General features: G+C 41.7%; 3 protein-coding genes and 1 pseudogene across 3 annotated transcripts; 2 read left to right on the forward strand and 2 right to left on the reverse strand.

Moving 5' to 3' along the window:
* Positions 1-3,332: 3,332 nt before the first annotated feature.
* Positions 3,333-10,105, reverse strand: LOC122007151 (protein ENHANCED DOWNY MILDEW 2-like). Its single transcript, XM_042562955.1, has 6 exons — positions 9,974-10,105; positions 7,024-7,083; positions 4,967-5,085; positions 4,317-4,380; positions 3,692-4,229; positions 3,333-3,588 (listed from the first exon to the last, which is right to left on the reverse strand). Exons 1-6 carry the CDS (start codon positions 10,082-10,084, stop codon positions 3,362-3,364), a joined length of 1,119 nt encoding a protein of 372 aa, XP_042418889.1. The 5' UTR covers positions 10,085-10,105; the 3' UTR covers positions 3,333-3,361.
* Positions 10,106-25,587: 15,482 nt separating this feature from the next.
* On the forward strand, positions 25,588-26,139 carry LOC122004736 (cytochrome P450 94C1-like). The gene has a single exon (XM_042559577.1). The coding sequence runs from the start codon at positions 25,588-25,590 to the stop codon at positions 26,137-26,139; it is 552 nt and encodes a 183-aa protein (XP_042415511.1).
* Positions 26,140-45,973: 19,834 nt separating this feature from the next.
* LOC122007152 lies at positions 45,974-49,877 on the reverse strand (annotated as a pseudogene).
* A 272-nt stretch (positions 49,878-50,149) lies between these two features.
* LOC122007153 (ER lumen protein-retaining receptor erd-2.2-like) lies at positions 50,150-54,469 on the forward strand. Its single transcript, XM_042562956.1, has 6 exons — positions 50,150-51,103; positions 52,411-52,610; positions 53,494-53,634; positions 53,709-53,789; positions 53,953-54,077; positions 54,168-54,469. The coding sequence occupies exons 1-6, from the start codon at positions 50,695-50,697 to the stop codon at positions 54,214-54,216; spliced, it is 1,005 nt and encodes a 334-aa protein (XP_042418890.1). The 5' UTR covers positions 50,150-50,694; the 3' UTR covers positions 54,217-54,469.
* Positions 54,470-67,507: the final 13,038 nt, after the last annotated feature.

Raw genomic sequence — 67,507 nt, forward strand, 5'->3', positions numbered from 1 at the left:
AAATTCGAAAAGCTTAAGTGGTCAGACAATCACAGACAGACTTTTTACAGTTAATCACGGACAAATACATTGGTTGGGAATTGAACCAAGATGCTCTTGTTAGCGTCGTCACTAAAGCCTGTGAATAATAACACAATTAATATTATCAGGTGGAAATAATAACACAATTAATATTATCAAGAGGAGGATTATTTATCAAATTATCGCCTAGATACCCATAATTTCATCCCAACAATAGCACATTTATAAAAAAAAAATTCTCTAAATGAGTCATATAACAACAGAATACTAAACTTTAGACCGCCTACAACAAGCGTTCCTTGATTACGCTACGTCGATTGAAAACTGATCTGATTTTAAATACATGCCTTTTTAACATTTTAAATTATTAAAATATATCATTTCACCTTTAACCATTAATATTATTGGATTTGTTTAAAAGAATAATAACGTGGCATATTAATGGATAAATGATTAAAAATAATAAAAGCTTAATTTTTGTAGATTTATTTATTTAATTAATACGGAATATATTACAATGATACTACAATATAATCAAGCAAACCACGATCTTATAAAACTCGATCGTGCATGCTAATTAATTCATGACACAAATCTCTACATGATGCTGCAGCTCTCTTGCTCATCACTGCGCACCTTGTACGGGTATGGATGATAGTACGGTTGCGCGGGGGGTTGGTACGTATAATTATAGCTCAGCGGCGGCGGCGACCAGGTGATCGCGTCATCGTCCTTCCAGTAGGGGCCGACGCTGAGGAGCTCGACGCCGACGGGGCCTATCTTCTTCCGCAGGACGACGATGAGCTTGACCGAGTCGATCCCCTCCCCCACCACAATCAGCCGGTCTCTGTCCCACGACACCGACACAACGCCTGCCGGAACCATGATCGATCGGCATTTAACGACTGCAAAACTAATGAATATTAACGAAATAATTAATTAATTACCGGGAAATCCTGAGGTCGTCTGTAGTGCTTTGGTTCGCTTCTTTGCATCCGACGTCGGCACCCTCATCACCACCTCAACAACCAAAAACAAATCTATTTAAACTAATTAACAATGAAATTAATTAATTAAGAAGAAATATCGACTCACCTTAACCATCCTTGATTTTGGCTGATTGAAAGAATGTAAAAAAGTCAGAGAAAACGATTACTTTCTTGTGTTAATTGTCATCTTAGGCTATTTAACAAGCCTATTTATAAAGATTGTTAAAAGAATATATGGAAAAATATAATAATAATAATTAGATTATAAATATTCACCGTGAAGATTTTCTTAAATATTTTAAGAAGCAATCACACGAAATCGAAAAATTACATAAATTCATCATGGGAATATTCCCTCACATTGTCTATTTGTCACATCCTTCAAATTGTGTCATGTTCAGGACCGTCTCAAAATTTTCCGAGGCCCTAGATAATAATAATAATAATAAACTCTTTAATATATTTTAAACATTTTTGCTCAAATTTTTTTCATTTGAATTTGAGATTAAGAATGACCGATTTAAAAAATAATAATTTATTTTTTAAAAAATAAAATATTATATTTATATAAAATTTAGTTTTCTCATTAATATTTAGATAATTTTTTAACATTGTTAAATTATTTAATCTTTTTAAGATATTATTGGATTTAAATAAAATTTTATTAATTTTAATTTTGAATTTTAATTTTTTAACTCTGTGGGTTTTTCTCTCTTTTTTTTATCACTTTTACAAAAAAATTCATAATATTTTAAAATTTATTATTAAATCATTATTTTTTTTAAGCTTTACATAAAAAAATATAAAATAATTACTTTAAAAAAAATTAGGCCTGACGGCTGATCAAAGGGCCATCCCAGAGTAGGCTCTAGTTATAACTCCATAACTACTACAACTAAAGTTGAACATGTTTGTACAATTTCCCTAATCTTTTTCCAGAAGGTTAAAACATCTAAATCCTGTTTGGAATCAGGAACTTAAGTTATCGGTTTCTAAAAACTACGGGGCACTAAAAGTCGCAAGTTAATCCTCCTCATACTTGATCAATGAACTTTTGTATCCTATATATACACACACACACGAATGCTTCCTAGAAATGTTCATGTAAGATTTTTGTTCCACAAGCAGCAACTATTTGATAACGACCTGATTTCCTCCGATGATCCGATGGGCGAAACCGAGGTGGACCTCCAACCAATGATCACAATTGCGAAAAGTTGATTTTTCTCGGTTACGATGAAAAGAGAAAAAAAAATCATTCGCAAGATAATTTTTTGTTGTCCAGTCCAGGTATAGGTATCTACTTCAAACCGACTAATTCTGACGAATTTGGTCCCATTAAAATTTCTTATTAATCATCAAAATAAATTCGAAAAGATCCAAGTGGCCAGACAATCACAGCCAAACTTTCAAGAATTAATCACTGACAAATACTTTTGTTGGGAAATTGACCCAAGATTCTCCTGTTAGTGTCACTATAGCCTGGGAATAATAAAATAATTAATATTATCAAGAAAAGAATTGATTTTCACCCCCGGACTATGGTGCAGCGAAACAATATCAAGTTGTCATCCAGACATTCATGTTCCATCCCAACAATAGCACATTTACAAAAAAATTTCCTTTAAATGAGAAGCATAATGACAAAATGCTGGACTTCTTGACCGTCTGCCACAAACGTTTCCTGATTACTCTACGATCGATGGGAAATTTTCATGGGATCAAACTAATCACCCCAAGTACGGCCTTAGTTCATCGTAAGGAAAGTCATTTTGTCTTACATTGACACAATAAGTACCTGTATAAATTCCCCCCATAATTTATCTACTAATATTTTATCGTAAGCCTAGCAATATTAGAGTGTTTATGATGAACGATATCATCTTTTACTTATAAAAAAAATAAAACCAAACAAACAAAAACAAAACCGTCTACTTCTAGATTTAGTCGAACAAAACTTAGACACTTAGATTACCTAAAAAATATATATACGAAGGGAATCGATTCAAACATGAAATGCATTCCTGTGACTCACCAAATTGTACCTATTTAACAACCTGAAATGATCAAGGTCTAGGTTTCATTTGCGTGAAAAGAGTATCACAACAATGTTCGTGTCTAAGCGTTCTAACCGGCTTAAGCTACGTGTTAAGAACCATGACAAGTGTGCAAACCACCATGTGAATGCTAATATGAATTCCGGACGTCGTAAAAAGTGTTATCACAACTACAGCTCATCTGACATATTTTTAAGAGCAGGAAAGTGCGTGGATCTTGCAGATAAAAATGGATAACTGTCTCTTTTTTGTCGGCCACTGGACAACGAACAGCATCTGTTAAAACTTCTGTGATTAGTCTATCCAACCACAAGAATTGCCTCGACTGGAGGAAGATGAATGTGGTCCAGATGGAAATCGAGGGAAGTTAGCTTGGTCCCTCCTTGCTCCATGGATGTTGTAGTCATATGGATCACTTCTCCCAGGAAACTGGCCGAACGGGACCTCACTAATGGGCCTTGCATACTTTGTCATATCAAGATGTGGAGCATACCGATCCATCACTGACGACGCAGGGCCACCTGTGAATTGGCCATAGGAAGGGGGAGTGTATAGATGAGAATGTGTACTTCCTAGCAATATCATTAATGTTGTCATTCACAAGATTTTCGGAAATGTCATTACCTCCCGCTTTAAAAGAAAACTCTACTCCAGTAGTTAAATGTGAGTCTCTTTCCTGTGGAGCTACAGATGATGGTTCCAACGGAAGATGACTTGGTGTATTTCTATTCTGATCGGGCAAGATGCTCATGTCTGATAACTCAACATCGTTCTTCCTCTCTTCCTGCGCCTGACCCTTTTTCTTTCTTCTCCTTTTACGAGAAATAGTGCTTGCATGTCCGGGAGAGATCTTTCTCTTGGTACCATCAGAGCTTTTATGGTTTTCATCTCTAGCTTTTTTCTCTTCTAAAGTGGCATCCTTCACCAAAATTTCAGCTTCCGTATGGTCCTCTGCTGGAAGACTATCTACTGGCTTCTCTGATAAAATTCCTTTTCTGAATGGAGGCCCCTGGTCTTCGACTATGTGTCCCTGGCGTGCAGCTATTCTTTTGTGCTTCACTGTCCAATCGTCACGGCTCCACAGATTCAATGGAGGTGGACTCAAATTCCATTGTTCCAATTGATTATCATTCACATCGACAGAGCCGGGCAAGTAGAATGACTGAAGAAAAAAGATTAGATACAGGTCACTCAAGGTCATACAAGGCATTCTCATACTTGACACCAGACAATCCAGATGTCTACATACCTTGCCTGAGAGACTCTGACTATCTTCCCATATTAAATCATATTTACTTTGTTTCTTATCAAGTCTGTTAATAAGGAGAAAATGAAACATTACACCAGAAATTTACTCACCGAAAGAAGATGATACCAAAAAAATAAAAATTGAAACAAGATAATAAGGATTAAAGATGGGCAAAATTCAAAAGAGCAACCCTGTTTCAAAATAACATCAGAAGAGTGTTTCATCCTATACTTCATCCCAATATGGGCATTATTCCAGCACTATTTTAGCACGTTTGGTCAAAACTATTACAGTGTAGAGCAAAATTACTTTAATTAAGTCAAAATCACTACACATGCAACATTGTTGTATCAACAATACACTTATTTCAACTTGGTCAAAATTGCTCACAGTTCAAACTTGAAGCAATTTTAGTCAAAACTATTACACGTTGTACCAGTTTTGACCTACGTAAAACAGTGTATAACAGTTTGACCAAAATTGCTCGTAGCAGTTTTAACCAACACCGCTACAACAGTGCTGGAACATGGATATTTTGGATGAAAAAAGGGATGGGGTGCCCTTCTGATATATTTTCAATATGTGGGATCCTTTTAACAATAACGAAAATAAGGGGTTCCCTTCTGATTTTTGCCCATTAACAAATGTACCTTTCAGTCTCCTTCGGAACTATAAGAATAACCAGCTTCGGCTTGAACTTTAGTGCATGATCTATGAACTTATTGGCAAGAGCTGCTTTAACACCAAAAGGGGGGTTGAGACCCATGATCTGTTTCAAAGATTTAAGGAACTTAACAAATGGAAAGTAATACAGCTTTTGCTGAAATTTGAAGTATATGTTGCTATACTCGACAGACATATGATGTGTTTTTAATTAGGAGTATTTACTTTGGGTATTATAACATTATTACTTGATAATTCTCTTATTATAACAAAAACAGTATTTTATCCCTCTCATTTAGTATGAGAATAAGTAGACTCTTCTAGGTTTAGGAAAATCTTCTCAATGCTTTAAGAGGGAGACAGGTGAGTCTGATATGACGACATAGCCTCCCTTCCCCTCTTCAAAATCCAGACTTCTCCCTTCTCCACTTTTTTCCCCAACAGTCACTCTTTCTCACTCCCCTTTTCCTTCAACAATGAGAAAGTGTCAATTTCTCTCTACCCTCTCTGTTAGCTAATTTAGCAAACACCATGAAGCCCTGACTTAGCACCTCCCTCTCAAGCACAAACTTGTTCGTATGATCATTGCACGAGGCCACAAACTAGGAGTAATCCTAGCAATCATGTGTTTATGCACTTTGTCACCAGGAAACAGCTGCATATCCGATTGAGAACTCAAAGCAGCCCCTATAACCCTACCGCATCCACACTACTTCCTGTGCCCCACCCACAAGCTCATCTTTGCCTTAGATTAGCATGCACATCTCAACTTACAATAGCTACCTGTTCCTTCATGATAACTTCTAATCCAACACCCAATATGATTGGTTGTCACAATCTTACGCGCCCTAACAGGAAAGGAACTAAGGGCCAATATCAAGTTGGACCGCCACCCAAGTGATGCTCTGACAGTGAACCTTTCATGTGCGCAAATAGCCTCAACTGACTCACTATAAAAGGATACCTTCTTGGACCTGAACCAGTTTCATTTCGAGCATAAAAAATGCATGAACCAAAGCCCGACCTTATAGAAAAAACTCCTAACTAAAAATATTCAGGCGGGTTCTGATTTCAGCCTTTTCAGGTTTCTGAATTTTTCAGAATTTATGAACGTTTTCTTTTGGGAATTTTAGGTTTTATACTTGCAAAATTTTAGGTTTTATAAAAATTGTCACTTTATGGTGAGGATAAAATACAATTAATGCACAGATCATTTATTATTATTTTTGTCTTCATTACCACTTTATAAGTAATAACTATATAATATATAATTATATATTCATATGTATAATTGCATAAATAACTAACTGGCTTGAGTCAGTTTCTTCTAGTTTTATATAAAAACTGAAAGACCTAACCCAAAGCCAGAATATATTTCGTGTCTTCAAAATCCAAACAAAACACCATTAAAACCCAAGAAAACCTCAAGTTTTGGTTTGGTTTGGTTCTTTTTTTAATTCAATACAGGCTGGATATGTCTAATTTTTTACCCACCCCTACTTAGAGTAGATGTTGAAACTCCAATGTAATTTTTATCTAAAATACCTTTATTAGTAATCTCTCTTATTGTCAATGTCTCTCTTCTAGCATCATCCTCATTCTCTTGAGGAATATTTTTCCAACAATATTAACTCCATTACAAAGATAAGTATTTTTCTTGCAACCCTTCATGATTTATCACTTTGTCTATAAAAACTTCAGAATCCTAGGGTATCCTTAATTTGAGCAAATAAAGGAAGAAGATATAAATTCAAGAAGATTTTTCATCATGTCTGGCAATCAACTCTTTTGAAGATCTAGATCATTGCATCATGAAAACCCTCGACCATTACAATAATATTCCATTGTTATGTCAGTTTATTTTTCCATTAGTTTTTAACAAGTTGGACATAGATAATAACGATACTCTAACTTGAGAGAGTGCTAGTTCCCAAATGAAGTATTTATTTTTTGGGTATTTGGTCAAATCCTATACGTGGTGTAATAGTTTTCTTTTAATTACAAAAACATAATTATATTCTTCTAAACTTGTGAAATATCTTACCAATTTTGATCCAGTTGGCAATTCAGTCATCCAGTCTCTTCTTTCAAAATTGAAATCATTCTGTGAAAAACAAACATCATTGGTAAGTCGTACAAGAAACTAAACATAGCAATGTCGTTGATACGGTTGGTAATGGGGGGCCCAAAAGGAAAGGGTGAGAAGGGTCAAGGCCATATAGTGGTCAAAAGTCAAGATGATGTGGCAGTCAATAGTCAAGTTGACTGGGCAGTCAATAGTCAAGCTGACTGGGCAGTCAAAGTCAGGCATATGTGGTATTCAGAGGTCAGGCTGACTTGTCGATCAAGGGGACAAAGTAGTCGAAAGACAAAGGGGGACGACAGGTGAAACACACGGTACAGGTCGGGATCGACAGAGCTGTTCAGAGACAGCTCGATCTACAGGCCTACGTTCGAAGGCCCGGAACACAAGTCACACGGTACAGGTCGGGATCGACAGAGCTGTCCAGAGACAGCTCGATCTACAGGCCTGCGTTCGAAGGCCCGGAGCATAAGTCACATGATACAGGTCGGGATCGACAGAGCTGTTCAGAGACAGCTCGATCTACAGGCCTGCGTTCGAAGGCACGGAACACAAGTCACACGGTACAGGTCGGGATCGGCATAGCTGTCTAGAGACAGCTCGATCTACAGGCCTGCGAGTCGAAGGCCCGGAGCATAAGTCACACGTACAGGTCGGGATCGGCAGAGCTGTTCAGAGACAGCTCAATCTACAGGCCTGCGTTCGAAGGCCCGGAACACAAGTCACACGGTACAGGTCGGGATCGGCAGAGCTGTTCAGAGACAGCTCGATCTACAGGCCTGTGTTCGAAGGCCCGGAGCATAAGTCACACGATACAGGTCGGGATCGGCAGAGCTGTTCAGAGACAGCTCGACTGGCAGGTGACGCTTAGAGGCTGGATCTGATCGAAGGAGGCGAGGCAGGTGCAGGCCACAATAGATCGGATGAACTAAGCCGTGCGGAAGCCGGAGAATCACAATTGTCCGTCAAGGGGTAATCATTACATACCAGCAATATGTGCGAAGGCGGAGGTTTCTAAACGAAAAAGATGCCCTCATAACCAATAGCAGCCTGACAGATGTCCTTCATTACAAGACAAAACCCATGTGTAAAGGTGGAGGTTCCTAAACAAGAAGATGTTTTCGCAACCAATAGCAGCACGACAGGTGTCCGGGACTATACGACAAAACCCCGCGTCTAACGTTTTCTGACATAGTTGCAGGTTCCAGAAGGGAGGCGGGTGCATAAAAAGGGGGAGGATCCTTCATACGCGGGTACGCTCTCGCATCACTTTTTCCCACAACTTTTCACTTTCAGTTGTTTTTTGCTCTCTGTGTTTTTCTGGGGAAAAAAATACCTGACTTGAGCGTCGGAGGGCCGGACCCGGGGACTTTTTCCCTGGGGTTTTGGTCTCTAACGAAGGAGGATCGTCTGAGCGTGTGCAGAGGTCTGCAGCAGCGTTAGCCGCCCGTGAGAGCCGGATCACCCATGACTTTCCGTTAACAATCAGGCCACCGTGACCAGCCTTCGTCCGACTCAATTTTCGGACAGGATCAGTCGTACATCCATATTTATACGAATAGATATTCAAGTAGGCAAACGATTCCACTACATAAAGAAAATGAAAGAGAAGAATCTACTTTTGTAATATTGACTTGAAAAGTGTTTCTGTAGCCATTCCTAACCAAATTAATCCAAACAGGGCATTTTTAAATTGCATTCAATCTAAACTAGTTTCGTCAAATTGCAAAAACAATCTCCTTTCTCCAAGCAAAGAGCTTTTTTCCATGACTCAGTGCAAGCAAATCAAACAAATGCCGGAACAACTTTGAGGTCACCAAGGTTTAGAATGGGCAGCAGCACAATTCTAAATGTTACTCCAAACTAGAAACCAATGTATGCTGGAATTTTGCACAAGGTAAAAGAATCTTAATTGTGATCAATTAGATTATGAAAATTTTCTATCAATCACTGCATCCTCCCTGTCCTTATTTTCTCGTTATCTTTTCCGCCTCAGAACATATTATAGGTGCAAAGAAGTTCAAATTGTTCAACATAGCACAATGAACCATAAATTCTGAAGAACAGAATAATGATTCTCAATGAACCATACATTCTTTCTAGTTCATCACAATTCAGTAAGTTCTGATGTTAACAGACCCAACTGGTTGGCTGGTTGGGTCTAACATAGTTTCTTTATTATTATGCATACTAAGTCTGAAGGTTAAATTTCACTTTTCTTATTCTGATAGATTATAGTAAGCTACTGAGAGACTTCTATATTTCTAATGTGACATATAAGCTGTCACATTAGAATGGTACGCCTGTTATATCCTAAAAAGAAAATTATTTCTCCATCAGCACTACAAAAGGCAATTACCAACACACAGCATGTGCACATGCAAGGGTAGGCAAATAAGAAAATCTATCTATTTTTGTAAGATGCATTCCATGGATTTCTCCATCTTGGGATTGCACAATAAAACCTGACTTTAAACCTAGTCTAGTTGTGTGTAGTGCTAACTAGACCTATGCCAAAACAATTTCTCAAGCTACATTACCTTTTGCCCAGCTTACAAATAACTTGCTGCATGAAACAAACATTAAAATTGATGAATGTTATTTAACTAAAAAATGAAAATGCAGGATATACAACATTTAACAAAAAGAGAACAAAATCACTTAAGAGTAAAATTGGCCCAGCACACGTAGCCAAGCAAAGATATATTTAGGACCCATAACTACTATAGTTTATGAAAGCAGAGGTTTCTCAAATAAGTCTCTGAAAATCTTTGAAATTTGGCGAATCAAACATGAAATGGCATGCCTACAATTATTGATAAACATGGGTAGGATCAATATCAGAACAGGTACATATTACAAAGATCAAAAAAGAAAACTGAAGAAGACATTTTTATTTTTCAGTTCTTACCTTCGGTTGTATGATATCATAGTTCTTGAAATTGCATTTCTTTCCAGCAGAATCAAGCTTTTCTTTCATTAAAATGCTGAAATCATTAGCACCACAGCGGAAATCAACCATCTGGAGATAAACATACACATTCAAGAGGTGACTTGTTTTAGGAGGGGATCTATCATTCTATGCTGCAATAATAAATTAAGCCATCAGAATGCAATCCATATTAGTCTTCACAATTTTGTAGCTGTGGCTAGAAGGACAAGGATTATAGGGAAGATCATCTTCTCATAAAACAAATTAAACTAAAGGTGCAAACAATATAATTTATACAAGGTATTTCTTTCTAAGAAGATTTTACAGCCCACTCTACCGAAGAAGCATATGATGATAATTTCATGCATTTAAAAAGTTTTCATTTAACTAATCTATATAATCAGAGTGAGCACAATCAATATCTATCTCTAACTCGAGGAGTGCTAGACTAGTTTATCATAACTTGCTGAACTATTTTACTCATTACTTAATTACTTGTTTCCTCTATGTATAGGTTCTATTCAAAACAGTTCTTATATCAAGTTGCAACAATGGCATGATAACTTTCCCCATGAAGGGAACCCGCATCAAAAGTATAGTCATATTAAAGTAGAGAAGTAAAATTATCCAAATGTAATCATTTCAAGGTGGTGGATCTCTCCTTCTATGAGCATGTAATAACAATCTATACAACGTGTCACTACATTGACAATTCTAGAGCAAACTTTAAGCCACCAACATATAAAATCTTGCTCAAATCCATAAGCTAACTTCAAGATTGATTACATCTTTCTGAATGAAATAAAGGTAAACTAAGAATTAATTCATAACTACAGGGCACGGACTAGTTTATCATAACTTGCAGGGCACGGACAGCTCCTGTGGAGCTTATACCAGCTAATTTCTTTGCATTTCTACAGGCCGAACAGCTCCATTTGGGGCTTAGAATAATGTACTCTTTTAGTTTATGCAGTAGACGTGGAAGTTATGTCTAGCAGAATAGTTTTATTTCATTAAGAATGCACTTTTCTTTTAAATTGCAATAGGCCTGAATCACGTATATAGCATTTCAGTTTAAGTCTTTATTTGTTATCACATTTATGTGTACAACCCTTCCATGCTATTACTAAATAACAGTAGCTTTGTTTGTTATCAAATGAACATGGACAATCTTAACAGTAGCTTTGTGTGAACACCAGTAGCCTTAACAGTCTTCAGTGCTATTAGTTGAACATAAGTAGAATTCATTTGCTATTAATTAAGCATGATCAGTTCCCTTTGCCATTAGATGTGCACAGTGATACTTTTTAGTCTCTTTTGCTATTAGAATATCTTGAGCATGCAGTTATTAGTTTCTTTGCTATTACATAAGCATGAGTTTCTATCTTTAAGAACTATAAGCAAGAAAGACTAAGGTTTAGACTTGATTTCAATTCCAGAATATTGAATATCAAAAGCGCACACAAGGTGTTTGCTTAAATGCCAAGTAAGGGCAAGTATAAAGAAGTTATAGTTAAAAAGAAAGTATTTTACTTTTAAAGGGCATGTACCGGACACAAGGTCCAAGGGATGGGCTCCAAGTTGCCCCTAGGGACAAGGCCTAGAAGTATCTTAGTAGTTTCGGGATTAGCTACCTCGATTCTTATTAAGAATGCGCACTAAGTGGTACAATGCCGAGCCCAAAAGAAGTTTATTATTATTTTGAAGTATTAAAGTATAAGTTTGAAACAAATGAAACGAGCTTCAAATCTGTCTAGAATTAGAAAGTTAGTTTTCTTGTTATTTGAAGCATGCAGTAGTAGTTTCAATTGTTTTCTTGCTATTAGATTATTCAGCATGTTTAGCTTTATTTGCTTTCAGCATGCCGTTATAGTTTTATTCTTATGAGCATGATTAGCTACACATGTTTAGTATTTCAGTTAGTATGATTCCTTTGCTATTTAGGAGCATGGGTAGTTTTATATGTTAGCATTCAGTTTTAGCATGTTTTTATTTATATACATGCATATCGAGTTTTTGTGAGTAGATAGCACTCACTAAGCTTTATGCTTATAGACTGCACTTCCTCCTACTGCAGATAAAGGAAAGGAAAAGATTTAGTAAGGAAGGCGACAAGGTGGTGGTGATGAAGGTGTGTGATGGCTGGACTATGGGGAGATCAAGAGTTTGCTAAGGAATTGTTAAGACTTTTCTGTTTAGAGTTCTTTAGTTTTCTTTAAATGCTATTATGAGTCAAAATTGTAATTAAGTTTATTCCGCATTTGTAGTTGGGTTCTATTGATGGAGTGATATTGTTGTTTGCTATTATTAGGGTAGTTTCCTTCTTTTATTTGTGATATTATACTGCGTGGTTGTGAAGATATATGTTCCAGCCGCTTGTGGCTGAGTATAGTTTGTTTGTATTGATGATTTAGTCATCGGTACAGGGGAGATTTTGCCGAAATTTTTCGGTAGAGATTCCTCGTGGTTTTTAATTATACCGGTTAAGTAGAGTTAGTAGTTAAGTAACGGTCACTCTTAGAGAGTAGTAGTAGTAGTAAGAAGGGTGGTCGTTACATATCGCGTCTGCCTCGGCAAGGAGATGGCCATCATGGATATGAAGACGGTGGCGGTCGCGGTGGTCCGTCACTTCGATTTCGAGGTGTTGGGCGGCGAAGGGCGGAAGACTCCCAAGTTCGCACTGGGGCTCACGGTGTCGCTTGCTGGTGGGCTGCCGGTCCAAGTTCGTCGGCACGACGAGCAACGCATGCCATCGATAGTGATGCGTCAGCGTGGGTTAGACAGCGGCGATACTCCTACGCGGCGTTGATGTGGGGAAGGTAGTAGGAGGCAGTGAGGCGTCTCTTCCTGTGGTGGTGAGGCCCAGAGAAGCACGAAGCCGGAACTCCATCCCACCTCCTCCCCTTTTGTGGCTGCCGCCTTTGAAGGAAAGATGACCCCTCCTTTTTCCTTTCGTGGCGGCGGAAAACCAAACGCCAAAAGACCTGCTCCTCCCTCTTCTGACCTCCTCCTAGCCGCAGAAGCCCAAACGCCAAACCCCACTAATGTCATATGACCAAACTATCCTCCCTTCCATCTATCCTCATCTCATCATCGCATCATCATCACTTCGATTTGTGTTAAAAAAATTATTACTTACATATATAAAAAATTTGAAATAATATGAAACATTATCTTATCTGTTCTTCTAATTTTCTTAATTATATTATCTTCTTAAATATTATTTTTATACGTAAAAGCAACAATTTTTTAACATGAATTTAAGTTTTTAATTGATCGTTATAGTGTAACAATCGATTCAAAATTGTTATCAGCATAGTAATATTTTGAATTGATTACTCTACTATAACAATCGATTGAGATAGATATAACTGAATACGAAGGGGGAAGGAGGAAGGGGGAAACCTAGACATGAATACTGGATTTGATAATTTTAAAATTTATTTATATAATTAGAATATTCGATTATAGTAAAAGGTTGATTATATTTTTCCCAGATATATTTCATAATCTATCTTCAATGTGTAGAAATGAATTATGAAATCGGTTTATAGCCCATGGTGAAGTGATTAGGAGATGGTATGATTAAAGTATTCGGCAACTTTATCAACTTGATCCAGTCATTTGTTAAAATTTATTGTGATGGGACATTTTGTTTTACCCCCACCATTTATCTTGTTTTCCAAAATTACCCAAAAACGTTTAAATCGTGCTAAATAGAGCCTTTTCATAGTAAGAAGAGAATTCGGAAGCCAGCCATGTGACAATAGCAGTACGGGTAGTTTGAAGGATATTTATTTTTAATAATTTTGATCGATAAAATCAGTAAATTTTAAAGAATGAAATAATATTCCCACAGCATATACAAGAATAAAATGAAATCCTACCTAAGTTTAACTATAAATGTATAAGTTTTTATTTGTATAAAATATTATAACATCTCTCAATGAAATTATCTGTATATATATATTCTTAGTAAAAGTGAAAAGACGACTCTTTTTTAATTAGAATTATAAAAAATAATTTTTTATTAATCATCATAATAACTTCTCTTTATTTTTTAATAAAAAATTAAGCCACATATTATAGTAGCTATAAATTATTATAATATGTCGTCGGGCCATAATACCACGGTAAAATATTTAGATTATTATTGAGGTATTCATGATTTGAACCCTAACTACGACATATCAATAGAATTTTTTTTCCAAATGACAGGCGTAATTAAAAGATGTTAAATTTTTGAATGACGATCGTGTGTACTTCTGATTTATTCTAGTGATCGGTAGAAAATATTCAGACCAGATCGGTCATCCCAAAAATAATTAAGACTAATTGGGATTATCAATTTTTTTTAAAAAAATATTATAATATTATAAGATCGGATCTAAGAGGGCCTACGGTTTCACATTTTTTATAAATTATTATAATATTTTTAATGAGACTAAATGATTTATCATTTACAAATTATTATAATATAGTCTTTTGGGTCACGGTCATTCTTAGAACGCTATCATTTAGGTATCCATGATTTATTTTTTTTCTTTAAATAAGATACACAATTACATGCTAAACTTCTAAGTCGGTTGTGATTGCTTCATGATTTATCGTGAGTGACGGATTTCATCATATTACATAATACAATACGGCTACGGTGTATCTCAGTGACGGATTTTATCATATTGCATAAAATCATATTGCATAATACAATATAACTACGTACGGCGTATCTGACGGATTTCATCATATTGCATAATACAAATTATTACAATACGTTATTTGACTAGCTAGTATTAACTTGAATTAAATAGGAACACTAGATATAAATTATAGCTATTATATATTATAGCAATTAACTTTTCTAATATAATATGAATATGTTGGATTGAGTTAACATACTATTGATCAATATTGACTTAACTTAAACAAGATATTATTTATCATACGTTGGAATAACTATGAATATAATAGCTACTGCACATTCTAAACTAAATTTAAGTTTTTATTTAACTGGGAGAATACCTAACCTGAATACCACCAAGTCAAATTTTGAAAATCAATTATTATAATTATAAAATATAAAATCAAATAAAAAAAATATCAGATGTATAATTGAGTTTAGAACTCTTTGATCTAATTTCTGTTTTACCTGCTCCATTTTTTTTAATCTTCTCATGCACTTGGGGAAGTTACTTTGTATTTTTTTTTTTTAAAAAAAAAAAAGGCTGGAGTTATGTGAGAATGATCCAACTAAACAGTAGTTTCTTTTTAGAAAATTAAATAAGAAGAAGATGAGAGGGTGGTCAATTAGGTTGATGTGGAGGAGAAAATTAAATAAGAATATAATTGTTTATTTGTTTTTACTTATTTATACTATTTTACATAGATTATTTTCTTTTTTTACTAGATCTATATTGTTCATAATTACTGCCAATTTTTCATGACTCCTAATTTCTTATAAAATTTAGAATGTCTTAAAGTCCTCTTTAAAAAAATTTGTGATTGTCTAGTATTTCGGCTAAATATCATAGATAGTTAAACCAACAATCAATGAACGAGTTGATATACGCGCTCTTCAGAGATTATTGGTGAGGAGGATGAAAGGACTTGAAAGGTACTCCAATAGAGAATTAGATTTGTATCAGAAATTCCCCACAGGTCACTCCAACGCTCAAGTTAGGATTTACTTGAGGTAATATACGAGAGTAAGAAGATAGAGAAGAAAGAGAGAACCTGATGAAGTTGTAGAAACTATAGAGTAAAAAATTCTTTGTCCTTATTCTCTCTAGGGTTTATATAGTTGTCAGAAGAATATATTCTTGTTAGACGTTGTAATGCGTATTCCTCTATCATCCTCGTATGAGCTAGTGTGGGAACTAGATCCAATACTCGTTAGTTGTCTTCTCACTCACCCAATGCCACGTGTTTGAAGGAAGGTATCTAGGGGACTATATTTCATAACCCCTTAATCGCTTCTTCATTCACCTAGTGCTACATGATTTGAATAATTCCCCATCATTGTTCATAACTTCTAGGAAAATAAGCTTTGTCAATGAGGGTTTAGTGTGGATATGATCCAAGAGTGGATGAGAAAATAACGTCAATGTAAAGTGGCCTTGAGGATAGATGAAGTTGGCTACTGAGTGCTGAGGCTAAAACAATGACAATGTCAAGATATAAGACTAAGGTTGAGACTGGTCGAGTGATGTCGAGGTCTGAGATTGAGACCCGGATGATGTCAAGATTGAGATTGAGGTTGAGGCCAAGACCTGGGTAATGTCGGGTTCTAAGACTGAGACTAGGATTGAGGTTGTAGTCGAAACTCGGGTGATGTTGGGATCCGAAACTGAGATTAAGGCTGAGATGTAGGTGTTGTTGGAATTTGAGACTGATATTAAGGTCGAGACTCGGGTGAAAACGAGACTCAAGATTGAAACTACAATCAAGACTGGAGACAAGCGACCAATTCTGTCTTCTGCTTGGGCTCTAAGTCCGCATCCATGAAAGTAGTGGCCTCCGCTCGGCTAGGATGGATCTGGACTTCTTCTTTTTCTTCGTACACGAGGGCAGGAGGTTTTTCTGTAATAGTGTTTACCTTGAGTCACGGACTCTTCCGAGCGGCTTTGGCCTCGGTCTTGACCATCTCGACGTAGCAGAGCCGAGCGACAAGTTGGTCGCCCTTGAGTTCTCCAACCCGATCATCTACCGGGAACTTAATTTTCTAGCAGTAGGTAGAGACTACTGCCTTGAACTCGTTGAGGGTTAGTCGTCCTAGGATGACATTGTATGCTGAGGGGGTGTCCACCACAATGAAGTTCATGGTCCTAATCCTCCTGAGCGGCTCCTCTCTGAGTGAAATGGTTAGTCTTGTTTGGCCGATCGGCAAAACTTCATTGCTAGTGAATCCATACAACAGGGTCGTCATAGGTAGCAGCTCACCTCGGTCGATTTGCAGCTGATCGAACGCCTTCTTAAAAATTATGTTCATCGAGCTTCCTGTGCCAACAAAGATATGGTGAATGGTGTAATTAACGATCACCGCTCGGATGATTAAGGCATGGTCGTGAGGGATCTCGACTCCCTCCAAGTCCTGAGGTCCGAAGCTAATCTCGAGCTCGCTCGCCCTCTCCCGGCTGCATCCTACTGCATGGATCTCAAGTCGTCGCGCGTACGACTTCCGGGCTAGATTGGAGTCGTCGCTAGTCAGTCCACCGGCGATGATACTTATTTCTCCTCGGGCGGCATTGATTCTATTTTCTTCCTCCCTAGCAGAGTGCTTATTCCGATCGTTCGAGGCTCGGGAAGGATTAGCACATTCCCTTTGTTGTTGATGTTGGTACCATTCCGGCGACCTTCTTGCGTCTCCTTGATGATCAGTGGACTGGTGTCTATAAAATTACACTAGTACACTATGTGTGTATTGAGCAGGACCATTTGAGGTTGTTCGATTTATACTGACTATATAAAATAACAGAACCTCTATTATTATGGATGTGTGTACTCTTAATCCCGATATAATAACAAACATATATACTTAGTATTTAGTTCTTTAACTTATCAATGAGTGAGATTTATTCGTTAAATCAATAGGCTCAATGAGTTGGGAGATAATACCATTTATATGGTGTGTTGTTGATTATAAAGGGAAACTGTGTCCTATTTAATTTAGGTTAATGATGTCCCCTTGAGGAGCTCATAAGGATTATTATATAAACCCTACAGGTGGACTTAATTTGACATGATAATGAAATTGAGTAGTACTACTCTTGGAATTAGATGTTAATTAATTGAGTTGTCAGTAACTCATTTAATTAACGGACATATGATATCTTAAACACGGGGAGATTAACACACTCATGATAAGGAGCTCCTATTGTAATATGAGATTTGTACGGTAGTTCAATAATAACCCTTTAGTGGTATGAGCTATTATTGATGGACTTGGGTTGGGTGTTCAGGCCGAACATAGGAAGCTCAAGCCCATCAGGAGGCCTAAACCAATTCCTCCTCTAAGTCCCTGTTGCAGCCTCTATATAAAGCCTCGCATCCACCCATCTGGTTTGGTTTAACTTAACTTGGTTTGGTTTAACTTAACTTGGTTTGGTTTAATTTAACTTGGTTTGGTTTAACTTAACTTAGTTTAATTTAATTTAACTTGGTTTGGTTTAACTTAACTTGGTTTGGTTTAATTTAACTTGGTTTGGTTTAACTTAACTTGGTTTGGTTTAACTTAACTTGGTTTGGTTTAATTTAACTTGGTTTGGTTTAACTTAACTTAGTTTGATTTAACTTAACTTGATTTGGTTTAACTTGGTTAAAGAAAGAGAGATTTTTTCTTAACAGAATTAGTTTTAGAAAAAAAATAAAAAGGAGATTTTTTCTAAAGAAAATTCTATTAATTTTTCTTTCTTTGTAACTAATGGCAAGCCTATAAAAAAGGAGTAGGTGGTGGTCCCAAAACCTAACTTTCTAATCTTCCTAATCGTCCTCAAGCCCCTTCTCCACCTAGGGTCGGCGACACACATCCTTCCCTTTGTGGTTGGCACCCCTCATCTCCCCTCTTCCCCCTTGGTGGTCGGCGCCACTCACATCTTCCCAAGCTAGGGCCAGCGCCCCTCCCCTCATCCTTGAGGGTCGGCACCACCTCCACCAAGGGTCGCGCCCCTTTCCTCTCCTAGCTAGGGTCGGCGGCACTTCTTGTTCTTGGTGGTCGGCGGCTTGAAGAAGGGAAGAAAAGCAAGAAGAGGAAGAAGATGAAGAAGAAGAGAAGGAAGAAGATTAGAAGGTGTCCCATCCTAGCGACTCTTTTGTGGTTGGCGATTTTGGAAGAGAAGAGAAGAGGGTGGTGTCGTCTTGGTAGATCTTCGCCCACACGGCGTTCAAGAAGAGGAGAGGAATACGACAGAAGATCTTGAGGTCTTTAGCTACGAAGAAAGGTATAACTAGTTCTTTAATTCCGCTGTATATCTAGTTTCATTTTTCTTTGTATTGATTTTGCATATCAATTTTGAATACCAACACAAGATGTCAGCGATCTTGTGCTTCGAGCAAGGTGCGCTTTGGTCAATCAAGAACTTGTTTGATTGATCAAACACATGTCTGATCAAGCATGTAGGTTGCTAGGAAAGGTTCTGTGCTCGTATAAATTTTTGTACAGGGGATTTACATAGAACGAAATTCCAGCATCCTTCAGTTCGGCGGCGATACCCACCGGGAGCTGGTCGGCTGGCGACCAGCGTTAGGCCGCGGCAAGTCGTTATGCCCCGAAGGTGGAAGATATGATGAGCTATCCTCCATGTTGACCAAGTCGTCCAAAGTCATCTGATCAACGCTACCTATAGTCAGTGACCGGATTGCCTCGGTTCTTGATATCCCGATGTTCGAGGCAAATCCAACGAATATATAAGAGATATATTGATACGAAAATAATGAAATGTAATGTAAAATAAGTACGGTGACTTATCCTGATCAAGGGGGGCACTCAGGTGGGACACTGCTCGAGTTGTTGTAACCTAGAAGAGTAGATAAATGGGTTGGATGAAGATCTGACAGCACAAAGCCGGACGCGGCATGGACTCGAAAGGCGGCATGAAGGTCGAGACCTAGTAACGACACGTAAATCGAGATGTGATATCGATACGTAGGTTGAGATATGATAACGACACGTAGGCTGTCCGCATGTCCGCGTGGCGGGAGATCGCCACGGTGTCGTTGGTTTGGAAGGCGAAGCGATTGCTCCGGATTGGCTAAGAGAGGAAGCTTCGGGAAGCGATCAGAGTGGTGAATGTGCTGACCAACGATCTCATCGACAAGAGGAGGAAGCTGGGGTGCGCCAACGGTCAGGATCTGCTTTTGCGGCACGACGACGAGTACTTGCGGGACATCATGGTCAGCTTTCTCCTCACGAGGCGGGACACCGTCGCCTCGGCGCTCACCAACTGCTTCTTCTGGCTGCTGGCACGCCACGTGGAGGTGAGTGGCCCGATGCGGGAGGAGATCGATCGCGTCCTCTTGAGCGGCAGCGAGGCGATCTTCGTCATGGTGGATAAGAAGAGGGAGATGCAGTACGTGCACGCAGCGATCTTCGAAAGCATGCAGCTTTTCCCGCCGGTGCAGTTCGACTCCAAGTTCTGCACAGTGGACGACATGCTGCTGGACGGGATGGTGGTGCAAGTCCGTTCCTTAACCAGCTTATAGATGTGGACGGAGATGCCGACGGTGTGAGCAGCTTCGGCGGCGACGGAGAGGTTGTCGTGGTTAAACTACGAGGCCAAGGAAGACGAGCGCGGTGATGCTGACGACGACGCAGAGGCAAGCCCTGACCTTGGGCGGCTGCCGCATCACCCATCCCACCACGGTGTTGATCGGCCGCTTCGACCCCACTCCCATCGCTCTACTCTCCTCCTTTCCTTTCTCCCCCACCGCCACCGATTTCGATGAGAAAAAAAAATGAATGCTAGGAGAGACGAAGTAGCGCATGAAGGGAGGAAGAAGCGTTTTGAATCTTATCGATGGAAACGGGGGAGAAGCGTAAGATTTAAAGATGCTTTTGTGCGTGCGTTGGCGAATTGGAAGAAGGTGGTTTCAGGGGTGAGATTTTAGAATTTGTATCTCCGATTCGCATTAATCGCTTGACGTTTAACTTTTTGATTTAATTTCACGCACGAGAACGAAACGGTCGAACCTTGGGATTTTGATGCCCCTTATTAACTTATTACGGTAAACTCTGAACCAATTTAATTACAGCTGTAGAATATTCGAATCCGTAGATAAGTTTAAAAATTAGTCAATTACATATTCAGGGGAGGCTTGTTTGGGGGGTTTGGAATGAGAATTGAATGAAATTTGGTACTTGATTTAGAGAAATGATGATGGAACTCACGGATTCATTCCTCTAAATATAGGAATGGACCATTGCTGGGTAATATGAGGGTATAGGAATCATTCTCATTTCATTAATATTCGCAATCATTCCTATTCTCATTCTCATTCCCTTACCCGAACCAAGCGCCCCCTCAAGCTCCCTTTCGAATGATGGTTATATCAATTAAAAAATTTGATTCGTATTTAATATATATATATCCTCAAATATCATTTCATATATTATATTTAAAGTAATAATCTTTTTTTATATAAATGTGTCTGAAATTAATTATTACAATGTAGCAATCAATTAAAAAATTCATGATCCTGTCTGAAATTTGAGAAGACGGAATACTGATGATGATATGCCTACAATGCTGACCAAGTCGTCATGCCCCGAAGGTGGATGATATGATGAGCTATCCTCCATGTTGACCAAGTCGTTCAAAGTCATCTGATCAACGCTACCTACAGCCAGTGACCGGATTGCCTCGGTTCCTGATATCCCGATGTTCGAGGCAAATCCAACGAATATATAAACAACATATTGATACGAAAATAATGAAATGTAATGTAAAATAAGTACTGTGACTTATCCTGATCAGGGGGCACTCAGGTGGGACACTGCTCGAGTTGTTGTAACCCAAAAGAGTAGATAGATGGGTTGGATGAAGAGCTGACAGCACAAAGCCAGACGCGGCATGGACTCGAAAGGCGGCATGAAGGTCGGGACCTAGTAACGACACGTAAATCGAGATGTGATATCGATACGTAGGTTGAGATATGATAACGACACGCAGGCTGTCCGCATGTCCGCGTGGCGGGAGACCGCCACGGTGTCGTTCGTTTGGAAGGCGAAGCGGTTGCTCCGGATTGGCACAGAGAGGAAGTTTCGGGAAGCGATCAGAGTGGTGAACGTGCTTACCAACGATCTCATCCACAAGAGGAGGAAGCTGGGGTGCGCCAACGGCCAGGATCTGCTTTTGTGGCACGACGACGATTACTTGCGGGACATCGTGGTCAACTTTCTCCTCACGGGGCGTGACACCATCGCCTCGGCGCTCACCAACAGCCTTTTCTGGCTGCTGGCACGCCACGTGGATGTGAGTGGCCCGATGCGGGATGAGATTGATCACGTCCTCTAGAGCGGCAGCGAGGCGATCATTGTGATGGTGGATAAGATGAGGGAGATGCAGTACGTGCACGCAGCGATTTTCGAAAGCATGCAGCTTTTCCAGCCGGTGCAGTTCGACTCCAAGTTCTGCACGGTGGACGACATGCTGCTGGCTTGGATGGTGGTGCAAGTCCGCTCCTTAACGAGCTTATAGATGTGGACAGAGATGCCGACGGCGTGAGCAGCTTCGGCGACGACGAAGAGGTTGTCGTGGTTATGAACTACGAGGCCAAGCAAGACGAGCGCGGCGATGCTGACGATGACGCAGAGGCAAGCCCCTGACCTTGGGCGGCTGCCGCATCACCCATCCCACCACGGTGTTGATCGGCCGCTTCGACTCCGCTCCCATCGCTCTACTCTCCTCCTTTCCTTTCTCCCCCACCGCCACCGATTTCGATGAGAAAAAAAAACGAATGCAAGGAGAGACGAAGTAGCGCACGAAGGGAGGAAGAAGCGTTTTGAATCTTATGGGTGGAAACGGGGGAGAAGCGTAAGATTTAAAGATGCTTTTGTACGTGCGTTGGCGAATTGGAAGAAGGTGGTTTCGCGGGTGAGATTTGAGGATTTGTATCTCCGATTCGCATTAATCGCTTGACGTTTAACTGTTTGAATTAATTTCACGCACGAGAACGAAAGGGTCGAACCTTGGGATTTTGATGCCCCTTATTAACTTATTACGGTAAACTTTGAACCAATTTAATTACAGTTGTCGAATATTCAAATCCGTAGATAAGTTTTAAAATTAGGCAATTACATATTCAGGGTAGGCTTGTTTGGGGGGTTTGGAATGAGAATGGAATGAAATTTGGTACTTGATTTAGGGAAATGATGATGGGACTAACGGATTCATTCCTCTAAATATAGGAATGGACCATTGCTGAGTAATATGAGGGTATAGGAATCATTCTCATTTCATTAATATTCGCAATCTTTCTTATTCTCATTCTCATTCCCTTACCCGAACCAAGCGCCCCCTCAAGCTCCCTTTCGAATGATGGTTATAAGAATTAAATAATTAAATTCGTATTTAATATATATATATATATCCTCAAATATCATTTCATATATTATATTTAAAGTAATAATCTTTTTTTATATAAATGTGTCTGAAATTAATTATTACAATGTAGCAATCAATTAAAAAATTCGTGATTTTGTCGGAAATTTGAGAAGACGGAATACTGATGATGATATGCCTACAATGTTGATCAAGTCGTCATGCCCCGAAGGTGGAAGATATGATGAGCTATCCTCCATGTTGACCAAGTCGTCCAAAGTCATCTGATCAACGCTACCTACAGCCAGTGATCGGATTACCTCGGTTCCTGATATCCCGATGTTCGAGGCAAATCCAACGAATATATAAGAAACATATTGATACGAAAATAATGAAATGTAATGTAAAATAAGTACGGTGACTTATCCTGATTAGGGGCGGCACTCAGGTGGGACACTGCTTGAGTTGTTGTAACCCAGAAGAGTAGATAAATGGGTTGGATGAAGAGCTGACAGCACAAAGCCGGACGCGGCATGGACTCGAAAGGCGGCATGAAGGTCGGGACCTAGTAACGACACGTAAATCGAGATGTGATATCGATACGTAGGTCGAGATATCATAACGACACGCAGGCTGTCCGCGTGGTGGGAGACCGCCACGGTGTCGTTGGTTTGGAAGGCGAAGTGGTTGCTCCGGATTGGCTCAGAGAGGAAGCTTCGGGAAGCGATAAGAGTGGTGAACGTGCTGACCAACGATCTTATCCACAAGAGGAGGAAGCTGGGGTGCGCCAACGGCCATGATCTGCTTTTGCGGCACGACGACGAGTACTTGCGGGACATCGTGGTCAGCTTTCTCCTCACGGGGCGTGACACCGTCGCCTCGGCGCTCACCAACAGCTTCTTCTGGTTGTTGGCACGCCATGTGGAGGTGAGTGGCCCGATGCGGGAGGAGATCGATCGCGTCCTCTCGAGCGGCTGTAAGGCGGTCATCGTGATGGTGGATAAGATGAGGGAGATGCAGTACGTGCACGCAACGATTTTCGAAAGCATGCAGCTTTTCCCGCCGGTGTAGTTCGACTCCAAGTTCTGCACGGTGGACGACATGCTGCTGGACGGGATGGTGGTGCAAGTCCGCTCCTTAACCAGCTTATAGATGAGGACGGAGATGCCGACGGCGTGAGCATCTTCGGCGGCGACGAAGAGGTTGTCGTGGCTATGAACTACGAGGCCAAGGAAGACGAGCGCGGCGATGCTGACGACGACGCAGAGGCAAGCCCTGACCTTTGACGGCTGCCGCGTCACCCATCCCACAACGGTGTTGATCGACCGCTTCGACCCCGCTCCCATCGCTCTACTCTCCTCCTTTCCTTTCTCCCCCACCGCCACCGATTTCGATGAGAAAAAAAAATTAATGCAAGGAGAGACGAAGTAGCGCACGAAGGGAGGAAGAAACGTTTAGATTCTTATGGATGGAAACGGGGGAGAAGCGTAAGATTTAAAGATGCTTTTGTGCGTGCGTTGGCGAATTAGAAGAAGGTAGTTTCGCGGGTGAGATTTTAGGATTTGTATCTCCGATTCGCATTAATCGCTTGACGTTTAACTGTTTGATTTAATTTCACGCACGAGAATGAAACGTTCGAACCTTGGGATTTTGATGCCCCTTATTAACTTATTACGGTAAACTCTGAACCAATTTAATTACAGTTGTCGAATATTCGAATCCGTAGATAAGTTTTAAAATTAGTCAATTACATATTCAGGGGAGGCTTGTTTGGGGGGTTTGGAATGAGAATGGAATGAAATTTGGTACTTGATTTAGGGAAATGATGATGGAACTCACGGATTCATTACTCTAAATATAGGAATGGACCATTGCTGAGTAATATGAGGGTATAGGAATTCAAGCTCCCTTTCGAATGATGGTTATAAGACTTAAAAAATTAGATTCGTATTTAATATATATATATCCTCAAATATCATTTCATATATTATATTTAAAGCAATAATCTCTTTTTATATAAATGTGTCTGAAATTAATTATTACAATGTAGCAATCAATTAATAAATTCTTTATCCTGTCGAAAATTTGAGAAGACGGAATACTGATGATGATATGCCTACAATGCTGACCAAGTCGTCATGCCCCGAAGGTGGAAGATATGATGAGCTATCCTCCATGTTGACCAAGTCGTCCAAAGTCATCTGATCAACGCTACCTACAGCCAGTGATCGGATTGCCTCGGTTCCTGATATCCCGATGTTTGAGGCAAATCCAACGAATATATAAACAACATATTGATACGAAAATAATGAAATGTAATGTAAAATAAGTACGGAGACTTATCTTGATCAGGGGGGCACTCAGGTGGGACACTGCTCGAGTTGTTGTAACCCAGAAGAGTAGATAAATGGGTTGGATGAAGAGCTGACAGCACAAAGCCGGACGCGGCATGGACTCGAAAGGCGGCATGAAGGTCGGGACCTAGTATAACGACACGTAAATCGAGATGTGATATCGATACGTAGGTCGAGATATGATAACGACACGCAGGATGTCCGCATGTCTGCGTGGCGGGAGACCGCCACGGTGTCGTTGGTTTGGAAGGCGAAGCGGTTGCTCCGGATTGGCTCAGAGAGGAAGCTTCGGGAAGCGATCAGAGTGGTGAATGTGCTGACCAACGATCTCATCCACAAGAGGAGGAAGCTGGGGTGCGCCAACGACCATGATCTGCTTTTGCGGCACGACGACGAGTACTTGCGGAACATTGTGGTCAGCTTTCTCCTCGCGGGGCGGGACATCGGCGCCTCGGCACTCACCAAAAGCTTCTTTTGGCTGCTGGCACGCCATGTGGAGGTGAGCGGCCCGATGCGGGAGAAGATCAATCGCGCCCTCTCGGGCAGCGGTGAGGCAGTCATTGTGACGGTGAATAAGATGAGGGACATGCAGTACGTGCACGTAGCGATCTTCGAAAGCATGCAAATTTTCCCGTCGGTGCAGTTCGACTCCAAGTTCTGCACGGCGGACAATGTGCTGCTGGACGGGATGGTGGTGCGACGAGGGACGCGGGTGACGTACCACACCTACACCATGGGGTGGATGGAGGAGCTGTGAGGGGAGGACTGCGGCGACTTCCGCCCGCAGCGCTGGCTGAGGTGCGAGAGAGGGATCTTTGCACTGGAGAGTGCCTACAAGTACCCGGTCTTTCAAGGCGACTATCGTGTAACGACCCGGCCCTTTGGCCTCTTGGGCGGCCCTTGTGGCGGCCCTTATGTCGTCGGCCCATTTGGCGACCTCTCATGTCGTCGACCGACGACCTTTGGCCGTGCCGTTACTCACTAGGACTTTCCACCCCTGGCAAGTGGACTTTTGCCTCCCCCAGGATTCGAACTCTAAACCTCCAGGCTTAAGTATTAGAGTTTATGAATCCTGGTAACCAAGTGAGATCAAAGTCCTAGTGAGTAACGGCACGGCCAAAGGTCGTCGGTCGACGACATGAGAGGTCGCCAAATGGGCCGACGACATAAGGGCCGCCAGTTGGGCCGCCACAAGGGCCGCCCAAGGGTCGTCTCACTTGGTTACCAGGATTCATAAACTCTAATACTTAAGCCTGGAGGTTTAGAGTTCGAATCCTGGGAGAGGCAAAAATCCACTGGCCAGGGGTGGAAAGTCCTAGTGAGTAACGGCACGGCCAAAGGTCGTCGGTCGACGACATGAGAGGTCGCCAAATGGGCCGACGACATAAGGGCCGCCAGTTGGGCCGCCACAAGGGCCGCCCAAGGGCCGGGTCGTTACAATAAAAAGGCGAATTGTAACGACCCAATTTTCCCTATCTCAAGTTCTAAAAGTCCATAAAAATATTTGGAAATACTTTTAAAATATTCTAGAGATTTTTAGGAATTTTTAGAGTATTTTTACGTAATTTTTGGAGGTCGTTTAGTAGGGTTACAAAAAAAAAAGAAGTTTTGACAAAAAACGTTAAAGGTGAGACTCGAACCCAAGACCTCGACCTGAGCCAAACCTCAGCCGGACCCAGCCAACCAACCGGTCTGCAATTGTTTTGTGATTAAGAAGGGAAGCGAATATATTTAAGTAGTAGTTGATGACAGAAGTTATTGGTTATTAAAAGGAGAACTTAGGTTTTAGCCGAAACCTAATTTTCCTTCTCCTCTTTCTCTTCACGCGCGACGGCGTTCCTGTGCTCGGGCGAAAACAACGCCGAGCCTAGGGCATCGACTTCGACGGCCGGCCAAGCACCTTTTTCGTGAGATCTTCACACGGTGGTGGTCACCTCGTCGAGGAGAGCACACGGGTGTCAAGGGCTCGCCGAAACAGCCACACCTCCGAAGCCCTAGAGGTCGTCTCCGTCGGTTGTAAGTGCAAGAACAAGGGGTGAGTTGCTTCTCACCTGCAGTAGGAGTAGTTCCGATTCGTTTGGTGTTTTCTTGTTTGTTCGAGTTTTACTGTGAAGCATGATCAGGGGTTTTGTTTTCTGCCGTGAGGGGTTAAGGAAGATGAAGAGGTTTTTGTTTGGATTAGATTTTTAGATTTAGCTTATTCCTGATTTGGAGTTAACCTGTGAAGTTTGATGCTTAAGGTTTGCTGCCGTGTACTTTAAAAAGCTTAACAAAATCCTTATGTGTAGCTTAATCTGTGAAGAATACAATATCTACACACATCTGTAAAGAATACAATCTCTAGAATCCGAATAGATGTTATGAATATGCAGTGCAGTTATGGTTATTGTTTCTTGCAGTTTATAAGCATGAGAAATTAATAGCTTTATAAAGTATAGATTTTGTACAAACAGAACAGGCTTTACATAAGTTATAAATGCCAGCAGGTTTTAATTTGTTTTGCGCTGAGAAAGGGGCGCAAACAGCCCCATTTCTTTTGTATTGTAGTGAGCACGGACAGCTCTAATAGAGCCTAGAACAGTCTTAGCCTCTTTGCATTTCTGCAGGGCACGGACAGCTCCTGTGGAGCTTATACCAGCTAATTTCTTTGCATTTCTACAGGCCGAACAGCTCCATTTGGGGCTTAGAATAATGTACTCTTTTAGTTTATGCAGTAGACGTGGAAGTTATGTCTAGCAGAATAGTTTTATTTCATTAAGAATGCACTTTGCTTTTAAATTGCAATAGGCCTGAATCACGTATATAGCATTTCAGTTTAAGTCTTTAAACAGTAGCTTTTATTTGTTATCACATTTATGTGTACAACCCTTCCATGCTATTACTAAATAACAGTAGCTTTGTTTGTTATCAAATGAACATGGACAATCTTAACAGTAGTTTTGTGTGAACACCAGTAGCCTTAACAGTCTTCAGTGCTATTAGTTGAACATAAGTAGAATTCATTTGCTATTAATTAAGCATGATCAGTTCCCTTTGCCATTAGATGTGCACAGTGATACTTTTTAGTCTCTTTTGCTATTAGAATATCTTGAGCATGCAGTTATTAGTTTCTTTGCTATTACATAAGCATGAGTTTCTATCTTTAAGAACTATAAGCAAGAAAGACTAAGGTTTAGACTTGATTTCAATTCCAGAATATTGAATATCAAAAGCGCACACAAGGTGTTTGCTTAAATGCCAAGTAAGGGCAAGTATAAAGAAGTTATAGTTAAAAAGAAAGTATTTTACTTTTAAAGGGCATGTACCGGACACAAGGTCCAAGGGATGGGCTCCAAGTTGCCCCTAGGGACAAGGCCTAGAAGTATCTTAGTAGTTTCGGGATTAGCTACCTCGATTCTTATTAAGAATGCGCACTAAGTGGTACAATGCCGAGCCCAAAAGAAGTTTATTATTATTTTGAAGTATTAAAGTATAAGTTTGAAACAAATGAAACGAGCTTCAAATCTGTCTAGAATTAGAAAGTTAGTTTTCTTGTTATTTGAAGCATGCAGTAGTAGTTTCAATTGTTTTCTTGCTATTAGATTATTCAGCATGTTTAGCTTTATTTGCTTTCAGCATGCCGTTATAGTTTTATTCTTATGAGCATGATTAGCTACACATGTTTAGTATTTCAGTTAGTATGATTCCTTTGCTATTTAGGAGCATGGGTAGTTTTATATGTTAGCATTCAGTTTTAGCATGTTTTTATTTATATACATGCATATCGAGTTTTTGTGAGTAGATAGCACTCACTAAGCTTTATGCTTATAGACTGCACTTCCTCCTACTGCAGATAAAGGAAAGGAAAAGATTTAGTAAGGAAGGCGACAAGGTGGTGGTGATGAAGGTGTGTGATGGCTGGACTATGGGGAGATCAAGAGTTTGCTAAGGAATTGTTAAGACTTTTCTGTTTAGAGTTCTTTAGTTTTCTTTAAATGCTATTATGAGTCAAAATTGTAATTAAGTTTATTCCGCATTTGTAGTTGGGTTCTATTGATGGAGTGATATTGTTGTTTGCTATTATTAGGGTAGTTTCCTTCTTTTATTTGTGATATTATACTGCGTGGTTGTGAAGATATATGTTCCAGCCGCTTGTGGCTGAGTATAGTTTGTTTGTATTGATGATTTAGTCATCGGTACAGGGGAGATTTTGCCGAAATTTTTCGGTAGAGATTCCTCGTGGTTTTTAATTATACCGGTTAAGTAGAGTTAGTAGTTAAGTAACGGTCACTCTTAGAGAGTAGTAGTAGTAGTAAGAAGGGTGGTCGTTACATATCGCGTCTGCCTCGGCAAGGAGATGGCCATCATGGATATGAAGACGGTGGCGGTCGCGGTGGTCCGTCACTTCGATTTCGAGGTGTTGGGCGGCGAAGGGCGGAAGACTCCCAAGTTCGCACTGGGGCTCACGGTGTCGCTTGCTGGTGGGCTGCCGGTCCAAGTTCGTCGGCACGACGAGCAACGCATGCCATCGATAGTGATGCGTCAGCGTGGGTTAGACAGATGCGATACTCCTACGCGGCGTTGATGTGGGGAAGGTAGTAGGAGGCAGTGAGGCGTCTCTTCCTGTGGTGGTGAGGCCCAGAGAAGCACGAAGCCGGAACTCCATCCCACCTCCTCCCCTTTTGTGGCTGCCGCCTTTGAAGGAAAGATGACCCCTCCTTTTTCCTTTCGTGGCGGCGGAAAACCAAACGCCAAAAGACCTGCTCCTCCCTCTTCTGACCTCCTCCTAGCCGCAGAAGCCCAAACGCCAAACCCCACTAATGTCATATGACCAAACTATCCTCCCTTCCATCTATCCTCATCTCATCATCGCATCATCATCACTTCGATTTGTGTTAAAAAAATTATTACTTACATATATAAAAATTTTGAAATAATATGAAACATTATCTTATCTGTTCTTCTAATTTTCTTAATTATATTATCTTCTTAAATATTATTTTTATACGTAAAAGCAACAATTTTTTAACATGAATTTAAGTTTTTAATTGATCGTTATAGTGTAACAATCGATTCAAAATTGTTATCAGCATAGTAATATTTTGAATTGATTACTCTACTATAACAATCGATTGAGATAGATATAACTGAATACGAAGGGGGAAGGAGGAAGGGGGAAACCTAGACATGAATACTGGATTTGATAATTTTAAAATTTATTTATATAATTAGAATATTCGATTATAGTAAAAGGTTGATTATATTTTTCCCAGATATATTTCATAATCTATCTTCAATGTGTAGAAATGAATTATGAAATCGGTTTATAGCCCATGGTGAAGTGATTAGGAGATGGTATGATTAAAGTATTCGGCAACTTTATCAACTTGATCCAGTCATTTGTTAAAATTTATTGTGATGGGACATTTTGTTTTACCCCCACCATTTATCTTGTTTTCCAAAATTACCCAAAAACGTTTAAATCGTGCTAAATAGAGCCTTTTCATAGTAAGAAGAGAATTCGGAAGCCAGCCATGTGACAATAGCAGTACGGGTAGTTTGAAGGATATTTATTTTTAATAATTTTGATCGATAAAATCAGTAAATTTTAAAGAATGAAATAATATTCCCACAGCATATACAAGAATAAAATGAAATCCTACCTAAGTTTAACTATAAATGTATAAGTTTTTATTTGTATAAAATATTATAACATCTCTCAATGAAATTATCTGTATATATATATTCTTAGTAAAAGTGAAAAGACGACTCTTTTTTAATTAGAATTATAAAAAATAATTTTTTATTAATCATCATAATAACTTCTCTTTATTTTTTAATAAAAAATTAAGCCACATATTATAGTAACTATAAATTATTATAATATGTCGTCGGGCCATAATACCACGGTAAAATATTTAGATTATTATTGAGGTATTCATGATTTGAACCCTAACTACGACATATCAATAGAATTTTTTTTCCAAATGACAGGCGTAATTAAAAGATGTTAAATTTTTGAATGACGATCGTGTGTACTTCTGATTTATTCTAGTGATCGGTAGAAAATATTCAGACCAGATCGGTCATCCCAAAAATAATTAAGACTAATTGGGATTATCAATTTTTTTTAAAAAAATATTATAATATTATAAGATCGGATCTAAGAGGGCCTACGGTTTCACATTTTTTATAAATTATTATAATATTTTTAATGAGACTAAATGATTTATCATTTACAAATTATTATAATATAGTCTTTTGGGTCACGGTCATTCTTAGAACGCTATCATTTAGGTATCCATGATTTATTTTTTTTCTTTAAATAAGATACACAATTACATGCTAAACTTCTAAGTCGGTTGTGATTGCTTCATGATTTATCGTGAGTGACGGATTTCATCATATTACATAATACAATACGGCTACGGTGTATCTCAGTGACGGATTTTATCATATTGCATAAAATCATATTGCATAATACAATATAACTACGTACGGCGTATCTGACGGATTTCATCATATTGCATAATACAAATTATTACAATACGTTATTTGACTAGCTAGTATTAACTTGAATTAAATAGGAACACTAGATATAAATTATAGCTATTATATATTATAGCAATTAACTTTTCTAATATAATATGAATATGTTGGATTGAGTTAACATACTATTGATCAATATTGACTTAACTTAAACAAGATATTATTTATCATACGTTGGAATAACTATGAATATAATAGCTACTGCACATTCTAAACTAAATTTAAGTTTTTATTTAACTGGGAGAATACCTAACCTGAATACCACCAAGTCAAATTTTGAAAATCAATTATTATAATTATAAAATATAAAATCAAATAAAAAAAATATCAGATGTATAATTGAGTTTAGAACTCTTTGATCTAATTTCTGTTTTACCTGCTCCATTTTTTTTAATCTTCTCATGCACTTGGGGAAGTTACTTTGTATTTTTTTTTTTTAAAAAAAAAAAAGGCTGGAGTTATGTGAGAATGATCCAACTAAACAGTAGTTTCTTTTTAGAAAATTAAATAAGAAGAAGATGAGAGGGTGGTCAATTAGGTTGATGTGGAGGAGAAAATTAAATAAGAATATAATTGTTTATTTGTTTTTACTTATTTATACTATTTTACATAGATTATTTTCTTTTTTTACTAGATCTATATTGTTCATAATTACTGCCAATTTTTCATGACTCCTAATTTCTTATAAAATTTAGAATGTCTTAAAGTCCTCTTTAAAAAAATTTGTGATTGTCTAGTATTTCGGCTAAATATCATAGATAGTTAAACCAACAATCAATGAACGAGTTGATATACGCGCTCTTCAGAGATTATTGGTGAGGAGGATGAAAGGACTTGAAAGGTACTCCAATAGAGAATTAGATTTGTATCAGAAATTCCCCACAGGTCACTCCAACGCTCAAGTTAGGATTTACTTGAGGTAATATACGAGAGTAAGAAGATAGAGAAGAAAGAGAGAACCTGATGAAGTTGTAGAAACTATAGAGTAAAAAATTCTTTGTCCTTATTCTCTCTAGGGTTTATATAGTTGTCAGAAGAATATATTCTTGTTAGACGTTGTAATGCGTATTCCTCTATCATCCTCGTATGAGCTAGTGTGGGAACTAGATCCAATACTCGTTAGTTGTCTTCTCACTCACCCAATGCCACGTGTTTGAAGGAAGGTATCTAGGGGACTATATTTCATAACCCCTTAATCGCTTCTTCATTCACCTAGTGCTACATGATTTGAATAATTCCCCATCATTGTTCATAACTTCTAGGAAAATAAGCTTTGTCAATGAGGGTTTAGTGTGGATATGATCCAAGAGTGGATGAGAAAATAACGTCAATGTAAAGTGGCCTTGAGGATAGATGAAGTTGGCTACTGAGTGCTGAGGCTAAAACAATGACAATGTCAAGATATAAGACTAAGGTTGAGACTGGTCGAGTGATGTCGAGGTCTGAGATTGAGACCCGGATGATGTCAAGATTGAGATTGAGGTTGAGGCCAAGACCTGGGTAATGTCGGGTTCTAAGACTGAGACTAGGATTGAGGTTGTAGTCGAAACTCGGGTGATGTTGGGATCCGAAACTGAGATTAAGGCTGAGATGTAGGTGTTGTTGGAATTTGAGACTGATATTAAGGTCGAGACTCGGGTGAAAACGAGACTCAAGATTGAAACTACAATCAAGACTGGAGACAAGCGACCAATTCTGTCTTCTGCTTGGGCTCTAAGTCCGCATCCATGAAAGTAGTGGCCTCCGCTCGGCTAGGATGGATCTGGACTTCTTCTTTTTCTTCGTACACGAGGGCAGGAGGTTTTTCTATAATAGTGTTTACCTTGAGTCACGGACTCTTCCGAGCGGCTTTGGCCTCGGTCTTGACCATCTCGACGTAGCAGAGCCGAGCGACAAGTTGGTCGCCCTTGAGTTCTCCAACCCGATCATCTACCGGGAACTTAATTTTCTAGCAGTAGGTAGAGACTACTGCCTTGAACTCGTTGAGGGTTAGTCGTCCTAGGATGACATTGTATGCTGAGGGGGTGTCCACCACAATGAAGTTCATGGTCCTAATCCTCCTGAGCGGCTCCTCTCTGAGTGAAATGGTTAGTCTTGTTTGGTCGATCGGCAAAACTTCATTGCTAGTGAATCCATACAACAGGGTCGTCATAGGTAGCAGCTCACCTCGGTCGATTTGCAGCTGATCGAACGCCTTCTTAAAAATTATGTTCATCGAGCTTCCTGTGCCAACAAAGATATGGTGAATGGTGTAATTAACGATCACCGCTCGGATGATCAAGGCATGGTCGTGAGGGAACTCGACTCCCTCCAAGTCCTGAGGCCCGAAGCTAATCTCGAGCTCGCTCACCCTCTCCCGGCTGCATCCTACTACATGGATCTCAAGTCGTCGCGCGTACGACTTCCGGGCTAGATTGGAGTCGTCGCTAGTCAGTCCACCGGCGATGATACTTATTTCTCCTCGGGCGGCATTGATTCTATTTTCTTCCTCCCTAGCAGAGTGCTTATTCCGATCGTTCGAGGCTCGGGAAGGATTAGCACATTCCCTTTGTTGTTGATGTTGGTACCATTCCGGCGACCTTCTTGCGTCTCCTTGATGATCAGTGGACTGGTGTCTATAAAATTACACTAGTACACTATGTGTGTATTGAGCAGGACCATTTGAGGTTGTTCGATTTATACTGACTATATAAAATAACAGAACCTCTATTATTATGGATGTGTGTACTCTTAATCCCGATATAATAACAAACATATATACTTAGTATTTAGTTCTTTAACTTATCAATGAGTGAGATTTATTCGTTAAATCAATAGGCTCAATGAGTTGGGAGATAATACCATTTATATGGTGTGTTGTTGATTATAAAGGGAAACTGTGTCCTATTTAATTTAGGTTAATGATGTCTCCTTGAGGAGCTCATAAGGATTATTATATAAACCCTACAGGTGGACTTAGTTTGACATGATAATGAAATTGAGTAGTACTACTCTTGGAATTAGATGTTAATTAATTGAGTTGTCAGTAACTCATTTAATTAACGGACATATGATATCTTAAACACGGGGAGATTAACACACTCATGATAAGGAGCTCCTATTGTAATATGAGATTTGTACGGTAGTTCAATAATAACCCTTTAGTGGTATGAGCTATTATTGATGGACTTGGGTTGGGTGTTCAGGCCGAACATAGGAAGCTCAAGCCCATCAGGAGGCCTAAACCAATTCCTCCTCTAAGTCCCTGTTGCAGCTCTATATAAAGCCTCGCATCCACCCATCTGGTTTGGTTTAACTTGGTTTGGTTTAACTTAACTTGGTTTGGTTTAACTTAACTTGGTTTGGTTTAATTTAACTTGGTTTGGTTTAACTTAACTTAGTTTAATTTAATTTAACTTGGTTTGGTTTAACTTAACTTGGTTTGGTTTAATTTAACTTGGTTTGGTTTAACTTAACTTGGTTTGGTTTAATTTAACTTGGTTTGGTTTAACTTAACTTAGTTTGATTTAACTTAACTTGATTTGGTTTAACTTGGTTAAAGAAAGAGAGATTTTTTCTTAACAGAATTAGTTTTAGAAAAAAAATAAAAAGGAGATTTTTTCTAAAGAAAATTCTATTAATTTTTCTTTCTTTGTAACTAATGGCAAGCCTATAAAAAAGGAGTAGGTGGTGGTCCCAAAACCTAACTTTCTAATCTTCCTAATCGTCCTCAAGCCCCTTCTCCACCTAGGGTCGGCGACACACATCCTTCCCTTTGTGGTTGGCACCCCTCATCTCCCCTCTTCCCCCTTGGTGGTCGGCGCCACTCACATCTTCCCAAGCTAGGGCCAGCGCCCCTCCCCTCATCCTTGAGGGTCGGCACCACCTCCACCAAGGGTCGCGCCCCTTTCCTCTCCTAGCTAGGGTCGGCGGCACTTCTTGTTCTTGGTGGTCGGCGGCTTGAAGAAGGGAAGAAAAGCAAGAAGAGGAAGAAGATGAAGAAGAAGAGAAGGAAGAAGATTAGAAGGTGTCCCATCCTAGCGACTCTTTTGTGGTTGGCGATTTTGGAAGAGAAGAGAAGAGGGTGGTGTCGTCTTGGTAGATCTTCGCCCACACGGCGTTCAAGAAGAGGAGAGGAATACGACAGAAGATCTTGAGGTCTTTAGCTACGAAGAAAGGTATAACTAGTTCTTTAATTCCGCTGTATATCTAGTTTCATTTTTCTTTGTATTGATTTTGCATATCAATTTTGAATACCAACACAAGATGTCAGCGATCTTGTGCTTCGAGCAAGGTGCGCTTTGGTCAATCAAGAACTTGTTTGATTGATCAAACACATGTCTGATCAAGTATGTAGGTTGCTAGGAAAGGTTCTGTGCTCGTATAAATTTTTGTACAGGGGATTTACATAGAACGAAATTCCAGCGTCCTTCAGTTCGGCGGCGATACCCACCGGGAGCTGGTCGGCTGGCGACCAGCGTTAGGCCGCGGCAATCACGCATATTGTGTGATGCCAACTAGTGGAAAGAGCAGAACATAGGTGTCCATACTTTTCCTTTTGATGCCTTCGACTGTCCGGAGGCAACATGCTAGACTATGTGCACTCTGGTTTCCGAGTGTGGTCGCGCTTGTTCAGCCCTTGGCCCGCTAGGCGGCTGGTGGTTGCCTGATGGTTGACGCTCGGTCGGAACAGAGGGCTCGGTCGACGCCTCCTTTCTTCTAGCCGCCTGGCCTTCCTCCACATTGATGTACTCGTTGGCTTTCTTAAGCATGTGGTCATAGTCCTGGGGCGACTTCCTAATGAGCGATTGGAAGAAATCCCCCTTGACAAGCCCCTGTATGAAGGCATTCATCATAGTCTACCGAATGGATATCTATGGCTATCTGATTGAAACACTGAATGTAGGCTCTGAGCGTCTCCTTGGATCCTTGCTTCAGGGAGAAAAGGTTGACGCTTGTCTTTTGGAAGCGCCGACTGCTGGCAAAGTGGTGCAGGAAAGCTGTTCGGAAGTCCTTAAAGCTACATATTGAGCTAGACGGAAGCCTTCGGAACCAGCGTTGCGCCGAGCCGGAAAGTGTGGTGAGGAAGACTTGACATTTCACCTCATCCGTGTACTGGTGGAGTGTGGTTTCTTTATCAAACCTATCCAGATGATCATCTGGATCGTCCGACGAAGATCCCCGCTCTTGGTTGGCTTGGGCAATCTCCGAGGGTGTTTGGAACAATGCCCGATGAAAAGGTATGGGCACGGGTGGTGCCTCTCCATGCGTGCCGGTTAGCAATCTATTCTGCCCCCAGATAGAGAGTTGCTCCGAGCGGTCCTCTTGTGCTGCTCGGCCTCTTGCTGCTGACGTTGCTTGCTGCGCTTATCGATCAGCTAGCGCCTTCTGTTGTTGCTGCTCGACTATTTTCTATGCTCGGGCTTGCACGAGTAGGTCGAGCTCTTCCTGGGTGAGCATCACTGTGTGAAGTCGTCCAGTGTCTTCCATCCTCTCGGCTCGGATGCAAGTTGTGTTCCCATAGACGATGCCAAATATGATCATGTCTGATAGTCGAGGCGTTGGAAGCTGGGGATGTGGCGCTTCGGTTGACCATGTGTTGACTTCACGCGACCCTGCAACCACAACTGTGTTAGTGCCGATCCAGGGAAGGGGTTCTCGGCATTAGCCCTCCGACACTCAAGTCAGTCACCGTTGATATATGGAAGCAAAGCAAAGTAACGAACAGTAGCAGCAACAGTGGATTCTTGCATACCTCCGCTGAAACTTGGACCCCCCTTTATATAGGGTTCCTATAGCGCGTGTGAACGCTTCCCAAGGTGTGCATGCTTCTCCATGATTTCCATGAAAAGACATGTCAAGAAAGTGTCTCTGACATAATACCTTAACGAGCCGAGCATATCTCTGCCGTGACAGTAGAAGCTTCCGCCGTACGATCCTCTACATGACTATGCCGCCAACCATGCCGTCTGTCAGCAGCACTAGCTCCCAAAAGGATACCGACAGATACTCCTTTTGTCCATTATTGGGTCTAGCGGAAGAGTTGCTCGGTCAACCTTCATCTTGTCCGAACACTGTCTGCCCCTGGGCCGAGCAGGATAGATGCTCGGTCGGCATTCCACTATCCCTTGTTCCACTGATGTGCCGAACGGGATTAGTGCTTGGCTGACAGATTTGGCCCTTGGCCAAGTCGGAAAGCTGCTCGGCCATAATATTGATGTGTTTGAATGTAGTCCGCATCACATCACTCCACTCTGCTGATTTCGAGGATTGATGTAAGGCCGAACGAGGTTGCTGCTGGGCACGCCTTTGTGGATACTTGATACTTGTCTTTCGGAGCGGCGGATGCTCGGTGTTTTACCGAGTTGTACTGATGTTGGATTGGGTCTTCTTTATCCCGGTCGGGCGAGTGGGCTGCCCGAACGGCCGAGGATATAGGGCGTTGGTCCACCTTGACTTTGACCTACACCTAGAGCCATCAATTTAGGTTGGGCCCGTCGGGTTGGCCCGCCCCGTCAAACAATTTAAGTGGGTTAGGTTGGAATTTTATCACCCCAAGCCCACTACGGGTCGACCCGCCTAGGCCCGCAACCCACGCGGGTCGGCCCACAATGGGCTTGGGTTGGCCCGCGGGTTGAGAAACACATGTAAGCTAAATTTTATATTAATTTATTATCTTTCTTTGTTATAATTTTGAAATAAAAATAGTACTTTTCATCTCACATAAGTACTCGTTTGTGTCCATTTATATTTAAAATACATATTTATAGATACATTTGATTGATGAAATCTTTCCGAAGTAAAACGTTAAAGATATGAAATATTTTTTAATTTTTTTAAAAAAAATTGATGGGCCCGCGGGTTGGCCCACCAAACCTGCAACCTGCCTTGAATTGGGTTGGGTTGAAAATTTGGTTAGTCCGCCTCCACCCGCCAAATGGTTGGCCCACCACGGGCCGACCCTCCCCGCCACGAATTGGCCCGTCTGACAGCTCTACCTACACCATGGTCGTTACCCTCCGCGGGGTCAGCCCCTCATCACTGCATCACATACTTATCAAATAAATAGAAAAAACTGTAAGACGATTACTTCAAGACATCCCTCAAATTCTAACAGACGTGAGGTGATGCTTGATTAGACATACTCGGATTAACAATGGTACACCGAACGGGCAAACTTGCATTAACACTTAGAAAAGTTTTACAAAATATCAAGGGGCAGTACAAAAAATAGGCAAACTTTGCAAGAGGCGGGCTCACTCGAGGTAGTCTAGCACATCATCGGGCAACGACTCGATCAACTTGTCTCGACTGATGACCTTGTTGGTTAGAGTGGCAGGGATATGGCTACCACTCTTTAGCTAGTCGAGCGTCCCATCGATGGCGAGGTTAAAAAGGCAGAGGGCCCTATCGGTGAATCGATCATTGAAAGGGTCCGAGCGAAGGTAGTCCCGCTTCATAAGCTCGAACCGGCTTGACTCAGCGCCTTGATAAACCTCCAAAGCAGTTAGGGAGGCCTCCAGTTTGGCTTTCATTAATGCTAGTGTGGCATCCTTAGCGTCCAGTTTTTTTTTTTTGCGCTGCTGCTTGTTCAGCCGATCGGCTCTCCCGCTCAGTGTTCAGTGCCGCCTCCATCTCCTTCAGTCTCTGAGCTAGGACCCAAGCTTCTTTATTCTTGATCTCTAAATCCTTGATGGCTCAAAGCTTCCTGGTGTTAGCCAAGTGGATCTTCGCTTCGAAGGAGGTGACCTACTTGTTGAGCCTCGCCAGCTGCGTTGCCTGCTCGGCGCGCTTGCCCTTTTTTGCCTCCAAGAGCTAGAAGCTCCTCTATAAATCAGCCTTTAACTGGGACACCTCGACGCTCATCTGCTCCAAGCGCACCTGTGAAGTAGTTGATTATCCGCTCGGAGTGCGCAGTTGCTGGACTTCGTGCTCCAAATAGGCAAGTCTATGGCACATGGCCAGGCTCTCTACCCAGAACTGCAGCAACAAGAAAATTGTAAGGGTTGAATGGATAAAAAGTAAATGCAAAAGTAGTGTACATACTGTTAGAGTGTATACTAAAAGCCTAGCTTTTTGTAAACATTTATTTTGAAATAAATAATTACATTGGTCAAATGTCTACATTTATATGCTAAGTGTAGTTGTTCAATTAATTTATATTATAGATAACATGGTGTGTGGTGTCACATACAGAAGATCATGTTATCAATTCCTTATAAATTATAAATAGTAGCTCATGACTAAGATGGAAAGGAACAAACTATTGGAATAGTCGTAGTGTAATTTGGTATTAGTTTATCTTAACTATAAAATTACACTAGTACACTCTGAGTGTATTGAGCAGGACCATTTAAGGTAAGTTCTTTTTATACTAACTGCATAAAAGAATAAGACTTTTGTTATTATGGAAGTGTGTGCTCTTAATCATGATATAATAACAAGCACATATACTCAATATTCATTTCTTTAATTTATCAAAGGGTGAGATTTAGTTCGATAAATCAATAGGCGCGATAAGTTGGGAAATGATATTATTTATATGGTGTGTTGTTAATTATGGAATGAAACTGTGTTCTAGTAATCTAAGTTGATAATGTCCCCAAGAGGAGCTCATAAGGATTATCATGTAAACCCTGCAAGTGGACTTAGTCCGACATGACGATAAGGTTGAGCGGTACTACTCTTAGAGCTAGATATTAATTAAGTGAGTTGTCAGTAACTCATTTAATTAGTGGACATTCGATATCTTAAACATAGGAAGATTAACACACTCATGATAAGAAGGAGCCCATATAGTAATATGGGATTGGTGCGGTAGTTCAATAATAACTCTTTAGTGGAATGAGATATTATTGATGAACTCAAGTTGAGTGTTCGGGACGAACACGGGAAGCTCAAGTTCATCGGGAGACCAAAAACAATTCCTTCTCTCGGTCCCTGTCATGGCCTCTTATTTATAAAGTGTTATACCCACTCATACCCACCTTAAGGTGGTCGACCAAGCCTAGCTTGGAGCCCAAGCTAGGGCCAACCAAACCAAGGTGAGATGGTTTAAAGAGGTGGCCGACCCTAGCTTGAACCCAAGCTTGGTGTGGCCGACCACAATAAATTAAAAGGATATTATTTTATAAAATCTTTCTTATGTGGAAGCCATGGTTTTAAAAGAGAATTTAAAATTTAAATCTTTCCTTTTATAGCTTTCTACAAAAGATTAAGAAAAAAGTTTGATATCTTTCCTTATTTGTAGTTAAAAGGAAGATTTTATTTTTTGATAAAACTTTCCTTTTTTGTAACCATCCTCATGATTTTAAAAGAGAATTTTAAAATTATAAATATTTCCTTTTATAGTTTTCTACAAAAGATTAAGAGAAAGATTTGATATCTTTTCTTATTTATAGTTAAAAGGAAGAATTTAATTTTAGAGAAAACTTTCCTTTTTGTAAATCATTCACATGTTTTAATAGAGAGATTTTAATTTATAAAAATTTCCTTTTATAACCAACCATGAAGGGAATTTTTTAAAGAGAAATTATTATTTTAAAAATTTCCGGAAACAAATTAGGAAGTTTTAATTTTTGTTTGGAGGATGTTGAGGTGGCCGACCAAATAGATACAAGAAAGGAAATTTTAATTAAATTTTCCTTTCATTGGCAAAGAGGATAAGGAAGGTTTTATTTAAATTTTCCTTATTTGCCAAGACCAAAGAATATAAAAGAGAGAGTAGAGGTGTCTCACCTAAGAATAACCTATCATCTATTCCTCTCTCTTTTCTTCCTTGGTGTGGCCGACCCTCTTCCTTCCCTTCTCTTCTTCTTGTGGTCGAACCTCATCTTCTCTTGGAGTTCTGGTGGTAGTCGGATCTTGCTTGGAGAAGAAGGAGAGAAAGGAGGCTTTGTTTCTAATATCCCTTGGAGCTTGATGGTGGTGACCGAACCTCATCTTCTCTTGGAGTTCTTGTGGTGGTCGAAACTTGCTTGGAGAAGAAGGAAGCTTGGATGGATTCTCGTCTCGGTAGATCGTCGCCCACACGACGTCCGAGATAAGAAGAGGAATACGACAGAAGATCGTGAGGTCTATAAGCTATAAAAGATATAACTAGTTATTAGTTTCCGCATCATAACTAGTTCATCCTTTTATTTAGATCTTGAAATACCAAACACAAGAGGCTAATGAATCTAGGTAATCGAATTTATGTTTTCGATTTTGTATTTCTTTTGTTTTTCGAACTTGTAATTCGATTGATCTTTTTGGTTAAACCTAGGGTTACTATAAGAAAATTAAATATTAAATTTCGTTGAAAGGCTTTGTCTAGGAAGTGGTGGATGCTCTCATACCCAAGAAGACCTAATGCCTCACCATATTTAACCTAGAAGCTAGTCTCTGAAATTAATATTTAATTGAATTTGTAACATGGGTGGATTTGGATCAATAATGTTAAGTATCGTTTGTGATTCAAGTCTAAACCACTAAGAATAGATAAGTTGAATCTGGAATCAATAATGTTAAGTTCTGTTTGCGATTCCAAATTTAATTTCTAAAGAACACAATAGGTTGTTAGGAAAAGTTCAAGACTTGTATAAAATTTTTGTACAGGGGAACCGGTACGATATTCCGAGTAGCAACTAACACATACCCCAGTGGGCATCTGGGTGTGACTGTTAGCTAGCTCCCCTAGAGAGATGACCACCGCACGAGCCCGGGCATCTGCCCATATTTGTGCAAGAAGCCCTTGGATCCTTATCTGGTGCTCAGGGGTACGGGATGCCAGGTCGTCCAAATCGCGATACTCGTCGGTCGACAAATGGATAATCACCGTTATTTGTCTCTGGCTGCTCGGGCCAGAGGGGTCTGAGGTCGCCCTGCCCATAGACAGGGACGTGGGAACTGGTCGGATATAGAACACTTGGGTTGCTGGCAAGGATTCAGGTGGCATGAAGGCGACCGACGATGCAAAAATGCTCCCTTACGGTAACCCGGACAAGGACGGTGTCCGATCGGATGAAAGGGGTGTGAAGCGCTGCCTCTGCATGTTCGGGAGGAGCGGTCATAGATATCTTGCCCCGCTCAGAGGATGGTCTCGAACCACCTTGTGTTGGAGTCTGCAGGGCGGAAGTGGCGGAACGAGAGGACGCTTCAGTGCGATGTCTCTTGCGCTATCACAGGGGTTCACCAGAAGTGGCTGACTCTGAAGCCACCGCTATTGGAATCATCGACGGTCATTCAAGAGGAAGGTCCATTGTAACTTCCGCTCCACTAGCAACCATCTGGCTAGCTCCCCCTCCACTCCCCAGTGCTTGCGTTCCCTCTTCGTCGCCGAGCGGATCCTCGTGGGAGTCGACCAGTTGTAGGCCGCGACTTTCCAACTAGGCCATGACCACAACATTGATCTCTGTGTTTGCAAGCTTGCACTTGGTGGCCAGACATGCTCGCAACATAATTCGAGCTGCAAAAGAGGAGGAAAAATCAGTTAGATTCAAAAATAGGGGAAATAAAAAGCATACCTAAGCTGGACAGAAGTTTCGTGTGGATTGGGCTCAAGCCGAACACGTAAAGGACGCCCTCCAGTATCAGCTTATGAATGTGATACTTCTGATCGGTCAAGTTTGAAGTTGCCTGGAGATAGTCCGATCGACTTTTGTACTTCTTGGGTGATGGTGGGCTCATCACTTCTAGCTGCCAGCCGGTTGGGAAGTCTGGCCGTTCGGGAAAGCGAACAAAGAAGTAGTGGTCCCTCCAATGCTTATTGGAGAATGACATTTTGTCAAAGAAGACCAAGCCCACTCGGGCTTGGAACAAAAAGATCCCCGACTCGGACAATTTTGGATAATAAAAGTAATGGAAGAGCCGAGGAGTCAAAATAATATCGTGTAGACGGAACAGAACTACGACCCCGCAAAACAACCTAAAGGAGTTCGACACTAATTGATTAAGAGAAATATTGAAGTATTTACAGACTGCGGAAAAGAAAGGATGAATAGGGAACCATAGACCGGCGGTCAACTGATCCTTAAAGAAACATAAAAAACCTGGCAGTGGTGCATGTGGCCGGTCAAAGACAGAAGGAATAGCAATTTGGTATTCGAAAGGAAATTGGTAGGCAGATTTTAGACCCTCAACGTCGTCCCCGTCGAACTTGGACTCGATGGAAGTATAGCGGAGCCCAGGGACGGGGGGTTACGAGGAACTAGCCATCGAAAACGGGGTCGAGGAAGAACAACGAATAGATTCAAATAAGAAAAAGTGAAGGAGCTTATAGGAAAGATTACCAGAGAAGAAGAAGAAGCGAAGCATCACGGAGGAAGCTTGAAGACGAAAGCGTGAGGAAGGAAGAAGACGACGACACAAGTGAGGTTTATAAATCTCATGGTCGATCGACCTGAACAATCCGATCCAGGGTTATAAAAAACTAGGAGAAGATCCAGCCATTGAATTTGAAAGGGCGCCTGTCACGTCGGCAATGGATATTAGTCTGTCACGTCAAACGTGCGGCGGCAGATAGTGGATCACGTAGCATTCAGCTATCAGAAGCTATTAATGCGACTTAATTAAAAGGTAGGGCCGAGTGCTCGGCCATAATGATCAAAGATTTTCACGGTCTTCAAAAAAATTTGAATGACGTCAAGACGCTCAGCCGAGGGAGCACAAGGAAAGAAGAAAGTTCGCCAAATGTTGTCACCCATCGTCCCGACCGGGCACAGATAACAGAGTGTCACATAGGCGAACGACCGAGGCATCGTCTGCTTGGGGAGACGTGATCCGAGCTGTAGCTACGGCCTAACTTGGCAAAAGGAAGCCGAACGACGAAGACGTGTGTCGATCAAAAACTAGGGAATATATATAGAGTCCGATCGGTCGTGTAAGACACCGAAGACGCTACTTGTCCAATCAGTCGGACTTGTAGCCTCCTTCAACTAGACTTGAGGGGGGAGACTTGTGATGCGGCGATATAAGAAGGCCCACCTAGCACGGGGGTCAACTACCAAGGTGGAGGTTAAAGTTAGGGTGGTCAACACTAGGGTATCAAAGGGTCGAACGGGGGACAATTGCAATGGTCAATCGGGCATTCAGTGCCCGACCAGCGGTAGACATGTCCGAGCAAACCGACCGTCCAGCTCGAGGATAATATGATACAATAATCTGACGTTCAGTGTGAAGCAGCGGGACGTTGAGGAGACCGGATAGCTTGTCCGAACGGAGGAGATCATGTTACTACACAGTTACCGTAGGAAAGAGCAAGTGAGGTCGACGGAGCGGAGGAGTCCCGATCGAGCGGCTACCCCGCTTGGCCAAGCAATGGGACCTGGCCATGGACGGAGTAGAGGAGTCTTGGCCGAGCGGCTACCCCACTCGGCCAAGCAACGGGACCACTGTAGTATCTCTCGACATCTTTTTAGAAAATAGCGCCGTTGACACAAGGCATGGTCGACAGGTGGATCGTACAGCGGAAACTTCTACTGTCTTGTCAGGGATATGCATGTCATGTTAAGGTATGGTGTCAGAGGTACTTTCCTGACAGGTTCTTTCATAGGACATATTGGAGAACGTGTCTACGCCTCGAGAAGCATATATGTTACCCACCAGGGCTCTATATAAAGGGGTTTATCACCGGCGAAGGTACGTGAGATTCATTATTTATGTTAGAGTTACTGTTGCTTCGCTTTCTTTTACTGCTCCGGTGATTGACTTGAGTATTGGAGGGTCAACGTCGAGGACCCCTTCCCTGGTTTGACACTGACATTACTTGTTTTACAGAACGGAGTAAGGTCTACAGTCGGTCAACGAAGCCGTCATATTCCCAACTTTCCACCTTCTCATTTTCAGATAGGATCAGTTGATTGAAAGAGAGGGGGAGTTGAGTCTCGAATGAGTTCGATCTGTGCTGAAAGTGTATTCCAAAAACAATCTATTCGATCGAGAGTGAGGGGAGCTATTAGTTCAACTATTCAACTTTCTGACTCATCGTAAATTTTATCTGCTAACTATGCAAATTTATTGATTCCTTGATTCCTCCGGAGGGCCCCTTTTTTATTGACCGTATCAGTTCCGAACAGATAATCTCGTGGTCATAAGAATGCATAAAATTAACCTCAAATTATGTACATTCATCAAACTTTAGAAGAGAGTTAGAGTTGGAAATACAGCTCTTTTGCCAATCTATTAGAAGAGTGAGTGTTTAATGGTATCCTCTACTACTACCCCTTGCTTGATAAAGCTCCAAACGAACCTTTGCTTCGGGTAGCAAATGATCAAGTGTTGGATCCTGAACCATGTAGCTTTGCTTGGAAGCCCACTCAAGCACTGTCAGCACCTCAGCCTGCGCCAGTGCCTCGCTATCAGGGACATGGAGGGCGATGTAGCACAACAATATCAGTGCTGCAATCTGGACCAAATGCTCGCCAGTAAACCAGCTGCACTAGGTGTTTGGTGCCTCCCGTCTTGATGATTGCCTTGGAATGGTCGAGGTGAAGGTAGTTGTCCGAACAAGCAAATTTAGTCAAGGCAATGGCAGCCTCTTTTGAAACGATAGACTCTGTCTCATCGAGTAACTTCACTAACGGTGCTATGATCCTGGTTTCGGTGGCCCGAAAGGTCCTTGACAAGCAGCCCAAAGCGACAATGCAGGGCACGAGGAGGTCATCGTCGGCTTTGTGCACTATCCTGAGGAGTTGGTCGACCACTGCACGGGCTGCAGGTGAACTTGGCTTGAAGGCGGATCGTCGTAGGTCGGAATCCTGCTCGGCGACACGACAGATCTCCATTAAGGCCATAGCGGAATTATACTGTACCTCGTCAGTGCTTTTTTCGATGAGAACTGAAAAGCAGAGGAGAGCTCTGGATTCGGTGACGCTTTTACAGACGGAGGGATTGCCCTTGCAGAGCTGACACAGGGCCTTGGCGGCCATGGCCTTCATGTAGGCCTTAGTGGCGGGGTCCTCAAACTCGCGCCCCTTGATGCTGGCGCCGGCCAAGGAGACAGGGTGGTGTTTGCCGTTGCCGGCGGCTGGGAGGTTGTGGGTGTTGGAATTGGTGGGGAGCTTGTTGGTTTTGGTTGTCATGGTGGACTGGATAACGGAATGCATCTGGTTTTGGTTGGCTCTCTGCAGTTGGGAGGCGGCGGGATGTTGGACGACTGGTTGCTCAGATGTGTCAGGAACGGCGGCAATGGGGTCACTGGAGACCGCGGTGGAAGTGGTGCTATTAGCCATGACGACGGAGTGGATGGACAGCCCCTTGGAGGGGATGGTGTACTTGCTGTGCTCTTGCACGGTCTCGAAGGCCAAGTGGCCTACGAGAAGGCGGACGACGTTGTTCTGCGCGAAGACATCCTGGCACTTGGGGTGGCTGGCGGCGAGCTCCGACAAGGACCAAGCGACCATGGCCTGGACCTTCATAGGGCCCTCCTTGAGGACTTTTGCGAAAGTAGAGCATACGCCGGCGAGGACCATCGCCTCGACGCTGTCGGGGTAACGGGCGAGGAGGCCGATGGCGTGAGCGGCGCTCTCCTGACCCTCGAGGTGCCCTTCCTTGATGAGACGGAGGAGGGGACCGACGCCGTCCTCCTCAATGATAAGCTTGCCGTAGCGTTCGTTGTCGCGGGCGAGGGAGACGAGGCTGGCGGCGGCGTCAGCACGAGAATCCAGAGAGCAGATGAGGAGAGTGGCGATCTGCTCCCAGATCAGGAAAAGAATAGGCTCGTTCTAGGCGATGGGGGGAAGGCCGAGATGGATGTCGTCGTCGGAGCCACCGGCAGAGGAAGAGACGCGGATGAGCCTTGAGACGTCGCCGACGGAGTTGTCGAGCTGCTCAGGAGTTCAGGAGTTATATTCAAATCAGAATCAACAGTTTCTCTTTGGCCAACTTCCATGGACTGCTCAGGAGCATGCACTTCATTTTTTGCATCTTCTAATGGTTTCTCCATGCAAGATGAGGTATTTTCATTGGGCAGGGATTGATGCAAAAGATTTTTATCCACTTTCGAACCTGTTCAATCAGATACGATGCAAAAAATATTCCAAGAGAGAAAAAAAAAGAATATACAAAAGTTGTAAGATTCACCTTTTGAACAATTAGCCAAGTAAACCTGGTGTCTATCCAGTGCTTTACTGTCTTCCTTATATGCAATTTGCTCACCTATCGGTAGCATTCTGGATAGTTCACACAAAGCCTCAATAACAAGCTCTTCATCCTTTGTAAATGCTTCAAGCAGCTACAGAAAAAAGAAAATAAGGATGAGATATACCACTAATTATAAGTTGTAAGCAAAAAAATTCTACCACTATAAACTGACCCCATTCTGCTTCCCTTCCCTTCCGCCACTGTTTGGTAACCCCTGAAGTCTATTAGAAGTTCGATAGTGTTTCTTCTTAGCATTTGGTATCGTGAGAGATAAGGGCCCTCTGCTGCGTTTATTCATAGCTGAAGCGAAGAAAAAAAGATGACGAACTAGTGTAAATTAACCTGAAATAATATAAGCAAAACATTCATGCATAAAGACACAAGCTATATAACCATGTCATGTTTGGTAATATTTCACGAAAGGAAAGGCAAATAGTTGCAGAAAGGTTCTGAGAAACTAAAAAACTTCAAATGACAATAGAAATTGTCTGAAAAATGATTTCTATATGATTCTTAAGTTAATAATAAGCATTAGAAGTGACAAACAAACAAAATTAGAAAATGTTGCTAATCAAGCCCAAACTTTCAAGTATTCTGGTTCCACAACACTTGCAAAGCATGTGGACAATTTCACAATGAGTTTGGATTGCAATGGAATACAATGTAAAATGGACTCCATGTTGATTATGAAGAGTATGATCATGACAATTTGACTGAAACCAAAATTTAGTGCTACCATCTGCGCATCTCCTCAATAGCATCTCTCACAAAGAGGGCTCTCTTGATACATCATTTACATTCATAGTGTCAATATAAAACTCGCTGATACACTTTTATATGGTTCTCTATATCAAGCGGCCTTGCCCCCGGGGCAGGGTTGAGTTGGCTAATGCGGAACAAAGTTACTATCATAGGGCAAGGGTTCAAATCTCGGCAAAATCGAGGGAAAAAAAGCCCTCCTCTGCATTGGCCAACTACAGCTTCCTAATTTACCTCTTCACAGGTGGTCGTGGGGTAGTTCATGTGGGGCCGTTAGGATGACAGATTCCATCTTTTTGCTACCATCTATATCAAGCGGCCTTGAGCAATTAGCATACCTGGACTGGAACAAATTAACTATCAACCTATGGTGCCTTCTAAACATATCTATGTTTTATTTACTTGGTGATCTAGCAATGAAATTTTTTTCAGCTGCGCATCTAATCAAGCTGTCTTATTCAGTTTCTGTTATTTAACCATTGATTTTTTCTATGGATAGGATTGGAATAAGAGTGCAGTCAAGCCAATCATTACATTTCTTTGTTCTTTTGTTCCTGAACTTCGGACATATCTGCCCCTCTTTTTCTACCGTTTCATGCTCCTCTGGAATCATATTTTTTTGATATGGTCGTGTGATCCAAAAAAGGCATAATTTTCACAACATATTACCTAAAGATAACTGTTGCGCACACTTTTCTTCTTCCGACAACAATAAAGCAACAATAAAAAAATAGCAAATTCATACCCGATCTCAGTTTCCTTGGAACAAGGGCAAGATCAACAGCATCATTCTCCTCAGCAACCTTTTGAAGCAAAACAATCAGCTAAATAAACACAACTTAATCAGCGCAAAAGGCAAAAAAGGATCAAACCTTTCCACGCAGCCTTTCTTTCTGTCTACTAGGTAGACTAGTGATAGAAATGGTATTAAGCATTGGTTGGAAAGAACCTAGACCCACTTCTTCAGACTCACTGCTGCCTGTGTCGCCAGAGGCATCCTTATTGCTTGCTTTCCACCTGGAAGCACTAACCATTTCCTTCTTCCGCCTATCCATAGGCACACTACCATCCACTCCATCTCCCAAACTGCAATCACCGTAATCATTTGAAACTGCAAATATGTAACAAAACTTAAATAAATTAGGCATAAAAGATACCCATCATACGAATGAAGGAGGGTGAGAGCATGGAAGAGGACAAAGATAAACAATCTAGCACACACAATGTGTGTCACAGTGGTGAACACAAGACAAAACAGTTCCTTGTTATTATTAATTTATTTAAATAACAACAGCTAGGTCCCTCCCCGAGTAAATTGGATGAGGGACCGAGGGCAATCCAGGGAACTCCAAAGGGAAAGCGTACAAGGTACCGGTTGGAGAAGAAGGGCCCATTGGCTGCTGTCGCGCTGCGGGCGAGGACCGATTAGCCATGCTTCTTCCACGCATCAAACCTCGCTATCCCTCCCTGTCCTTTGATTCATCCATGATCAGACGGCTAGATCTTCTTCGTTCAAACCTCGTCTCGCACTATGGATGGCCCAAGCCTACGAGAAGAGATTTTTAGCATCCTTCTGTTTGCCACTTTGTGATATCAAGAAACTAGACAGTCATATTTAAGACAGAGAGAGAAAGACGCTCTCTCCAATCCAACGCCGACCACAAGAAACGAAGATTCTCGCTCGGTTTCTCGATTCCGGTCCTCAATCCGATTCCATCGAAGTTAGAAACCCGCCGCGAAGCGATGCAAAGGGACAGACAGACAGATCGAAGCTTCTCCTCCCTCTTCACCAACAACAACAGCGGCCCGATGCTTCTCCAACGGCCCCTCTCTGCCTTGTCTCTCGCTCGCTCTCGCTCTCGCTCCACTTTATCCCCGTTTCTTAATCCCCCTTCCTCTCCCGTTAGAAGCATCTTTAAGAAATTAAATGAAACAGTCAGAAGCATCTTTAAATCTTACGCTTCTCCCCGTTTCCATCCGTTTCCATCCGTCAGAAACGCTTCTTCCTTCCTCCCTTCGTGCGCTACTTCCTCTCGCCTCACATTCGTTTTTTTTTGTCTCATCGAAATCGGTGGCGGTGGGGGAGAAAGGAAAGGAGGAGAGTAGAGCGATGGGAGCGGGGTCGAAGCGGCCGATCAACACCGTGGTGGGATGGGTGACGCGGCAGCCGCCCAAGGTTAGGGCTTGCCTCTGCGTCGTCGTCAGCATCGCCGCGCTCGTCTTCCTTGGCCTCGTAGTTCATAACCACGACAACCTCTTCGTCGCCGCCGAAGCTGCTCACGCCGTCGGCATCTCCGTCCTCATCTATAAGCTGGTTAAGGAGCGGACTTGCGCCGGTGCGTCGTTCCTTGCCTTTCTGTTTTGGCTGCTTGGCCTTCTTTCATTTCTCGCTTATTCGATGGGTTATTTAGTGTCGTTTTACCTCTTTTTTATTTTTTATTTTTTTCCTTCCGAATTTATTCGACGTCCGACGAGATACCTAGAACCCGTTGATTTACGATCAACTGAGAAGAGTTAATAGAGATGCATTTTGTAGTTAGGGTTTATTGCTTCTTGATTCTAAGACTTCGGATTTTCAATTCGGAGCTTGGGAGGAAGCAATGGCGTGTCGTCTACACACTAGTGATCTAGCATAGTTCAGTTAATCTGCATTGGTCAATGAATCGGATAATTCACTGGAAAGTTTCCAAACAAACTCATTTGACATGGAGACCAGTTTGTCGCACCTTTTTTTTATAAGAGAGAGAGGAAAGTTAAATAAGTAAAGGCAGTTACTCGACTATATAGTCAAACTCCTAGGGGAAAAGCGTTTTTCTTTTTCACAAGAAAGGTAAAAGCGTTGCTTTTCAAGATAAGGATCGACCTGATTGGGGAGGGAATTTGGATGTATATGCTGGATTTTACATGACATTGTTTTGGGTAGATTACACAAAGAATAGTTCATCATGTAAGCAAAGGATCATCAATGTAAAAGCCATTGTTCCTTTTTGCATGGTTTTTCAATTGAGATGGTTCTTGATTTTTTGAGGATCATATCGGACAGTCAGAGAAATAGTTTTACATCATTCCTGAATTTTGTTTAACCTGTTGATGATAAATCCATGACTTATTATAATATGCAAAGACTTATCATGCAAGATAGTCAATTTGAAATACAGCAATTGAAGATACTGTTGTTGTGTGAGGAACCTGTCACCCTTGTAATTAAAATAGAACTACAATTTCAGTTACAGGTTGGTAAGATTAATGCAATGAAACCTTTAGTTCCGCCATCCAATCATGACAATTGGGATTTCATGGATCTATAAGCGTGCGTGATATTTGATGAATGAGACTTCACGTAACATGTTTATTTGCTAGTTTTCAATTTCCACTGTTTATTTTATTGTGGAAAAGATGTCAAGCTTTTGCTTGTAGCCAAGATACCTGTGCATTTGTGGATAGTTGTTAGTCGTGCACATCCATCTTTCTTTATCACACTGAACTAGGAGATTGGAACCTAATGCACTATACTCCAAAATTAAATTAATTCTAGCCTTGTTTTCAATGTTTACCATTTGTTTATAATTCTAGTTTGCTTATTTCAACATCTATATTTTCAATCTCCAACTAATTATTTTGGCGTTCAATTTTCACAATGCAGGGCTTTCGCTTAAGTCTCAATATTTAACAGCTTTATTTTTAGCTGTAAGACTATATTGCAGCTTTATTTTGGAAAATGACATACATACAGTGCTAGATACTGCAACACTTGCAACTACTCTTTGGGTAATTTACATGATTCAATATAAATTAAAATCAAGCTACATGGAAGACAAGGATAATTTTGCAATTTACTATGTGGTAAGATTCTGAAAGAGAATAATTGATCTAGAAATTTTTAACTTTCAGTTGATTATTTCTTGACTATGTGCTGTTAAATTTAGAGAAGTAATAGAGCATGTTTAGATCACCAACTTTTTAACTTGTCATTGTTAAGGCTTTGATCTGTTCATACACATTAAAAGCATTTCAAGTATTTTTCCTGAGACGATCTTGGAATTGTTTTGGAGTTGAATCTTTATTGTTCACTCATGTTCTCTGTTTTGTTTCGAAATTATCTTGAAACATACCATGAATGTTTACAATAACCTAAAGTTGTATTAAAGACTAGCTAACAAGATATTACAGTCTTAAATTCCTAACTCTTCCTCATTTTATTTGCTTCCCATTTCATATTGATTTAACAGCAACAACATTCAGGAGCATTGAGCTAAGATCTTAGTTTTTTTTTTTTGAATGGTAACGTGGTTAAACCCTAAATAGACGGAAGGGAACACCTCATTTATTCAATGTCTTAGAATGGAGATAATCATATGCATTATACTGAAAGTTCAATCTTCCTATTAAAAATTGAGATAAATGCCATTAGTTCTGCTTTTCTGTCATTAATTTTGTAGTTGAAGATATGAGATATCCACAAGTTCAATGTTCCTTTTGCACAAGTACTGCACAAAAAACTTTTCGTTGCTACTTTTTAGTAACTAACACACACTACATGTAGAATTGCAGTAGTTGCAGATGTTTCCAAAAAATTCACTTTACACAGTACAAAATTAAGATAACTTTGTTCTTTTCTTCAAACATCCAGTTGATATTGTGAAAATTTGTCATGGAGAAGTTACCATCTTTCATACATATTGTCCTTAGATGATATTTTCTCTGATATATTCTTTTTTCCTTGTAGATTGTTCCTTCTGTCCTGTTAGCTGTTGTAGTTCATCCTTCAACGACCCATTTTATTTTTAATAGGATTTTCTGGGCATTTTGTGTTTATGTGGAGGCTGTTTCAGTTTTGCCACAGTTACGTCTTATGCAAAACACTCAGGTATAAGTTGAAAACTGATAGCATTGCTCTCGTATCAACTTTTCCTTTTAGTAATTCTGCCTAATGGCTGCCAGATTGTCGAGCCATTCACAGCTCACTATGTATTTGTATTGGGGGTTGCAAGATTCCTGAGCTGTGCACACTGGGTCCTAAAGGTGCCACTATATGTTTCTCTGCTAAGTTTTACCAATGTCTGAACCATTTCACTTGAACCTTTTGTTTTTAATCTTAGTCACATTGATTTGATTCAAGTAAGATGCCAGTATTATCTGCTTAACCTTCTCGGCAAAATCCTTCTGACATAATCCGATTCTTCAGGTTGTGGATACTCGTGGAGGCTTGCTGACTGCTATGGGACATGGTTTGTGGCCACCTATGGTTCTTATTGCTGAGATTGTTCAGACCTTTATCTTGGCAGATTTTTGTTACTATTACGTGAAGAGGTAAGTATTTAAGTTCCGAATTCGATTGCCCAAGGATTAGTTTTTGAATTTCTTATCCCATTTCCCTCCCTCTTTTCATCTTTGTTGCAGTGTATTTGGTGGCCAGTTGGTGTTGAGGCTTCCTTCTGGTGTGGTATGATCTTCCAAAGAAGCAATTCAAATTCCAGATGATTTTTTTTCATACTTGTCATGTTATAGAGAATTTATTTCAACATTTACCATAATAATTCCTACTTCAAAAATAATTATCCTGGTTATTTAAGTAGGAAAAAAAAATCCTTTCCTCTAGAACATTTTAATACATTGAAAGCTTGTATTTCCTTCAAGAATCAAGTCTTAATATCAAGCTTTGATTCTAAATTATCTAATTGGAATTTGATACTTTGACAATATCATTCATTTGCTAAGTACATTGTTGTTTTTGTTTAAGTTTCATTTTAAATCTATGTTTCACAAATGTTTGTACATTTTGGTTAATTTAACTTGAACCGTTTGTAAAATTTTTAAAGACTTATAAATTTGTATCTGACAAATATGCATGTCAAAAACTACAATAGAGTTCTATATTACTTAATCATTCAAACACCCGTTAAGGTCTATTTTTTCATTAAAAGTTTAAAACATGTTTAAAAAATTATTGTTTTAGAAAAGTGACATAATTTTTCTTCATTAATAAAGTAATTTGATTGTTGGAGAAAGTTTATGTTTTTTTTTTATGGAGTTACGAGTTTACGAAAGATAATTTTTATTATAATTATTTAGATAATTTCTATTTAAAATTATTTAAATAGTATATTCCAACTACTCTTCTTTTGACACTGCAGAAACTATTTTTCCTTTAACTGGGTATTTAGCCATCAACTATTTTAGTTTTATGTTTATTTTTATTTTTTTAGTTGGTAAGTATTCAGTTTATATAGATTAATTTTAAATTGATATAATGAACAGTTGATCAATCTAATATTCTTAAATCAACAATAATCTCTGGACAACTAATTTATCTTGTAAAATCATACTATAAAATATATTAACAAATCTAAAACTTTTAAAATTAATTTTTGTGGCGTAATAATTAGAAAGTAGCATTTAAACTTGTATAATTTTAGTTTGTTTTGTTGATACGCTAAAATCAAAATTAATTTCAAAATCTTGAAATAAAAAATCAATTCAAATTTTCTGTCCTCATATCCCGTATCCTCATATATCCTTATCGATCGAACATATATGATAATCTCATGATATACATTATATTCTTAAGATGTGATATAATCCATTCAATTAATAAATTATATTCTTAAGATGTGATATAATTCATCCGATCAATAAGTGTAATAAAGTGGACATCAGATCTGGGAAGATAAGATTTGAGCTGATGAAAAATAAGTATAAAATGTTGATTTCCATTAACTTCTTTGGAAAATTTAAAATGCTTATATATTTATAATTCATATAAATAAAAAAGTAATATTTATAATCGTTAAAGAATCAATATCCTGCTGCACACCGCCACCTGTGCACGACAACCGTGGGCGAGTTTGTGTGGGCGGTGTGCTTTATTTTTAACATTAGTTACAAATACTTTAATTAAAATATAGTAGTTAAAATGACTATAGGAAAAAATTGGAATAAGAATATTTTTAAAATAAAAATAGAATTAGTACTTTTTAATAATTTTAAAAATAAAGAGAGCCCTTTAATTTATTTTCTCCAAAATATAAACATTTCTATTAAATTTGTATAAAACATTATATATGATTAATTATCAACTTAATGCTGGATGATTTAGTTGGTGGATTTAAAAATAAGGAAATAAAATGATAGTTGATCCTGTCCGAAAGTTGAATCAACGGATTCTGGGCACGTGGCGCTCTCCGAGTTGCTGACGTAGATCTTTGGCACGTCATACGGCGCTCCGGTGAACCTGCACAGAAGTCGGCCCGGGAAGGGATTCCCGGCGACGACCCTCCGACGCTCAAGTTAGGTAAGCGAACAACGAAAAAGTGGCTCCAAGTATCAGAGATTACGTACCTCCGGTGAAGTACGAGGCTCCTTATATAGAGCTGGGAAGGAGTTCATGCACACTTACCGAGGCGAATACGTGTCCCCAGCTCATACCTCCGTAAGGGCGTGTCAGAAGGCTTACCTGACACCATACTGCTACAGTCCAAGCATATCTTTGATGGGACAGCGGAACCCCTTGTCGTAAGATTTGAAGTATGGCCGGATTATAGAGCACGCCCGCTGTCAGAAGATGTCCTTTTCTCCTTACTCCCTGCCGGTCGTCTGGCCGGCCAGCACTCGCCTTACGTCCGGCCGATCATATATAGTGATCTACTTGGGAGATTCTCGGTAATGTGCTCTGTGGAGACTGTTAACAGTATGCTACCTTATGTCTTCGGCCGAGCGTGCCATCCGCTCGGCCCTATGATCCTGCTCCTCCGAGCGCCGGAACCCCGACTCCCCCCGGGGCGCCTTTTGTCCCCAGATGGACACCGGTCTGCCGGCCGGGCGGTCGATCAACCCTTCTCCGGTCGGCCTATTGATCCAACCTTTTCTCGGGTGTCCGGTTGGTTCATCCTTCTTCTATCGACCACCTGGTCCTTTGACTTCCACGTGGCGTTGACTCCCCAGAACGGGGGTCCCCTGTTCTTACCGCCGGATCACTTGCCTCCCCTTAAAGTCTAGTCGAAGGAGACGATCAGTCCGACTGACTGGACTGCGAGTTTAGCCGGGCGGCTACTTCGTGCCATTATCCTCCGCTCGGCCTCCCGCAGGGATGGCCGTAAGGTTAGTCAACAACAACATTCCTCGAATCTCCTCGTAATCTACGCCAATCTCTGACATTAAGGCTGAGCATGCGCTCATTAAATGCATCGAATAGCTGACTGCCACGTGGCGCACTGCCATCATCGTACGGCGGCGGCATGGTCGAGCGACGAGATCGAGACGGTTTGAAATGAACGGCTGGATGTGTGCTTTGGCTCCCGTGACTTGGATCCGACGGTGGAGGTCGCTCGGGCTCCGCCCTATAAGAGCTTCGCTTTCTACTCCGTGGTCTCACTTATTCTCTTGCGTGCCCACGGTTATTCCTCGCGGTCCAGAGTTCCGGTGATCGTGTTCTCCTGTTTCCGGCGATCTCCTGTGGTCCTCCTTCGATCCTCCTCTTCCTTGTAAGGTTCTCTTTTCTCTCTGGTCTTTGTGCTTTCTTTGCATTTCTTTCCCAAGTTCCAATCTTTGGGGCCTCTCTTCGTCTGCTGTCTTCTTTCTTCTGCCTTTCTTGGCCTTTTTAATTCCTTCCGATCGGACCATGGCTAGTTCTTCTTATCCTGAAGATCGGTCACTTGGCCCATGGTACACTACTATGGAGTCACGATTCGATCGTCATGACTTTGATATTCTGACAGATAATTTTGAAATCCCCGGTGATTTTGAACTTCTTTTAGTCGGTCCCTCCGCTCGGCCACAAACTATCCTCTTTTTTGTACTTTGGCTACTCGGCCTTATTTACTTTAATATAATCTCCTTTTGCTTGTTGTTCCCTTGATATGATATCTCGAATAGAAGTCTACCTGTGTGCTGTCTGCTCGCCTTATCAAATACAGTTATAGGGATTTTTACGAAGTATTTCGCATAGCTTGTCCGCTCGGCTAAACATGTCTTGCTTTGACAGAATGTTCGCTGGATGTTAGTACCTTTGGGTACTGGGTCGAGCGGAACGCAAAGGCGGTCAAACGCTTATCGATGGCGAATAGCTTTGGATACTTATTTGCAAATCTTTTTTATTGCCTTTTACGCTCGGAGGGTTTATAGACGCCGGCTCGTCTCTCGATTTTTAACGTCGGAGCTCGACGGTCTTCCGCTCGGAGGGTTTATAGACGCCGGCTCGTCTCTCAATTTTTAACGTCGGAGCTCGATGGTCTTCCGCTCGGAGGGTTTATAAACACCGGTTCGTCTCTCGATTTTTAACGTCGGAGCTCGACGGTCTTCCGCTCGGAGGGTTTATAGACGCCGGCTCATCTCTCGATTTTTAACGTCGGAATTCGACGGTCTTCCGCTCGGAGGGTTTATAGACGCCGGCTCGTCTTTCGATTTTTAACGTCGGAGCTCGACGGTCTTCCGGCCGGAGGGTTTATAGACGCCGGTTCGTCTCTCGATTTTTAACATCGGAGCTCGACGGTCTTCCGGCCGGAGGGTTTATAGACGCCGGTTCGTCTCTCGATTTTTAACGTCGGAGCTCGACGGTCTTCCGCTCGGAGAGTTTATAGACGCCGGCTCGTCTCTCGATTTTTAACGTCGGAGCTCGACGGTCTTCCGCTCGGGGGGTTTATAGACGCCGGCTCGTCTCTCGATTTTTAACGTCGGAGCTCGACGGTCTTCCGCTCGGAGGGTTTATAGACGCCGGTTCGTCTCTCGATTTTTAACGTCGGAGCTCGACGGTCTTCCGCTCGGAGAGTTTATAGACGCCGGCTCATCTCTCGATTTTTAACGTCGGAGCTCGACGGTCTTCCGCTCAGAGGGTTTATAGACGCCGACTCGTCTCTCGATTTTTAACGTCGGAGCTCGACGGTCTTCCGCTCGGAGGGTTTATAGACGCCGGCTCGTCTCTCGATTTTTAACGTCGAAGCTCGACGACCTTTAAGGCTAATTCGAACATTGCCGTTCGGCGAAGCTATTCGTCATCCTTTATCATTTTTGCTGCCTTTCAACGATGCTCAGTGAAGAAGGGTTTTCTGTGTCCTCGAGATGTACTTCAGTTGTTGGGGCTGTTGCGGACTCTTCAGATGACGGATCAGTGTTGGAGTTAGCCTCGACTTGTTCTTCGTAGAGTTTTAAGAACTTTTCCCAAAGTTCTTTTGCGTCGTTGTATTCGCCGATTCTTTTGAGATCTTCATTTGGTATCACGGTTAGGAGATGAAATTCTGCCCGTCCATTTGCCATCGATTCATTACGCTGCTTTTTGTTCCAGAGGCGTAGATCAAGTCTTTCTCCGTTCGTGTTCTTCGGTTCTTCATAACCAGATTTCATTATTGAAACAATACCAACATCTGAGTTTAGATATACCTCCATTCTTTGCCTCCAAGAGGCAAACTCCCCCTCGAATGCTGGTGGGTAGTCGCTAGCTCCGGCCATTGTTTTGTTGCTTCAGACGGCAGTTAGTCCTTCTGAGGCGTCTCGGCTCTGATACCACTTGTAGGACCGTTGGGCCGGCTAGAAGGGGGTTGTTGGATATCCTGCTAACACAAAAGAAAAACAAACCCTCCTCGAACTCTTTAAGCTAACACTTGCATAAATAAACTAAGCAGTAAATTAAAAGCATAAAGAAAAGGCGAGGCAAAAGTATTTACTTGGTTACAACCGATGTGGTTGTTAATCCAAGGAAGATTAAGCTCAATAAAAATCTCCTTCAGACGGAGAAGCCTCGTACAACAATGTAGCGCAGAAAACAGAAGCTTAGACTAAAAGAGAGCGTGCAAGCACTGGATTTACAATCAGTGAGTTCATTCTAAAGCTTCTGGACCAAGGCTATATATTTATACCCTTGGTCGGGGCGCCTGGAAGGGTTCCGGGCGCCCTGGGGGGATAAAACTTTATCCCCCAACGTCCAGAACGCAAAAGATGCGTTCTGGTCAAACTTCACGTTCCGGGCGCCCCGGGCTGTTCCGGGCGCCCCGGAGCAAAAAGTCAACTCTGGTTGACTTTTGCGTTCGGGACCTCTGCTCCGTTTCAGTCCCGCCTCGGTCCGGGTCTTCCGCTCCGGATCCGCTTACTTGGGTGATCTCTGCCATCCGGAATAAGGCTCACTCGAACCCAACTTCCGGTCTTCTCGAGCAGCCTTCCGCTCCGGCTTCTCGTCCCTCGGAATCGCTGCGTGTTTCCTTCTCGTCCACCAACGTACTCATCCGCAGTCTTCGTCCCTCGGTCACACCCTGTGCCGACCTTCTCGCTAGCTGCGTCTCTTGCTCCCCGAGCAATCTTCCGCTCCGGCTTTCGTCCCTCGGAACCACCACACGCTTCCTTCTCGTCCACCGGGGTACTCTTCCGCAGTACCTCGTCCCTCGGACTGCCGTCCTTCTCGCTAGCTGCGTCTTCCGCTCGAGTACCTGTGCTCCTAAGTTCCTGCACACTTAGACACAAGGTTAAATACAACGCAGGACCTAACTTAACTTGTTGTTCACACCAAAACAACCTTGGGGTTCCAACAATCTCCCCCTTTTTGGTGTGATCAACCCAAGTTAAGCTAGGGTCAAAAATAGATATGAAAAATTAAACAATGTTCAATTTTCAATTTTCAATTTTCAATAACGTGCAACATGATAGAAAAAATGAATTCTACCTCCCCCTAGACTTATATTTTCCCTCTTCTCCCCCTTTGATCACAATAAAAATGGGGTTTGAGAAAAAAACCAATCTAAGGGTTAGACACTTAGAAAGATTATAGAAATCTATTTCAATGATTTTCCGAGAAAGCATATTTCCAAGTTAAGGAAAAAGATTTCTAAGTCAAAGAATAACTTTTAAAAAATTTCTAAGTTTTCACCAAAAAAACTTTCTAAGCTCAAAAATTTATACAAGAAAATTTAGAAAGATTGATAACATTAAAAGAATTTTCTATGCATTTATTTATTTTAATACTTATATCAAAAAGTTTTAAATTTCCATTTCAATTTATTAGAACTTCTTAAATCACACTTTTTCAAATTTAAAGCCACAAATATTAAACGTGCAAAAAATTGTATCATGTTAATTTTTATAACTTTTTAAATTTCTACTTCACAAAAATATTTCAATGGCATAAACTTGATAAAAATTTTCGACAATCTAATTTGTAAAAATTCTTTCGGCAATGTGCAAAATTCGTTTGAAAGAATATTTTGTGATAAAAATTCTAATTTGCAGGAATTTATTAATAAAAGATTTCTTAATCCGAAACACTTTTTTGATGACTCAATTTCTAAATCGCAAAACTCTTTCGAGAAAGTAATTTGTAATTCGAAAAAATATTCGAAGAAAGTTTTCGACAACACTTCTAATTTGCATAATTCTTTCGAATAAATGTTTTGTAATTTACAAAAGTTTTTCGATGAAATTTCTAACTTGCAAAATTCTTTAAATAATATTTTTGATTTGCAAGACAGGTTTGACAATTGATTTTCTAATTCGAAAAATTCTTTTGATGATTCAATTTCTGATTCGAAAGACTCCTTAGTCAATTTTTCGATTGAATCATTTAATTGATCAGAGGTTCGAGTCCATACCTTACTTACCTTGTCGGCCATTGGTTCTCCCCCTGTTGAATTGCTTTCTTCCGAAGTTTCTCCCCTTTCAATGATGCTCAGTGAAGAAGGGTTTTCTGTGTCCTCGAGATGTACTTCGGTTGTTGGGGCTGTTGCGGACTCTTCAGATGACGGATCAGTGTTGGAGTTAGCCTCGACTTGTTCTTCGTAGAGTTTTAAGAACTTCTCCCAAAGTTCTTTTGCGTCGTTGTATTCACCGATTCTTTTGAGATCTTCATTTGGTATCACGGTTAGGAGATGAAATTCTGCCCGTCCATTTGCCATCGATTCATTACGCTGCTTTTTGTTCCAGAGGCGTAGATCAAGTCTTTCTCAATTCGTGTTCTTCGGTTCCTCATAACCAGATTTCATTATTGAAACAATACCAACATCTGAGTTTAGATATACCTCCATTCTTTGCCTCCAAGAGGCAAACTCCCCCTCAAATGCTGGTGGGTAGTCGCTAGCTCCGGCCATTGTTTTGTTGCTTCAGACGGCGGTTAGTCCTTCTGAGGCGTCTCGGCTCTGATACCACTTGTAGGACCGTTGGGCCGGCTAGAAGGGGGTTGTTGGATATCCTGCTAACACAAAAGAAAAACAAACCCTCCTCAAACTCTTTAAGCTAACACTTGCATAAATAAACTAAGCAGTAAATTAAAAGCATAAAGAAAAGGCGAGGCAAAAGTATTTACTTGGTTACAACCGATGTGGTTGTTAATCCAAGGAAGATTAAGCTCAACAAAAATCTCCTTCAGACGGAGAAGCCTCGTACAACAATGTAGCGCAGAAAACAGAAGCTTAGACTAAAAGAGAGCGTGCAAGCACTGGATTTACAATCAGTGAGTTCATTCTAAAGCTTCTGGACCAAGGCTATATTTATAGCCTTGGTCGGGGCGCCTGGAAGGGTTCCGGGCGCCCTGGGGGGGATAAAACTTTATCCCCCAACGTCCAGAACGCAAAAGATGCATTCTGGTCAAACTTCACGTTCCGGGCGCCCCGGAGCAAAAAGTCAACTCTGGTTGACTTTTGCGTTCGGGACCTCTGCTCTGTTTCAGTCCCGCCTCGGTCCGGGTCTTCCGCTCCGGATCCGCTTACTTGGGTTATCTCTGCCATCCGGAATAGGGCTCACCCGAACCCAACTTCCGGTTTTCTCGAGCAGCCTTCCACTCCGGCTTCTCGTCCCTCGGAATCGCTGCGTGTTTCCTTCTCGTCCACCAGCGTACTCATCCGCAGTCTTCGTCTCTCGGTCGCACCCTGTGCCGACCTTCTCGCTAGCTGCGTCTCTTGCTCCCCGAGCAATCTTCCGCTCCGGCTTTCGTCCCTCGGAACCACCACACGCTTCCTTCTCGTCCACCGGGGTACTCTTCCGCAGCACCTCGTCCCTCGGACTACCGTCCTTCTCGCTAGCTGCGTCTTCCGCTCGAGTACCTGTGCTCCTAAGTTCCTACACACTTAGACACAAGGTTAAATACAACGCAGGACCTAACTTGTTGTTCACACCAAAACAACCTTGGGGTTCCAACAACTAATACCACGTTCGCCAACCAGCTGGGGAACTGGACCTCGCGTATGTGGCCGGCCTCCAGGAGTTTCTCGACCTCCGCTCGGATTATTGCATTTTGTTCGGCGCTGAAGTCCCTCTTTCTCTGCTTCACCGGCCGAGCGTCCGGTCGGACATGGAGCTCGTGTTGCGCTATACTCGGTGAAATTTCGGGCAACTCATGCGTCGACCAGATGAAGACATCATGGTTTCTCTGGAGGCATTGGATCACTTCCTCCTTCTGGCTCGCCTCCAGATCAGACGCAATAAATGTCGTGGCCTCCGATCGGGTCGGGTGAATCTGCACTTCCTCTTTTTCTTCATAAATCAAAGAGGGTGGCTTTTCAGTGATAGTGTTCACCTCTATCCGGGGTGTTTTCCGAGCTGCATTGGCTTCTGCCCGGACCATCTCGACGTAGCATCGCCGAGCTGCTAGTTGATCTCCTTGTACTTCTCCCACTTTGTCCTCGACGGAGAACTTGATCTTCTGGTGGAAAGTGGAGACGGCCGCTCGGAATTTACTAAGAGCTGGTCGCCCCAATATGACGTTGTATGCCGACGGAGAGTCCACCACCACGAAGTTTGCTGTCCGCGTTATCCTGAGTGGCTCCTCTCCCAGCGAGATAGCCAGTCGGATTTGTCCGACCGGCTGAACTTCATTGCCCGTAAACCCGTAGAGGGGGGTCGTCATGGGCAGCAGCTCGGCCCGATCAATTTGTAGTTGGTCGAAGGCCTTTTTGAATATGATATTGACCGAGCTTCTTGTGTCAATAAAAACGCGGTGAATAGTGTAGTTGACTATTACCGCTTTGATGAGGAGAGCATCGTCATGCGGCACTTCGACTCCCTCCAAGTCCTTGGGCCCGAAGCTGATTTCGGGTCCGCTCGCCCGTTCCTGGCTGCAGCCGACAGCATGGATCTGGAGCTGCCGGACGCTTGCCTTTCTTGCTCGGTTAGAATCGCCTCCGGTCGGCCCGCCTACTATAATGTTGATTTCGCCTTGGGAAGTGTTGCTTCTATTCTCTTCTTCCCGAGCAGACGGTCGGGACCGCTCCCTTGACCTCCGGGGATTTTCATGCCTCGGAGTGTGATGTCGCTCGGGAGTCTGCTGTTGTCGCCTATCGGCTACCATCTGATCGGCTTCACGAGGCCTCTGTCGCCTGTCGGATGATGGCGATCGGCGGTGGCCACTCCGGAGCACGGGATGAGCGATCAAGGGAAGACTCCGACAATCCCTCGTGTTGTGCGTGTCCGTCCGGTGGAATGAGCAAAACATAGGGGTCCATACTTTTTTCTTCGGTCTGGGCCGCTCTGCAGCCACTTCTTGTACATGGGACCTAGCATGGGGGGAGCGGATCGCTTCGGCCCTCGGTCCTCCGGGTGGCTGATGAGTAGCGTGCAGCTTCCGCTCGGCAGGAGGAGCCCGCTCGGTTGGGATTTCCTTTTTTCGGGCCGCTTGGGCTTCCTCCACATTGATGTATTCGTTGGCCCGGTGTAGCATGTGGTCGTAGTCTCCGGGCGGCTTCCGAATGAGTGATCGGAAGAAATTCTCATCCACAAGGCCTTGTGTGAAGGCATTCATCATGGTTTCCGAGGTGGCCGTAGGAATATCCATGACCACCCTGTTGAACCGCTGGATATAGGCTCCGAGCAATTCTCTGGGCTCTTGCTTAATGGCGAATAAACTCACGCTAGTCTTCTGGTAGCGCCGACTGCTTGCAAAATGGTGGAGGAAGGCCATTCGGAAGTCTTTGAAACTTGTGATGGATCCGTCTGGAAGCCTTCGAAACCACCGTTGAGCCGATCCCGAGAGGGTGGTAAGAAAAACTCGACACTTCACTCCATCTGTGTATTGATGCAGGGTAGCCGTGTTATCGAATTTACCCAAATGGTCGTCCGGGTCGGTGGTTCCATTGTATTCACCGATCGCCGGGGGCACATAGTGCTTCGGCAGAGGGTCCCGCAAGATGGCCTCCGAAAACTGACGGTTGATCCGCTCGGGAGAAGCGTCCGCTTGGGGGGCTTTGCCTTTTCTACTGTCTCGTCTCGGTACTTCATCTGAAGAAGATCCTCGATCACGGTTAACTTCTGCGGCTTCTGGAGGTGTGCGGAATAGAGCCCGGTGGAATGAAACCGTGGCAGTTGGTGCTTCCACTCGGTCACCTGATGCTAATGTTGCTTGCTGCTCAGTCCGCTCGGCTTGCGACTTTTGTCTTTGTTCCACAAGCTTAGTGGCTCTGGTCTCAATCAAAGCGTCGAGCTCCTCTGTGGAGAGCATCACCGAGTGCGGTCGTCCAGCCTCGTCCATTGCTTCCGATCGGATGCAGGAGCGTTCCCACAGACGGCGCCAAATTGATCCTGTCCGAAAGCTGAATCAACGGACTCTGGGCACGTGGCGCTCTTCGAGTTGCTGACGTAGATCTTCGGCACGTCGCACTGCGCTCCGGCGAACTTGCACAGAAGTCGGGCCGGGAAGGGATTTCCGGCGACGACCCTCCGACGCTCAAGTCAGGTAAGCGAACAACAAAGAAGTGGCTCAAAGTATCAGAGATTGCGTACCTCCGGTGAAGTGCGAGGCTTCTTATATAGAGCTGGGAAGGAGCTCATGCACACTTACCGAGGCGAATACGTGTCCCTAGCCCATACCTCCGTAAGGGCGTGTCAGAAGGCTTACCTGACACCATACTGCTACAGTCCAAGTATGTCTTTGATGGGACAGCGGAACCCCTTGTCGTAAGATTTGAAGTATGGCCGGATTATAGAGCACGCCCGCTGTCAGAAGATGTCCTTTGTCCTTTTCTCCTTACTCCCTGCCGGTCGTCCGGCCGGCCAGCACTCGCCTTACGTCCGGCCAGTCATATATAGTGATCTACTTGGGAGATTCTCGGTAATGTGCTCTGTGGAGACTGTTAGCAGTATGCTACCTTATGTCTTCGGTCGAGCGTGTCATCCGCTCGGCCCTATGATCCTGCTCCTCCGAGCGCCGGAACCCTGACTCTCGCCGGGGCGCCTTTTGTCCCTAGATGGACACCGGTCGACTGGCCGAGCGGTCGACCAACCCTTCTCCGGTTGGCCTATTGATCCAACTTTTTCTCGGGTGTCCGGTCGGTTCATCCTTCTTCTATCGACCACCTAGCCTTTTGACTTCCACGTGGTGTTGACTCCCCAGAACGGGAATCCCCTGTTCTTACCGTCGGATGAATAGTAAAAAATAATATTTAAATTATAAATTTAAAAATAATAATTTAAAATTATTTTTAAATTTATAACAATCAAATAATATTACATTTTTATTTTCTATTCACATTCTTACCATCAAACTAATATTTATATTCATTCCCGTGTCAGTTAACTGTTTTATTCAGTTTTAATATGTTTTTCTTAAGTATAAATTATCATGGAATCGAACAGATGTCGTTCGCTTGTCACTTCCACGATCGGAGATTTTTGCTTCCCTGTCCTATCCCGAACACTAAAGCCATAAACTCTTGACCACGTGGCTACCGACTGCGACGGCGTCTACCCCATATGACTCATCTGGGCCCCGTATTTTGTCGGGAAACGGAGACTTAAAGGGCTTCGGCTGACGTGGACGGCAACGATCCCTCCGAATTCGAAACGTTAACGCAAACAAAAAGCGTAGTGCGTGTCGCGAGGAGGACTGCAGATCAGGTCCTACGTGGATAGACAGGTGGGATTCCGATGTTGGCGGTCGGATGGCGGCCTATGGATCTGGTCCGTCGGATCAGTGATGGTGAGGTACGTGCTCGTTTTAAAGCCCGATGATGTGACTGTGCCTAGTTTTATTTTTATTATTATCTTACATTTTAAATTCTCAGAAACGTTACAACATTTATGTATAAAAGCATAACTTTTACACATTTATAATAGATATAATTGTATAGTTGCTATAAGCTAAATGATGAGTGAATAAGGACACAGGTTGAATTCGCATGATAATAATTATGAAATTTAATTGTGAAAATGTGAATATTTTTAAATATGTTAAATAGATATTATAATAATTATGAAATTATAATTACTATAATATGTATAGTAACCACACACTATAACTATTACAACGTGCTTAATCGGTTTAAGCTGGAAATAGTAATAAGAATAATATTAAAGAGTAAGAGAATAAACATACACGACAAGATACGTCTTTTTATGGAAAAAAAAAAAGAAGTAAAAATGGGAGGTCCTGTATGATTAACAAAAAATTGGACACCTTTCGATTTTTATCCTAGAGCTTTTTAATTTCGGATTTACCAAAAACCGCCATCATGTTTCTTTATTTATGAAAAATAAAAAATCTTTCCTAAATCCCCTCTCACCTTTTCTAATACATCATCTTTCTTTATAGAATTGTCTCGGGACTATGATATTATGATAGGATGTTTAAATTATCGATCAAGTATTCATGGTTCGAACTTCAGCTATAATATATTTATAGAAATTTTTCTTCCAAATGAGGGACGTAATCAAACGATGATGGACTTCTGGCGTGATCGTTGTGTGCGCTTCCCGATTTACCCTGATGACCGGTGGAAAACTTCTGTGGGGTCAACTTGATCACCCCCATAAATAATAAATAAGACTAACTGGAATTAATA

The sequence above is a fragment of the Zingiber officinale genome, chromosome 7B (assembly GCF_018446385.1).
Source record: "Zingiber officinale cultivar Zhangliang chromosome 7B, Zo_v1.1, whole genome shotgun sequence".
Classification (NCBI taxonomy): domain Eukaryota; kingdom Viridiplantae; phylum Streptophyta; class Magnoliopsida; order Zingiberales; family Zingiberaceae; genus Zingiber; species Zingiber officinale.

Coding starts and splice junctions, on each gene's coding strand:
- LOC122007151 (XM_042562955.1), bottom strand. CDS start 10,084: ATGGTTGATTTCCGCTGTGGTGCTAATGATTTCAGCATTTTAATGAAA. Junction 7,084..9,973: donor ATGATATCATACAACCGAAG/GTAAGAACTGAA, acceptor TGTTTTTCACAG/AATGATTTCAATTTTGAAAG. Junction 4,381..4,966: donor GTTCCGAAGGAGACTGAAAG/GTACATTTGTTA, acceptor CCTTATTAACAG/ACTTGATAAGAAACAAAGTA.
- LOC122004736 (XM_042559577.1), top strand. CDS start 25,588: ATGTCTGCGTGGCGGGAGACCGCCACGGTGTCGTTGGTTTGGAAGGCG.
- LOC122007153 (XM_042562956.1), top strand. CDS start 50,695: ATGAAACAGTCAGAAGCATCTTTAAATCTTACGCTTCTCCCCGTTTCC. Junction 53,635..53,708: donor GTCTTATGCAAAACACTCAG/GTATAAGTTGAA, acceptor AATGGCTGCCAG/ATTGTCGAGCCATTCACAGC. Junction 54,078..54,167: donor TGTTACTATTACGTGAAGAG/GTAAGTATTTAA, acceptor TCTTTGTTGCAG/TGTATTTGGTGGCCAGTTGG.